At 41.0% G+C, this 60,867-nt stretch overlaps 1 protein-coding gene across 2 annotated transcripts; it reads right to left on the reverse strand.

Moving 5' to 3' along the window:
- Positions 1-1,063: 1,063 nt before the first annotated feature.
- MAPK6 (mitogen-activated protein kinase 6) lies at positions 1,064-31,610 on the reverse strand. 2 transcript variants are annotated; one of them, XM_084894187.1, is made up of 6 exons: positions 31,407-31,610; positions 14,427-15,613; positions 14,013-14,157; positions 9,034-9,198; positions 4,912-5,113; positions 1,064-3,439 (listed from the first exon to the last, which is right to left on the reverse strand). In XM_084894187.1, the coding sequence occupies exons 2-6, from the start codon at positions 14,979-14,981 to the stop codon at positions 2,338-2,340; spliced, it is 2,169 nt and encodes a 722-aa protein (XP_084750313.1). In that variant the 5' UTR covers positions 14,982-15,613; positions 31,407-31,610; the 3' UTR covers positions 1,064-2,337. The 2 variants fall into 2 exon arrangements, with proteins under 2 accessions (XP_084750313.1, XP_084750314.1); XM_084894188.1 differs by lacking the exon at positions 31,407-31,610 and adding an exon at positions 30,715-30,890.
- Between the last annotated feature and the right edge of the window lie 29,257 nt (positions 31,611-60,867).

Here is a 60,867-nt window from a genome sequence, read left to right on the forward strand (position 1 = left end):
GGCATAGGATACAAAGGAGACAGAACTGATCCTCACATTACCCTGCTTGGCCCCAGAGGATGGCTGGTTAGCCAGAGATGGGTAAGATTCCTCAAGGAACAACCTAAGACAGGCACAGTCGAAGAGGGGCCATCAGGAGAGAACTTGGGGGTCAACTGAGATGGGGCACAGACCCTCACACACACACCCCCAATTTCGCAGGGGCCTGAACCCTCACCCCTGCTGAGGGAGTCTCCTGCCCCCATGGTTGCTTAACTTCCCATCCCCAGGGACCCAGGTAAAAGACAGAGACTTGGCTGATAGCAGCTGCCTCTCACTGCAACAAGACTTGTTTGAGTTGTCTTGTACCTGTGGTGTGGGGAAGTTATCTAAATCCAGCCTACCACCAGGAATGCTCAGGGCCTACCCAAGAAGTCAAATAGTCCTTTCCACTATTTACATGGTAAAATAAGATTGTTTTAGAGTAATAAATTTGATAGTAAAATAATAGACAAGTTTTCAGGGTAATTTAAATAGGCTAATTGAAATAAGCGAATATTCTAGAAAAAGGGTAAGTTCTTGGAGGAAAAAAAATATATAAAAGAGGTTCCTGACCATGCAGCTCAAAGCTTCTATACACATCTTGAGTTTTAAAATACAGTCATGTGCCACATAACATTTCAATAACGACCCATATAAGACAGTGGTATACTATACAACCTAGATGTGTAGTAGGCTGTATCTTCTAGGTTTGTGTAGTAATGGAACTCTATGGTGTTCGCACAACAAAATCATCTAAGGATGCATTTCTCAGAAAATATTCCTATCGCTAAGCAGTACATGACTACAGAAAGCTTTAGTTCCATTTAATTATGTGCAGATAAGTCAAAAGATTTTGCGTGGAGATAAAAGAACAATAGTCTCAACATGGAGCTGAAAGAGGGATCAGAAGCTAATAGTCTAATATAGCTTAAACTATAGCCATAATTAAAAAATGCTCGCAAGTGGAACTAGATACAGATTCTGCTAGTAATTTTTATTCTAGCAGGTAATTTCAATTATCTAAAGTTATACAGGAGCCACATTTGTTGGCCATGTTTTATTTGTCATTTTTCTTCAAACAGGATAACAAAAAAAAGATACAGACAGTATTCAATTCAATAAAATAAAATGGATGAAACAAATTCTAAGAGACTGCAATGCCACATGCTACATTTAACCTAATTTTATTCATGCTTGCCTTGGGATGGGGAATAGATCATTCAGTAAAAACATACAGTAAAAACAAAATATGTCTTATCATGTACAACTTTTAAACTACAATTATGATGTACCTTAATTATTTCCATGCACACAAGTCTAACATTACAGTTGTTGTTTTTTAAAAATAAACACAATTAAGACTTCTAGGAGCATTTTATAATAAAGTAATTCCTAATTTTTCTTTGTAGATAGATCAAGCACCTCCAAAATACAAATTCCTATACACAGTGAGCACTTTACTTAAAATGAACACTTAAGTAAATTAAGTACAGGGACAGCCTTTAGGATAAGCTGACATTATATATTCAGCTAAGTAGGCAACAAACCATAGTGCCAAATGGAAAAAGTGTATTTGTAAATAAATTTCAAAAACTAAGTTAACTTTTTATAATTAAATACAGAAAATATACTGCTTTGCTAAAATAAATAAGATGTGATGTAGTAACACTTCACTATAAAGAATGCATACCAGAACATTTATAAATGGTGAGTGAATCTTATTAAGAATAGTTTACTACAATAAATGCTGGCTAAATAGAAGTGCATATTGTGAAGCACTATGGGTGGTATATGTTTTGCCACATACTTTTGTTACCTTGAGGTAGATAACACATGTGTACCAAATTCGGCATTCATTTTCAGTTGCTGCTGGTATCATGTGTTTTAAGAAACGTGTACAGTATGAAAAACTTGAAAATACTCATGAATGAAAAATGTTTTAGGAAAAAAATAGATATTTCCATGCAATTATGTACAGTCTCACTGTGTAAATTTCAAGGCAAGATTTTTGTTTCCTGTAAAACAGATCATTGTTCTATGAGAGAATGTTTTTTACTGTCTTAGTGCATTTCTTTGTCTCCTCCTGCATTGCATTATTTTGCTCTATTCTTTTGTGTGTGTGCAAATGACATGCCAGTTAAAATGAAAACCATCTCACATGTAGGAAAAAAGTCTGGATTTTAAAAACCAAGAACTAATAAAATCCTTTCTAAATGAAACCATCTGATTCAAGTAAAAAAATGACTTAAACACTAGTAATAAAAAAAGACAAACACATTTCATGAAGAATACGAAGAGAAATGTCTGCTGAGTGTTTTAGTTCAGATGTTTCAGAATGCTGCTGTATGTTTTATGAGGAATCTGTGGGGAAGATTTCATAGCAGAAGGTGTTAATGTGGCCTGTATTGACTTAAGTGGTGACCCAACTGGACTGTGAAACTGTGGGATGCCTATGGATTCAAGCTGCTTGTTCAAGAGGAACTCACCACCGTTATTCAGAAACCCTTCTTCATTTCCTCTCTCTCCAAACCTCCCATCTTCTATAGGCTCAGTGTCTAGCATTTCAGTATCTTCTTTCCTACTAAAGAACTTGTCCAAGTAACTGGTATAAGTGTTTTCCTTCTCTATTTGTTCATCCTTCCTTACCTCACAACAAAACTGATTTATGAGAAAACAGTCCTCTGCATCACCCACAAACTGGCTATCCCAAGAAGATTGGTACAAGGCTTCTAATTGAGCTAAGTTTGCCATTCCCTTTTCTTGTTTTTCTCGGCTTACTGACTTTGATATCAAACCTTTCAATTCTAGGTGGGACACTGAGCTATTCAAGTCATTTAATTTATCAACAACATCAGTAGGCTCATGTTGTGAACTAAGTTGAATAGTTCCTGCAATAAAGGAATCAAAGTCAAATCCCTGGTTCTTTTCCCTTTCTTTTTCAGCCAGTTGCTGTGATGCTTCCTCTAGAGCTATCTGGGCTTTAACCAATCCATTCCTTTCACATTTTGACTTGCCTTTCTTATCAGATTTTTCTTTGCTTTGTTCTTTCCAATTGGAAAGATCTATAATAAGCTTGGGTTCATAGTAATGGTTAACTTCACTCTCTCTCCAAACTAAGTTATCTAAATATGATGATGACCTCATTTTGTAGTTACAAGTATGGCTACACTCCAGATCACAATATTTGTTTTCATGATGATCTGGGTACTGCCAACAAGGCTCAGTGGAGTAATTGGTATCAAAAGCAGGATCCTCCAAATACTTTTCACGATCTCCATCCAAATATTTTCGAGGATCAACTTGTACTTCTTCTTCATCAGTGACATCAGACAGATTTCTTGGGTCACGCTGAACTTCATCAATATCAAAGTTATTATGTATAGGCCAATCATGCTCTGAAAATTGACAATCATGGTACCTGAAAAAAGAATCAACACATTACTGTTAGTCCAGATGTCAAATTTCATTTGCAAATTCACTGAGTGCCCTTTAGGTGAAAGCACTGTAAAAGGTCTATGAAAGATAATAGAGTCTAAAGTTATAAGTCTTCCCTGCCCTCAGAAACTTATAATCTTAATAGGCAGGTAAGATCTGTATCCATAAAGAAAAATGAGGCAATATTTGGTAATTACTAATGAAATATATACTATAAAAATTCTGGGACCTCCATTCTTAAATAAGACCAATTATAATTTCACACTTACTTCCTCTTTTTTCCATTTTTCATCCACCTTAAATACAACTGCAGGTGAACATCTGAGTGGTTGACATGTCGATAGCTTAATTCCAACACAGTTTTACAGAGACAAAACACTTTATGGCCACTAAATGCAGAAATCTAATCTCAATCAAGTCTTACAGATTTTCTCTCTACTGGTAATAGGCAGACTAGAAAGAGAGGAAGGCTTCATGGACCTCATCACCAGTGATTAGAAAAAAACTCTCCATGTGTATGTGCTACTTAATGCAGTATCCTCTACTGACATCACAGCAAGGTGACCACACCGAGCCCAGATAGAGGCAGATGGAGACACACACACAAAAACAATTGGGGAGATGGGAAGGTGGGAACAGAAAAGAGGTTAGGTGATTCAACTAAGTATGATAAAAAAAACAAAGGGATTGGAATACATTTGGGTATGTTTGGAAAGAATGTGTATATATGTGGTAGAAATGTCCATGTGGAAGGAAAAAAAAAGGATGTTGGCAGATGTATGTAAACATATTCAGAAATACCTCCACATTTTAGGAGGAAAAATGCATGAGTAAACAAACTAATTTCAACATTAACAACTTCTTTATTAATTGGCAATCATTTTTCTTTTAAACACAGAAATATATGAATTCCTGAAGTTTTTAAGATTGTCATTGGGATTCCCAAATCTGACTACATAACAAAATCACCTGAAGATTTTAAATAATATTGATTCATTATTATATGTTACCAAGCCACTTTTAAGATACTTATATCCAAACTTCTCTAGAATTTATAAATCCTAAAAGGCAACAGAGGGAAGAAATCCTTTTAACTAAAATGTGTAACAGTATACATTTTGATGTTTTATATGGTTCAGATTAGAAAAGTTCCTTATACTGAACTTATGTTAACCATTCCCAAATAAATTGTTATGAGAAAAAAAACGTTTTAATATAAATATCATGATAATTTATATCCTTTGACATAATGAGTTATATGTAAAAATGAGATACTTATAGAGATATCTTATTGTATAGGGTTGATTCTTCTCATCCATCTTCTAAACCCAGCGAGACTTTTACTACATTTTTTAAGAATTCTACATTGTGTTATATATAATTTTAAAATAAACTTCACTGTATTGTTATTTATTAAAAATGCAATAAATATTTTCTAATTTAGGATCAATTTACCTTTCCCAGTTATAAATGTGACTATGAGTTTCATCCATAAGCAAAATATCATCAACTTCATCTTCAATATGGAAAGGATGACTGGAAATTGGCTCATCCATTGGAAAAGAATATATGCTCATGTAAGGATGGGAAAGTGCTTCTTCTGCCGTCAACCGATCCATGGGGCTGAATGTCAAAATTTGTTCCAGGAAATCCAGTGCTGCAAAAGAAAGAGATAAAACTCCTTAACTACACTGAAGGTCTAACACCTCATAAAGGAAATAAAAAAGGTCTATGCAATTAAAAGGTAAGTTAATTAAAGTTTTGTCAGAGATATAAAACTAGCCTAATATATATATAAAAAGAAAAGACATTTATTCAATACACATAGCAAAAATTTGAAATGTAATCCAAAACTCACTTTATGGTCAATTATAAAAGAAAATAAATATATCAATATGAACCATATGAAACTACCATTTTTGTCAGTCAAAAAAAGGTCAAATAACAGCAATTTCAAGTGGCTCAACCTAATACATAGGTCCTAATCTCAGCTTTGCAACTCACTAATTTCACTGAATCACTAGGTTACTTAAATCTGCTGAACTTCAGTTTCTTCATGTATAAAATGGATAGAGATATCTTATAAGTTATAAAAACTTAGTATCTAGTGCTTAATAAAAAGACTTTCTCCTTTCCTCCCTCATCTCAATGACTAGCTGTTATACTAGTCATGAATCTGTTCACACGAATCTCATGCCAGCATATCACATAATGCTCTTGATCATTTTAGGGCCCTGGTGGAATTACCATACACCTAATTCTTCCCACTAATTCAGACTGCTAGATCTTCCTAAGCTCCTTACCCCACCTGAACCACACTATCACCAGCTTAAAGATTGCTCTTACACCACCACACATTCGTATGCTTTATAATTTACACCAATCTTCAACTCTGAAACATTTCCAACATCTACTTTGTCTGCTTCCTAACCATATAGAACTGATGAAAGCTAGATGGAAAATCACATATATATCTGTCTCACTACAAATTCATACTGTAAAATTTCAATTTAGCCTTTGCTATTGTGTTCAGCAATGTTCTACACTATCCCTTCATGCTCTCAATCTTCCCTGTCATTCTCAACAGGTAAACCCACTTCACATTTATCTCAATTATTGCTTCTTCACTATGATCTGTTACACATCCTATTATCCTTACCTTCTGTCTCAAATGAACAGATAGCCGTTCTCTAAACTAAGCTATACTCTAGAAAAGACCCTATTTACATTATCTTATTCAACCCTCAAATCAGTCTGATAAAAACTAAAGAGAAAAAAACCTAAGGCTCATTGGTACTCATACCCCTCAGTGACCCAGGGCTGAGATTCCTTCCTTTGCTCTATTTTATTATCCTAACCTAGGAGGTCATTTCACAATATATCAAACTATTCTTGGTTCTCCTGGAAAAAAAAAAAAAAAGTCTTAATTACCTCTGGGCCCACATGTCTCAAGGCAAAAGAGACCGGAAGGCACAGAATTATGGATGGTTGACCCAGCACAATCACCTTTCTTAGAGAGGAGGAGGAGATATATTCAACTGCACAAGAAGAATATATTGTAAGATCCCTAGCATTTGGGAACTGTAGGCAACTAATAAAAAGAGGAAGAAATAAGAAACTTGGGAGCCACATTGAGCTCCCAAGTGTATGCATAAATAGTATATGCATTTCCATCATTGTAGATAGTTCTATTGGACAACACTGCTGTAGAGGAAATGAGTCTAAGATATAGAAATATGAGGTAGCTCTAACCGGTTTGGCTCAGTGGATAGAGTGTTGGCCTCCGGACTCAAGGGTCCTGAGTTCGATTCCAGTCAAGGGTATATACCTTGGTTGTGGGCAAATCCCCAGGAGGGGGTGTGCAGGAGGCAGCTGATCGATGTTTCTCACTGATGTTTCTAACTCTCTCCCCCTCTCCCTTCCTCTCTGTAAAAAGTCAATAAAATATGTTTTAAAAAATAATTAAATAAATGAACAAATAAATAAAAGAAATATGTGGCCGAAACCGGTTTGGCTCAGTGGATGGAGCGTCGGCCTGCGGACTGAGAGGTCCCGGGTTCGTTTCCGGTAAAGGGCATGTACCTTGCTTGCGGGCTCATCCCCAGTGAGGGGTGTGCAAGAAGCAGCTGATCAACGATTCTCTCATTGATGTTTCTAACTCTCTATCCCTCTCTCTTCCTCTCTGTAAAAAATCAATAAAATATATTTTTAAAAAAGAAAAAAGAAAAGAAAAGAAATATGTGGTAAATTACAGAGAAAGGGAGGATGAGAGGTAAGTATGATAGAGGAAAATGAAGAGGGTATTCGTCTAAAGAAAGGGTCTTAATAGTCTTAATGTGTTAATTCATATAGAACATATCTTTAAACACTGCATTAGTGAGCACAGTTCTGCCACTTGTGAATATCAAGGATATTTGCCCAATGGTTAACTTAATGAATCCATTATCAAAGACACTCATTCAACACATTATGAATAAATTCCAGCCGTGAGCCAAATTTTCAGGTTGGTTTGTTGCTGACTGAGACATTGTCCCACCTTAATGAGGGTAGTAAAAAAGAAGATTCAAATTTAGCTAGATTACAGTGCTTTAACAGCAATATCTAATATTTCTAGCTTGTCTCTTTTGATAAGACAAAGCAATAGAGCAACAACACACTGCAGAGCCTAACCATTTGATCCCTAAGCAGTGTCTTTCAACTTGGCTGGCAAGGCCATACCTGTAGGAGTTTTAAAAATAACGATACCTGCCTTGGTCCCCACCCCACCTCTGGATTCTGACTTAATAGTCTGCATTTTTAAAGAGTTCCCACAGAAAACTCTGAGGCATAGTCAAGTGCTATGTGACTGCTATTCAGTTATGAGCAGGATGTTGTGACAGCGGCTATAAGGTTAGAAGCACGAGAACTAGCAATGGAATCTGATTATGAGGACAGCGAAGGTTGGTTAGGAATGTAGAACTACTTAAAAGAAAGCCCACAAAACCTGTTGAAATTAAATACAGTAGCTACCTTTTTATTTAGGCAATTACTATGAGTTCCAAGCATATCTGAAAAGAGGAGACAATGTCAACATGATTTGCAAACTAGTGCCTAACTACTTCAAAATCACTTGCTACTTTAAAACACTGACACACACCCACCTCATATGAATAATGGGTGTATAATTCAGATAATGTTTAAAATGTTTAACATTATAAATCACTTTGTGATTCATGACAGAACTATACAATCCTGACACTGATGTCTTTTAATACAATATAATGTTTAAAGATGTAAGACACAATCAACTTTTAAAGAAGGTATTTTTCATGTCTAATGCACTTCCTAAAAAAATTTGTTTTTATGACAGATTACTATAAGAGTTAAAGATTTTTGTATCTTATTTATATCAAATCTAAAGATATGTCAGTATTTTTAGATATGAAATTGTTTTAGTGGTAAACAAAGTTTTGATTCTCCCCAAGTTCCTACTACTTTCAAGCTTGCATGAACTTCCACTTTAGCACCTAATACTAACATCAATCTGCAAACTTATGTAATGTGTTTGCTCAGTAAACAATTTTGCTCATTCCTCCACTTCCTCCTTGTCCTGAAGCCTTTGCTTCTCCCCTCCCCCACCCACCCAACTAAATTCACTTTTTCATACCTAAATCATTCTTACTCATACCTACACTTATTTATATAACCCTTACACAATTCCATTCCAGCTTAGGGAGCCAGTGATCCAATATGCTCATCTATGATAGTCAGAGGTATAAACTGGAAAAGTAAAAGGAGTTAGAACCAGGAGGGAGGTATACACTTTCTGAAATGTGGAAAATGATTCAAAGGAGCAAAGAAAACAGATCCCAGCTTAAGTGCCAGGCCAAGAAAGAGAAAGTGAGAGTTTAAGTATAAGGTATGCCTTAAGTATCTAAAGACTATTTAAGAGAAAGTCATACATCTAAGGATAAAAAGCTAAAGCTTCATACACAGATCCTGCTTGCTTACACACACACACACACACACACACACACACACACCCCCCACACTTTGCGACTATAAGGTTAGAAGCACGATATTCTTGAGTCACAATACCTTCTCGACTAATTCCTGGAAGCAGCTGAGTTAAAGGTTTGTGTGGCTCAGTCATGTCATTTCTAATGTAAACTGGAATTACGCTGAGAAGCTCCTGACGATCTTCCTCATGAACAACAGGAATAGATTCTAAAATCAGCTGCATCTGTTCAAGTTCATGTGCACCTGAATGAGATAAAAAAACAAAAAACAAAAAAACACCAAATATAAACACACATTCCTCAATGTTTACATATTTGGTAATAAACATTCTAAAGCTCTAAGAAGTTAACTATAATACTGTAATGACCATTGTGGAAGAAATGGTTTTAACTGAATCATTAATCAGCAGGTTTCATTGTTTTTTTAATAACATTAATCTTGCCAAAAAGCCTATCTATTTCAATTTCTAGTTATTAATATATTTAGTTTTAGTTCTTTATTTCCATAAGAAACTAACTCTTAAAAGTCTGGCCTCATATTAAAGTATCAAAGTAGTCAGGAGTGGGGGGTGGAGGGGAAGAAGGGGAATCAATGAATTGGGATTCAAGAGACTTGGATTCTAGTCTTAGCTATACCACTACCTAATTGGCTATAACTTTGGGAATACTTAACATGATGATGACTTCATTTCATCATCAATAAAATGAAAGGTTGAACTAGATTTGCAAAGCAAAAAGTTTTATGATTATGTGTTAGTTTCAGTTAGCATTTCAGGACCACTATTAAATAAGAGAAAACTTTAGGCTAAATGGGTGCAAAAAAACAAAACCCACAACCATTCATTTTGCTTTTCCACTAATTTCTAGAAATTCATTCAGCATTCCAATTTTTCTTGAATGCCTACTGTAGACAAGACACTTTAGACTATAGCTATGAAACAAATCAGACCAAGTACCTACTTTCATGGAGTTTACAATCTAGTGGAGGAAAACAAATTTATGTCAAATGATGACAATGCTATGAAGAAAAATATATGCTAAAGGGGGGGGCACAGGATTGAGGGTAGGTTTAATACATAGAAAATTATGAAGGAATAAATACCTCACTGAGAAGCTGAAAGTTGAGGAAATTAGGGAACATACCATATATTCATATAGATAAAAGAAATTCCAGGAAAATGGGAAAAGGCCCAAAAGGCCCTGAGGAGTGAGTAGGCCTGGAATGTCTAACAATTAGGCAAGTGTAGCTGAGATAGTGGAGCAGATCCCAGCCTAAAATAGAACACAAAGGGTCTGCTTTATCCTGAGCTGGATTGGAAGCCATTAGTTTAAGCAGGGAAATGACAAAATTTGACTTGTTTTCAGAGAACTACTATGACTGCTATGTGGTAACTGGACTATAGATAGCAAATATTGAAGCAGGAAAGCTAGATAGAGGGTCGTATATAGACCAGGAGAGAAATACTAGCTGACTGAACTGAAGGGTGGGGGATAGCGATATAGATAATAGCAGGCAGTTAGATTCTGAATATATTTTGAAGGAAAAGCCGGGATTTGAACTAAGGTGAAGGATGATGATTTTGACCTTAACAACTAAGAAGTGGCTGTTTTACTATGATGAGGAAGATAGCAGAAAGAGAAAGTTTTGAGAAACTATTAGAGATCCAATTGACATATTAAGTTGTACCAAAAATAGGCCATGACACTTCTTATAGGTTAAAAATACACAGATTTCCAATGAATGCTTAGTCCTTGCCATTTATTGATCGGTTCATTTGAGAGGACTATCCCTAATAAACACTTAGATCTCTTTCATGCTGCTTTTATAGAATGGTTCACTAACCTATCAATATAGCATTAGAAGGAAACCACAGCTGGATCTTTCAAATAATTTCACAAATAATTCCATTAAATGGTTTACATGAGTTGAAAATAAAAGTTATGCTATTTAGAGGTGGTTTGTTTTTTTATCAAATTCTTTTTATTGATATACGTAAGCAATATCTGAATATACCAAATGAACATTTAAAAATACATTATCTTTGTTTAATCAATTCAGCTGTAAATTCTGACCCCATTTCATACAACTTGGAGCATTACCTACATTTTAAGTTAAATTTTTGCTTTCTTGATAAAATATTATTATGGTAACTTTAAAATACGTCCACAAATGCTTCGGTAGTCTTCTCGTCAGAGGGCGATATCCAATTCACCTCCCCTTAAGTGTGAGGTGTACTTAGTGACTTACTTCTAACACATGAAATAAAGCTCAAGTGACAGTGTGTCACTTTTGAGTCTAAGTAACAAAAATATATTTTGCATTTATGATTTTTTATAAAGGGGTCAGAGCAATTCAACAGAGAAAGAATAATATTTCCCTGTGGGAACGCACTGACCACCAAAGGGCAGCTCCTGTGTTGAGCGTCTGCCCCCTGATGGTTAATGCAGTCATAGTGACCAGTTGTTCCACAGTTTGGTTGGTTTGCATATTAGCCTTTTATTATATAGGATTGGAACTCATGCACTGCTAACAGGAATGTAAAATGGTACAACTGCTTTAGAAAACAGTGTAAAGTTTCTTCAAAAACTTAAAGAGTTCTCATGTAACAGTGTAATGGTTACATGGTACCTTTCAGGAGGGAAAAAATGTTCTATATTAGATCCTGTGAACATACTAAAAAAATACCTTTCTTAAAAGAGATACATTAGCCAAAGCAGGTTTGGCTCAGTGGATAGAGCCCCGGCCTGCGGACTGAGGGGTCCCAGGTTTGATTCTGGTCAAGGGCATGTACCTTGGTTGCGGGCACATCCCCAGTAGGGGGTGTGCAAGAGGCAGCTGATCGATGATTCTCTCTCATCTATGTTTCTAGCTTTCTATCCTTCTCTCTTCCCCTCTGTAAAAAAAACTCAATAAAATATGTTTAAAAAAAGAAGTTTGATTTCTTTAAAAAAAAGATACATTAACTTTCTTTGCTCTCTCCTTTAGACATTAGTTCTGGGGGAAGCCAGCTGCCATATTGTGAAGACACTCACAGTCAGAACTGAGTAAGACCTCCTGCTTAAAGTCATGTGAGTAAGCTATCTAGAAGTGGAATCTCCTATCCCCACCAAGCTTCAGAGGACTGTAACCCCAACATCTTGACTAAGCAAATCTGAGCCAGAACCAGCTAGCGAAGCCACTCACAAATTCCTGACTAATAAAAACTGAGAGATAATATTTGTAGTTTAAGCCACTTAAGTTTTGAGGTAATTTGTCACTTAACAACAAATAATGTAATAATTATTTTATATATGCTGGAATATAACTTGTAATTACAGTATTGTTCCTCAAAAAAATTTAACCCACTGAACAATTTCATTTCCAGTAATCACTGGTATTTTCTCAGTTTTCTACAAGGAAATTCAATCACTATCACACATCATGAAAGAAATTCCAGATAAATTTAGGAGGAAAAAATTCCAATAGATTAGTTAATGTTAGTTAAGCTTAGTACTATCAGTATCAGTATCAAAAAAAAAAAAAAAAAATTAAGGGCACTTATTATATACACCATCCTTTCAATAAAGCTTTCTTACGTACTCTAATCTTTCTTTTATTGTTTTTGTAAGCAGACTCTTCCATTCTCTTCCTTCTGCCCTTAGCACAAACTTAGAATGGTGGGAGGCCCACTGTAACATTTGTTACAGAGGAAAAAAGGTAAGTCAAAAAAGAGAAAAAGCCGAAACTGGTTTGGCTCAATGGATAGAGCGTCGGCTTGGAGACTGAAGGGCCCCGGGTTCGATTCCGGTCAAGGGCATGTACCTTGGTTGCGGGCATATCCCCAGTAGGGGGTGTGCAAGAGGCAGCTGATTGATGACTCTCTCTCATCGATGTTTCTAATTCTCTCTCTCCCTTCCTCTGTACAAAATCAATAAAATATATTTTTTTTAAAAATAAAATAAAATAAAAAGAGAAAAAGACACAAATCACCAACACATCACTTCTCTAACTCAAAAAAATCTTCAGTACTATTTCCTACTTTTTTCAAATGGCAATTCTTCTGTCTACTTTCTAAGTGTTCTGTCCCCATCTTAACCAGTCATAAATATGACACCTTGTTTTCATCAAACTTTTCTCACTGATTCATGTATACCAGGCTCAAGCCCTTATTTATACAGCTATCCATAAATAGATACCACTTTTTCTCTCTCTCTTTTCACCTTTCAAAATTCTTCACTATTCCTAAATAGTGAAAATCCTTTGACTCCTTTATGTCTTCCATTCCAGCCATCACTGATAAATACCAACTCAAAACTTTGCTTTACAATAGCTGGTGTTTTTCATGGATTATTTGCCTCTTGCCATCTTGACTAAATTCTTTCTCACACACACTTTAGAGTCCCTCAATAGCACTAATCTCAGCAAAATATTTCTGAGTTGGTTTGTTTGATTCTGAAAGATCACAGTAGCCAGGCAACAGGATATGGCAGCTCAAACAACAGGGATGATTGGGACAGGGCAGGCAAAGAAAGAATTACTAGATTTTTTAGTAATAGCTAAAAAATATCACCAGGAAGTGACAAAAACTGACAAAACTAGGCAATTCAGATATCATTTGACACAGGTTACCAACAAGCATCATGGATCTAAGAAATACAAAATTATATTTAAGAAATATATACAAAAGAACACTAGAATCCTTTTTAAAAAATCTATTGATTTGAGAGAGAAACACTGACTTTTGTTCCACTTATTTATGCATTCTTTGGTTGCTTCTTGTATGTGCCCTGATTGGGGATTGAACCCACAACCTTAGCATAAAGAGACGATGCTTTAGCCAACTGTGCTAACCAGCCAGGACAGAACACTATAATTCCCACTAAATTAGCTGAGTAAACAATTAAGTGAATATGTGAATAAGTTTTCTCAACTTTTAAAATATTAAAAACACCATTTTATCTTTACATTTTAATATTCCAGACTATGACAAATTGCTTTAAGTCTTAGATAAATCTTTCTTCATAAATACATAAAAAATTATCTCTGAAATTTTACTCCATATATTTTAACTTTCTAACCTGCAAAGAGGGTTTTACCAGTCAGCATTTCAGCAAAGATGCAGCCTGCAGCCCACATGTCAATGGCTTTAGTATAATTATTAGGAGAAAGTAAAAGTCGTGGAGATCTGTACCATTTAGTAACCAATCCTTCAGAAAGATGACCCTGAAAAAGAAACAAAAATATAGCACATGAAGAATCCTGGATCTAAAAAACAAACAAAAAAATAACCATAATTGTGAAAACCTAAAATATTATTGATTTCTAAGTCTGTCCTCAGGTAAGGATAAAAAGTAATAAGGAAAGGTACTGTATTATGTAAAATTTAATACAAATAACTAAAAATTCTGCCACAGTACATAAAGGAAATACAAAAGTACATATTCCTACTGATGTACATCATTAAAGGTCTGTTTCGCTGGCTTTCCACATACCTTGTGGGAATAATGGGGATCCATGATCCGCGCAAGACCAAAGTCACCTATCTTCAGCACCAAGTCTTCAGTATTAATGAAAAGATTAGCTGGTTTGAGATCTCTGTGCAGTACGTTTGCAGAGTGGATATATTTGAGCCCACGTAGCAGCTGATACATGAAAAGCCGGGCATGCTCTTCCAGTAAAGGGCCCTGCTGCAGCACATTAGCCAAGTCCGTGTCCATGTACTCCTGAACAATGTAAACACTGTTCAGTTCGGTAAGAGAGCCCACATCATCTGTTAGCTGGTTTCCATTGGGACCAAGAATTTCAAACACTTTCACAATGTTATCATGGTCAAGTCTTCTAATGATTTTGATTTCACGTAGAGCATGTTTGACACTCTGGGGATCAGTAAGGACAATTTTCTTGATGGCTACTCTTTTGTCACAGTCATTGTCTACAGCAGAAAAAACCAAACCATTGCCTCCACAGCCCAATGGCTTTAAGTCCATATACCTAGAGCCCAGATCAAAACCATGAATGTTCATGAGACTTTCAAATTTCTCTGCCATTTTGAAACCCTTACTATTGCCTTTTCCTTTCGAATTGTTGAACTTGTGTAAACAAGGAAGAAAACTGGCATCAAAAGGAAGGATCTTTCAAAAAGGGAGAAGAAAAACAATTTTGCTTCCACAGCAAGATGGTTTCTTGATGTTCATTGCATATGCCAACCAGGCCCGTTGAGTTCCCCTTAGATTTAAAGCTCAAAAAGCTCTCCTCATATTGAGAATTAAAAAGATTGGAGTACTCATAGTTCAAGAAAGGGGCAGCAATTCTGCAGACATTTAAAGAAAACACTCTAGAAACTCAAACGGAATGAAATGACATAGTATGCACTCAGATTTACTGTGCTAAACGATTTAACATTTAACAAAAATGTGAATAAATATGCACACAACAGGCTTCTATGAACATTCTCCTCACAGTGCAGATACATTCAGTGTTGGACTGGTCCTGAGCAGCATCGTTCTAAGGTGCTGGTAAGCACTATTTCCGTTTTGCTTCTTGTCTTCCTTTGTTGCTGTTTATTTCAACAGGAAGCCCTGGCAGCTGTTGGTTAACAGATGTCTCTTGTTAGTGATCAGGTGGCTCCAGCTCACCACAATCACAATCAAAGCTACCGTCCATCTTACTCTGATACAACCTAGGGGATGAGAAAAAAAGAATAGTTACTACTGCAGAAATGCTCTTTTCTACAACTCTGCAAAGTGACACAGTTTGGGCTTTAGTTATAAACTGATACATTAAACTTATTTTATAGTCACTAAATTTTAAGATTATGTGCAATCAAAAATAGTTATCTGTGTTGTAAGCAATTCCTATGTGTTGGCTCAGACTCCAGATCCCACCACACTAGATTTTTTGTAATATTTAGGCTCATTAAGCTGTATCATTTCTTAAATGCCAACAAGGAAGGGAACGTTCAGAATATTTTTACAGAATTCTTTAGAATTTGTTGAGGGTTGAAATATTAGTAACACAAAAGGATAAATAAATAGCACATGTATTTACTTATTCTTGGCAACGTATCTTCAAGGAACACTTCTTACAGAAATGCTTGAAAATTAACATACAAAATACTTTTTTTGGTAATGGCAAAAATATTAAAAACAGCTAAACTTTCCACAATGGAATAAATGAACTATATTCATTTAGTAGGCTGCTATATAATAGTAAAAATCAATTATTGAAATCACTAAATATACACTAAATTTTAAAGGCAAATTGCAGATAGAAATGTGCATGCTGAAACTAGTTGTATCGGGTTCATAAACATGCAAAATAATGTTATTTTATGGGTATATACACATATATCAAAACTATAAGAAAAATATATGAGACTGATAACAAATTCAAAATAACTTCCTTGAGGAATAAGGGAAGGGATTAGAATCAGGGTGGGATTACACAGTATACTTCAAATATATCTTTGTTATTTCCTCTTGAAAAACTGAAGTATAACAAATTGAATGTTATAGAACTGAGCGGGGAAAGACAGGCCAACAAATAAATAAAACACACAGATGTCAGAAGGCAATAAGTAGTGTGGAAAAAAATAAAACAAAGGGGGCAGGGAGGGTGTCAGGGATAAGGTGGCATCGGAACAAAGCTCTACAGGAGGAAGTATGGGAGTGGGTGGGCCTTAGGGATGCTGTGTGAGTGTTCCAGGTTGAGGAGTTAGCATTGAAGGGGAGTGTGTGTCTCATGTCCAAGAAACAACTAGGAGGCCAATGTAGTAGCCATTTAAATGTATATGCAAGTAATACAGCCTAATCCTAAATGGACTGGGTTACTATTGCTGACTTTTTATCTAAAAGGTGGCACAGGTACAATATTTCTTTATTCAAAAGGTCTATCATTTATTTGTTTGAGTTAATCCTTGCCTGAGGATATGTTTCCATTGATTTTTAGGGAGAAAAGAAAGAGGGAAAAAGAGAAACACCAATGTGAGAGAGAGAGAGATGGATTGGTTGCCTCCTGCATGCCCCCGACCAGGGCCAGGAGCCTGCAACCGAGGTACATGTCCTTGACCGGAATCAAACCCAGGACCCTTCAGTCCATTGGCTCTACCCACTGAGCAAAACTGCTACGAAAAGGGTCATTTAAAGGCAACGAGAAACTGTATCAAGTATGAAATAAAGCAACCCATTCTGAACATGATGTGACAATTTCCAATCACCTTCAGCCATTGCTTAAGAGAACCACTAAGACTTTCAAACACATCAGCTGTTTCACAGTACTAAAGCTTTTGTGCAATAGGTAATCTGGTTTAATTTCTTGCCTGTTTCATATTCCTACATACTTCACATGTGGAAATATAAGAATCTAAAAAAATATACAGCACTTGCCTCAAAGTGAACAAATCTTCAATTCTGAGAAATCAACAAACATGAAAAATTATGTGTGAAAGAGAAATTGATAATATTAAGGACTCAGGGACTATTTTACAAAAATTGATACTTACTATCCCTAAGCTCTTTTAATAAATATGAGTGCTTCTTGTATCTGCTTAATATTATGAAGGACAATAACAGCATAACAGCTTTCTTTGTTTTATTATAACAAAGATGCTTTCTTCAGTTTGCAAGTTTTTATCTGCTTCTCAGAAATCAGAAAAAAAAGAAACAAGCAGACTCCTAAAAATTCTGTAGCTTGTCAATTTGTAGTAAAACATTTAAAAGTTAATATTTACAAATTAACTTATTTTAAAGAACTTTAAGTCAAGGTGTCCCCTTGTTAATATTTTCTAGTTATATACTTGATACTTCCTAGATACTACCAAATATCGTAGAAAAACAGTATTTTTCTTTTTTTTTAAATATATTTTATTGATTTTTTTTTTTTACAGAGAAGGGAGAGGGATAGAGAGCTAGAAACATCGATTAGAGAGAAACATTGACCAGCTGCCTCCTGCACACCCCCTACAGGGGATGTGCCCGCAACCAAGGTACATGCCCCTGACCAGAATCGAACCCAGGACCTCTCAGTCCGCAGAGCGACGCTCTACCACTGAGCCAAACCGGTTTCGGTGAAAAACAGTATTTTTCAAAGGTTCCAGTACTTCTGAAATTTTTTATTTCTAGTTTCCACATGAAATAGAATGTTTGCTCCTACCTTTCTGCCCTAATATAGATAATCCCTTGAAGTTCAATCAAGTTTTAAGTTTTTTATAAATGCAAATTTTTAAGTCAGTTCTATAAACTTAACATAAAACAGTAAAATCTCTAAGTAATCTATTAAGCTTCTAGTTCACTAATAGAGCAATCACAGTCCAAGACAAATAGCACTTTGTCAAAAAATGACACCACTATTATCTGACAAAATAGCACTATAGTAGGAATTACAGCCATGAGAATGAGATCTCTCCTCAAGAACCCCTCCCATCCACATCTGCCCTGTTTAAATTTTAGTGAGACCAAGCATCTCAGATCAGAAACAAGGGTGAAAACACCTTCTCAGAAATCTCAGTGACTGATCTGCACTCATAGGGGTAGAGAGTGAATAAAAATTCATCTCAGGGGAGGTAGGAGTCTGTGCCTATGCTGAGAACTGCAGTCCTCACAGATTCAAATGACTATACTAGTATTGAAAGCCTTGAACAGACTTCAGAAATGAGACAATTCAAAAACAAACAAACAAAAAAAAAAAAAGGTAGTAATATTTATCAACAAAACTGTAATTCCACTAGACCAGTGGTCGGCAAACTCATCAGTCAACAGAGCCCAATATCAACAGTACAACGATTGAAATTTCTTTTGAAAACCAAAAACTGACTTCTGCACACGGGCCACGAAATTTCATTCACACTGTATGGTACTTGCAAACACGCACGTGGTATTCTGTGAAAGAGCCATTCTCAATGGGCCAAAGAGCCGCATGTGGCTCGAAAGCCTCGGTTTGCCGACCACTGCACTAGACAGTGAGGGCTACACCAATAAAACTGGGGGAAGGGGAGAACCCATTATTTACAATGACAGCGTTTGCACAGTAATCTGCCTCACTGTTCTGTATTCTTCCAAGTTCAACATCCTTTACACCAAAAGCTACCAGGAGCCTGAAAAATAAGCCCACCTTAATCAGTAAGTTGGAGGTAATATTATATCTCTACATGATAAAGTAGATCCAGTAAATGTTTCTAATTTAATCACACTTGTTAAGCAAGTATTTGCTAATTTGTATATTACGAGCCTGTCAGTATACTAGGCACCAATAATAAAAGGGGAATATGCTAATTAGACCAGGTGTCTTCCGGACATCCTTCCTGACAAAGCCGGGGCGGGGGCGGGAGGGAAACCGGTCCTGATCTCGGGTGCCTATGGGTGGCCCCCGGGGGAAGCCAGCCAATGTCCTGGGTGCCTGCCAGCGCCAGCGGAGGGAAGCCTGGGTTCCAGGTGCCTGCAGGCGGCCGGAGGAGGGAAGCCCAGGTCCCAGAGGCAAGCCGGTTCAGGAGGGAGGCCGGTGCCACCAGCCGGGGAAAGGAAGGCCTACTCTTGCATGAATTTTCGTGCATCAGGCCTCTAGTGGTAACCATAAACAGACTTGAGCCCTGCCCTCACGGAGTTGACCAATAGAGTATGGTTGGAGACAAAGTAACACAGGAAGAAGGGGAATGCAAAGGGGACAAGTGCTACCGAGGAATGGCACAGGATGCTATGAGAGCCTACAGTGGGAGATCTGACCTAATTAGGGAGATCAGGATGTATGTGTGCTGTAGGAGCCATAAAAAGGCAGAAGCCTCCCATGCTCTCTTAGTGACCATGAAAACAGTTTTCTCCTTACTACATTGACTCTCAGAACAGTTGCATTCCAAATCCTGATCTCTCTAACTATCTCCACCTTTCATATCAATCATGCAGCTCCTTGCCATCCCTCAACTATACCAGCAAACTACTGGTCAGAGCATCCTCCATCCACATCAAGAACCTCTAGAAATGTCCCATTTACACCGTTTTTACACCACCTTTCATATTTAACTTCATAAAAGCAACATTCAAGTCTTACACTTAAGAAAGATCCGGGGTTCCACATTCTTGTATACTTTCCACACACTTCAAGAGAAGAAAAAGAAAACTAAGATGATACATTAACTTAAAATGTCCCTTCCCAGCATCCTTCCTTCCCATTTCTTTACCTCCAAATGTTACCCATTCCTACCAACCTTAGTGCTGATACTGTGTTGCTTGGAGAGAGATCAGTTAAGTTTTAATTAGCTGGGTCAATGTTGTTTTGTTTTCAACAATTTGATGAATGAAACGAAGTACACAGAATGATTTATAAGACTGATGCTGGCTTTATGCTTTCCTAGTGATCTTTTTTCAGCGATTCATCATAAGAAGGAAATAAAAGCTCTCTATGTAGCCCAGGCTGGGTATCAGCTTCCTAAGTTTGTAAGACAGTTCCCTGGAAATGCACTAGACACAACTGTCTCATCAAGCATTCCTTTCTTCCCTAAATTACCTCCTGTTTATTGTCATTTAGCCTAGCCCCAGACCAAGAGAAATACAGGTACTCTGAGTCAAGCCTAAGTGTATAAAATTATAAAATGTCAAAGAAATAACTTCACTCTGTTCCATCACCTCTGTTCTATAGAAAATGGATAGTCTTTCCCTCTTATCCAGTTACAACTTGGCCTGGGTCAGTCAGTAAGGGAGCCTGGATGTGCAAAGCAAGTTTGAGATGAGGGCCTTATGCATAACAGTTACTTTTCTGGTTCTCTCTTCCATCTTCCACCCTGCCTCTTCTCAGGATAAATGCTTTTACGGGTCATCTGGCCTGATCAAACTCACTGACGGCTCTCCCCTTCCTCCCTCTTCAATAGCTCTTGCCTATTTTGCTCTTCTCCAGGGTCAAGTGAGTAATTTGAGTGAAATGGAATCCAGCCAGCTTCACATCTTCTCAGCCAAAACCCCAGCTGCTATTGGGGAGAAGGGAAAGGTTGAGCTCTACTTATATTCACCCAGGACTGACTCCTAACCCTGGCACAGAGAGGTGTTGCAACAGTCACCCTTCCCTAAATTCAAGTCTCAAGCTCTCATTAAAGCTACCAAGTTTCTAGGGCAGAGAAGCCCAAAGGCTACGGCTTAACTTTTTGCTCATATGCATTCTTAACAAAGCCCTTGCTCCTAATGTAGAACAGTCCTAAGAGTTATCAGGAACCCCTCTCAGAATTTGGACCTCAAAGAGCCCTAACGTGCAAATCAATGTCAGCGAATGGTCTTAGAAACCTGGGGTGGTAGGAGAAACTTTAAAATTAAAACACCAAAACCTAACAGGCTTTGCCTACTATCAGGAACTACTGACAGCTACATAAACTTTCAAAGTCAAAGACAGCTGATTACATAGCAGCAAGAAAAGTATCCAATTTTTAAAACTTCTCTTTCACTATGGGGGAAGAAAAAAAAGAAAAAGGAGATATATGCACTACTATATGTGATGCTTTGAAAATTAATTAAATTGAAACAAACGAACGAACTCCTCTTTCAGCCCTGGGCAGTGTGCCTGTTGGCTGAGCGTCCTCCCATGCAGCAGCAGACCGCCAGTTCCATTCCCAGTCACGTCACATGTCAGGGTTGCCGGCTCAATAAATCCCCAGAAGAGGGTTGTGAAGGAGGCAGCTAATCAATGTTCCTGTTTCTTTCTCTCTCTCTCAATTCCTCTCTATAAAATCAATAAAAATGTATTTTTAAAAACCACTTCTCTTCCATTTCCAACCTTTTTCTTAAATTGCCTGAGTCTTTACCTAAATACATTTTAATTTGCTTCTGACCTTAAAAGGCCATTGTAAAATAAATGCCACTATGCTTATTTTGATGCTCTTATCTTGTTGCTATTTACTCTAGGGTATCCATATTGGAATATCAGAACCTTACCGACCAGATAAACAGAATAGTCAAATAATCTCTATAGACCTTTACAATTCTAAAAGTTGATGAAAGCACAGTACGAGTTTTTTATTTCACAGATTTAATTCTTCACAAGCGAAACGCCGGCTGCCACATGTGTCCTCTGGGGTAGGGGCAGGCGCTCCTGTGTGTTGCGCACTCCAGCTCGCCCCCAGCCCCAGCCCCTCTGTGTATAGTCTCCACTCTGGCCTGCCCCCAACCCCAGCCTCCACAGCCACTAGGGCTGGGGGCAACTCACAGTCCCCTCCCACCCATCTGCACATGCAGCTCCTCCCAAGGAGCTGTGATGCCCAGCTAATTAGCATATTCCCTGTTTACATATACAATAAAAGGGCAATATGCTAATTAGACCAGGAGACCTTCAGACTTCCTTCTGGACAAAGCCATGGTAGTGGGGCCAAGGCAGAGGGGGGCAGTTGGGGGTGAGCAGGCCAGTGTGTGTATGTGGGGAGGGGGATGTGGGGGACAATCAGTGTGGCAGGGGTGGGAAGTTAGGGGTGATCAGGCTGGCAGCAGAGTAGTTAGTGGCGATCAGGCAGGCAGGCAGGTGAGCGGTTAGGAGCCAGCATACCTGGAATGAGAAGGATGTCCATTTACTGGTTCAGGCCCAATCCCACAGGGTTCGGGCCTAAATGGGTAATTGGACTTCCTCCGAGGGGTCCCAGATTGGAGAGAGTGCAGGCGGGGCTGAAAAACATACTCCACCCTCGTGCATGAATTTCATGCACCAGGCCACTAGTATATATATTGATAGTCCACAAAAATTGACTGAGCACTTGTGCAAGGCACTGTTTGATGGTACATTGGAGAATAAGACAATTAAGGGTTCTTCTCTTTCCAGAGTTTATATTCTAAGGAAGACTAACAAGTAAACTAATAACATAATTTAGATTTAGCCAAGTGCTATGATTGGATGCTTGGGAAATGGCCTTCTAAGGAGCTAAAACCCAAATGAGAAGATACCAACATTGCTAATAGATGAAAGAAAACAGAACTTAGTATTTTGAAGGAAAAGAAAAGATGCCAGTGTAGCCACAGCACCTTGAGGAAAGGGTGTGTGAACTAATCATTATACATAATCTTCCTATGTAACAAAAGGGTAATAGGCAAATTGACCAAATGGTGGAACGACTGATTGCTATGAAATGCACCAACCACCAGGGGGAAGAAGCTCAATGCAGGAACGAAGGCTGAAGGCTGGTGAGCGCAAAAGCGGTGGCAGGAGCCTCTCCTGCCTCCACAGCAGCACTAAGGATATCAGTCTGGCGGCTTAGGCCCACTCGCTGCCAGACATTCCCCGAGGGCTCCCAGACTGCTAAAAGGTGCAGGTCATGCTGAGGGGACCTTTTCCCCCTCAAGAGCATGAATGTCATGCACTGGGCCTCTAGTCTGTGTATATATATATATATATATATATATATATATATATATATACACACACACACACACACACACACACATATATATATGTATATGTATATATGTAAGTAAGTAAAAGGCTAAGTGACCATCCAACCATCTAACTGGCCAGTAGGTACAAAGTGCACTGACCACCAGGGGGCAGATGCTCAATGCAGGAGCTGCCCAGCTGCAGTGACTTGGCGGCAGCAGTTCTTGGGTGACGCACCCTGGAACCAGAGAGGAGGGAGCCCAATTCTGGGGTGCATCACTCGAGAACCGCCCTCCCACAATCTGGGACCCCCTTGGGGGATGTCGAGAGCTGGTTTTAGCATAATCCCTGCAGGTCAGGCCTAGGGATCCCACCTGCAGAAGGGACCCCACTCACTCCACAAATGCTCTGCCGCCCCAAGAGGGGCCAGCCGGGGAGAATGTGTGGGAGGTTGGCTCCAGGCTGCCTGGCCCATCTTGCCCAGTCCCGCCCCTCCGGCCACTTTCTAATTAATTTCCTTTCAATGTACACGAATCTGTGCACCAGGGCAATAGTGTGGAGATAAGATTAGCTAAGTTGAAAAGAACACACAAGACAGGATCCTATATTTTATAACTAAGAGATAATAAAAATTATTAAAGGCTTGAAGCAATTGGTATAGTTTAATTTACATTTTTTAAATTCTGGTGACTGGGAAGAGAATGAATTGAAGACAGCTGAGTGAAAGTAGAGACCAGTTAAAAGCTTCTTCAGTAGGCCCATGAGATGATGGCTGAGACGAGGCTGGTAGAAATGAAGATGTCAAATAGGAGACAAACTCAAATGATATTTTAGAAACCAAGAAAACTTGATGATCAAGTAGATATGAAAGATAAAGAACCAAGAGGATTTAGGGATAAATCTTAGGTTCCAATTACTGAGATGAAGAATACTGGGACAAGAATAATATGGGAGAAACGGTTCTACTTTGGAAATGTTAAGTCTATTTAGATAATGTCTATTTAGATAACTGAGGGGTAATATCAAGCAGGCAACTAAGTAAAAGATGTGGAGTTCAAGCAAGAAGTCTAAACCAGAAACATAAATTTGAGAATTATCCATAAGCACAGTGTATTTAAAACAGTAAGTTGAAGGAGATCACATAGGGAAGGAATTTAAAAAGAGAAGGGGGAAAAAAACGCAGGACTAAATTCTAGGATAGGGGTGTCGAACTCAATCAGAGAAGGGGCCAAAATCTAAAATCCAGCCTAAATCGCGGGCCGAATGGTTTACTGAACAGTCATAAACTGACAATGTCATAAACTGACAGCGGAGTGCAGTGATGACAGCGCGGTGCGGGCCACATTGCAAGGCCTGGCGGGCTGGATTTGGCCCGCGGGCCTTGTGTTTGACACATGTGCTCTAGGATATGCCAATACTTAGAGGCAGGAAGAGGAGAGAAACCTCTAAAAAAAAAAGCATGCCGAGAGCTCTAGGCGGTGTCCCCCTATGGTTAGAGCTTCTGCCCTTACATCAGCAGTCGAGGGTTTGCTCCATGGCCCGGGTAAGGGTGAAGGTGAGGGGCGAGTGCTAGAGGCAACCGATCGATGTGTCTTTCTCACATTGATGTTTCTTTCTCTCTCTCCGGCCCCTCTTCTACTCTCTCTAAAAATCAATCGAGCTCTAGCCGGTTTGGATCAGCTTGAGGATCAAAGGATCCCAGGTGGTTCTGGTCAGGCGCATCCACCTTGGTTGCAGGCTCCTCCCCAGCCTGTGTAGGAGACAGCCAATCAATGTTATTCTCTCACATCGATGTTTCTCTCTGTCTTTCCCTCTCTTTCCCTCTCCCTAAAAACCAATGGAAACAAATATCCATTTGCGAGGATTAGCACACACACAAAAAAAGTATAACAAGGTATGAGGTAGGAGAAAAGCAAGACAACCATGTGTCTCATAAGCTAAGAGAAGCAAGTAAATGGGCAGAAAACAGTTGTCAACTATATTGAAGGCTAGTACAAGATCCTATCATGTGAATTTGGCAAATGTAACTCACTGGGAACCTTAACTAAAACAATTTCAGTGGTAAGATGGTGCTAGAAGCCAGTCTGGAGTAGGTTGAAGAGCAATGGAAAGTGAAAAGAGCTTACAAAGACAACTCTTGAAAATTTGCTTGAAAGAATATCAGCAAAATGAAGTAATAGCAAGGGGAGAATGTGAAATCATGAGAGGATATATTCGAGATTTCTACATCTACACTGACCAGTATGGTAGCCAACAGCCATGGCTATTGAACAACTGAAATGTGGCAACCATATTGAACAGTATAGCTATAGAGCACATTTGTATACTAATAACAATGACCCAATAAAAAGGAGAAAATTCATGATGAAGATAAAAGATGGGTCCTTGAGAAGTCAAGAGAAGGAATCCAAAGCACAAGTGGAGGAATCTATAAGCAATAAACACAAATGAAACAAGGTACAAAATTCTAGTAAGCAATGGGAACCAGCACGACCTAAAACCAGAATATGTCTTAAACTTGGCTGGAATCTTAAGCATAAGACTAAATTACAGAAGGCTATAAAACCTATGCAGTAGGGGAAGAGAAGGTAATTCATACTTATCGAGTACCTATTAAGTGCCAGGAAATTTTCTATGTAACAAATTATTTGTTATTCAGAACCACTACCATGTAAGTCTCCTTTTACAAACCAGAGCACAGATGCCCTGGGGAGTAAAGCAGTTTCACTGAAATCATATAGTAAATGTCAAAAGTTGGACACAGTCTGATGTACTCTAGGGTTAGAATCTTCCCACTGCATAAGGTGGAAGGTTAAGAACCACTCAATGTTTCTGTACCTGAAATAAATAACAAATGACATATCAATCTGGCAGCTATCAAGTGCCAACAAGCCTGGAGGTAGTAGGTCAAGAGAATAACTGTCCCCTCAAAACTCTCAAGATAATGAAGAAACACTTATTTAACAGCTATTTTTAATTTTGTTAATCCAACTGAAAATAACTTTATTGAGACAAAAGGAAAAATATACATTCATGTAACTGAGATTATCTACTTTATTGAACACAGGAGTATCAATCAGAAAATTGGTACTACTTTAATAACTACTAAAATAATACCTGAGCATACTAGAAAAATAGGTAGTTAGAAACCTTCCATCTCTCCAATTTGTAAATGAAGAGGGAAATTATTAAATTGAACCTAATCAGTTATTAAATTACAGCTTAGATTAAAATAATCTATTTTTCTAGTATGCTCAGGTATTATTTTAGTAGTTATTAAACAGTACCAATTTTCTGATTGATACTCCTGTGTTCAATAACATCCCCGGTAGGGGGTGTGCAAGAGGCAGCTGGTCGATGTTTCTCTCTCATCGAAGTTTCTAGCTGTCTATCTCTCTCCCTTCCTCTCTGTAAGAAATCAATAAAAAAAATATATTAAAAAAAATAAATATGGTAGCCACTAGCTTTATGCAGCTATTTAAATACAAACTAATTACAATGAAATAAAATTAAAAATTCAGTCCCTCAGGTGCACCACCTGCAAGTACTCAACAGTTATGTGCAGCTATCTCATTGGACAGCACAGAACAAAATATTTTAATCAGCACAGAAAGTCCTATTAGACAGTAATTATATCCTCAATTTTCCTCTTGACTTTTTTCAGGAGGGCCCATGGAAGGGGCAACTCAAGACCTGAATTTTCCAAATCAGTCACTAATCAGCTGAGCAACTATGTATATGTCACTTAGCAGTGCCCCCAGAAATGTACATTTGAATCACCTGCAAATCTTGTTAAAATGCAGATTCTAATTCAGTAGGTCATAAAATGGGGTCAAGATTCTGCACTTCTAACAAACTCCCATGCTTAGATATCTCTGCACCTTTGTTTTTTTAGCTGTCAAATGATGTGCCAGGGGCAAGATAATGCCCATGACCCTTCTATATACACTAACGTTTTATAGTTTTACAGTTGTACAGAATTAAATGCAGAGACTTCATACTCTCTGTAGAGGTAGGCTCTTTCCTAAAGTGAATGAACAATTTTTTGTGATACCATTGTTTTTTCATGAAAAAACATAAATTTAAATAGAAAATGTTGTTTGCTATATAAACACTTAATCTCTGTACTACTTTTCAGAAATGGATTTAAAAGGCTGGCATTTATGAAAGACAAACTTTTTTAAAACTGTTAGAGGGGCACATTTTATTTTCCATCTATGCAGTTTGTCGAGGGGGTAAAAACCAATGCTGGACGCAGTCTGCACTGTTACCTTAAAAGCATCAGCTCCACATGAAAAACAGCCCCCTGGGAAAAACCATTAACTACAGAAACATTATTGTTGGTTTTGTAAAGTCTCAGTCATGGCTCTCGAGCAATAAAACTGACCAAAATCCCCATACCACTAGCAGGCTAGATCATGTAACAATTTACAAAACAAGTTGAAGGAGGTGACAAGAGGCAGCCAACAATGCCACAAAGGATTTACTTTTGTGGCATCTTCTTTCTTTTTTAACAGGTTCATGGTTCATGTGGGAATTGGGAACAGGAACCACATAGCAGTGGTAAGGCTAACCATTTCATAAGGTACCTCACTGGAAAGAGGCTAAGATATCCAGTTTGTTTATAAATTCTGAATTATGTATGACAGATAATTACCTATGATCTTAAAAAACACACACACAAGAAGTACTTGTTCAACCTCTAAGAAATAGAATGCTTTTAAAATCTGTAATTCTTTTATATTTGTATTTTTATATTTCTTTTAGTAGGAATATATTTTAAGGTTTGAATTAAACCATTTTAAGTTCCTCTATATAAATTATGCAATGCTCTTCCAAAATCTCACCAAAGATTACTTCACATTAACAATACACTTTATTGCTCACAAAATTCTTCAAATAAGTCACTTTGAGAAAATAGTATATAAAAAGAAGTGAGGGAATGGGGAGTTTTTTCTTTTCATCTTTAAAACAAGCTGCTAGTCTCAATGTTTTTTTCTTCTCAATCTTATTTTAAGTCAACCTGCTAAACGGTTGCTTTTTAGATTCAGTCAAAATATCTTAACCCTTTGCACTCCGCTGTCCCCTCTGAGGGGACATCGGAATTCTAGCATATCACTCGGATGTCCCCTCTCAGGGGACATTGCAGTTTATTAGTGATTACGGGGAGTTAATTCAACGCACGTTTCGCAAAGTAGCGTCGAGTAGCTGGTAGCCAATGTCCAGAATGGTTCGGAGTGCAAAGGGTTAATTACCAAATTTCAGTGGATGTCCTAAATTTGGAACTGTACATTCAGCTTAGCTTTTAAAAAAACGGATGAAAAACAGCACCACCTTGGCCAGTGTAGCTCAGTCATATGTCGTCCGATGCACCAAAAGGTTGCCCGGTTTGATTTGGGGTCAGGGTACATGCCTGTTGCTGGCTTGATCCCCTGGGGTAGGAGGTATGCAGGAGGCAGGTGATGACCAAGGATGTTTCACTCTCACATCAATGTTTCTCTCTCCATCTCTAAAAAAATAATCAATAAAAATATATACATATTTTGTTTTTAAAAACAGTGCCTGTAACAATACCTATCTATCATTGTTAAACTGAAAACTCATTTAGATCTGGTGTAAGCACTATATATGATTCCATCATAGTGGAATGCTCATGTTCAGATGCAATATTTCTGTACCTTTTCCACTTATTTAAACTAATTTGTACATTTCATAAAGATAATTTTATATTACCAATGAAAACATAAGGTTAATTTCTACCATAAAAGTACTATCTGTCCTTTGTAAATAATCTCTAACAAATCTCTCTCAATAAGAACCAAAGACTGTTGGGATCAAACATTTAATTTCAGCAACTGACCAACAATTTTATCTTTCAACAAATGTTCTAACACCTGTAGGATGAATGATAACCTTCTGAAATGCAATTTAAGAAGTCATCACTTTTTTAGAGAAACTATGGTTCCTCCTGAGAAAGAGAATTATAATGTGGACAGAAACATGTTAGTCTATCATTTAAAAAAATACAGAGTATAAAAAAAAAAAAAAAGGCCACGTAGCAGCCCGTGGGCAGGATGAGTCATCACCCAACTCAAAACTTGCAGCACTTCAAGCTTCCTCCTACCGGACCCCATCCCCTTCAGCAATGCACCCTGAGTCAGCAAACTTTTCCATTTTGTCAGTTACGAATTCTCACGAAGCTTAAATGAATTTATGCAAAACACTGCAACACATTTGGGACTAAACTTGTCACTGGAACATGTGCTTTTTCTACTGCAAAATTAACAGATCTTCAAACCAATCTTCTCTAGAATCTTAATTTACAGAAAGTAATCAAACACTAATCCTCTTTTGTAAATAGGTGAACAAAATATGGTGACATGTAAACGTTTTTAGAAAACAATACTCCATTTCCCGGAAGGTTTATTTTTTCCCCTTTGAATCTGAATAGTAATATCTAGATGATAAAACGTGTCCTGCTCAAATCCGGCATTTCCTGGATGACGGCAAATTGCTGAATTTAAGACACCAGTAAGTAATTTGACAAGTTTCACAAGGCAGTACTCTTAAGTGACGTAACATACATTTGTGTGAAAAGACTTTACACATCTTGGCACATAGCAAGCCCTTCCTAAACATATTTGAACTACTACTCGCTAAGGATATATAAAGTTTCTCCCACCCAATAAAACATTATTTTTCAAACGTAAAAAAAAAAAAAATCTGACGTTTCTAGGAGAAAGTCTAGAGGCAAGTCCCTCTTTGGACCCTTCATTCATCTAGTCCGATTACTCTTTCCATCTCAGTTTCCGAACGTGGAAAAAAAGAGGCTATGCCCATGCAGAACTTCAAAATATAACAAGGCAGGAAGAATCAAGCAATCAGAAAATCACTCTGAAGCTGCTGGCGCTCCATTTTGTCCCGTTCATTTTTTTTTTTTTCTCTCAACAAATCATCTTGTATCCGTAAAAAACAATAAATAGATAAAAATAAAGTTAATACTGAGACTGACTGCTAAGGGCATTTATGGCACTGAAGGAAAAACAAAAATCAAAAACAAAAAACACGACTTTTGCTGCAAACCTAGCAGGCTTCCAATCCACATCATCAGTCCCCTTTCCCTGGACTTGTTCCAATGAGCAAGCGAGAGAAAAACCGGGAAAGGAATAAAAAAAAGATCCTGCTTCCCAGAGCTCCCACCCTTATCACCTGAACCAGCTGAGTCCTAACTACACAACTAGGAACAAAGGACGGCCAAAGCACCTTCACTTTGCAACGCGCCTCCTCATCCAGCCCGACGGCAGCGCGCGGCGAAGGCCCCGGGCACTGCGCCGACAAGACAAGTTTTCACGGGGGTCCTCCCCGCCCACCGCTCCCCGGCCCGGGCGCGACTTTAAGCAAAGGCTGCGGGAGGGAAGGGAGGCAGGGAAAGGGGAATTCCCAGAGACTCACGAGTTTTCTGCGTCTCTTGTGTGACCAGACTCGAAACTTGGGCAGAGGACTCGCGGCGAGCCGGCGAGGTGCGCGCGCTACGCAGTCTGCCGAGTCCCGGCCCGCCGCCGCCGGGAGACTTTGCCCGGCAGAGTCAGCTGAGGCCGAGTCACCGGCCTGGGAAGGGGGAGGAGACGCGGGAGCATTCCGACCGGCAGCGTGCCAGGCGGGCGAGACTCCGCGCCACCTCCGGCTCCGGGCCGCCCCTCCCAGCCCGCCGGGCCGGGCTTCGAACCCGCGGAGTAGGCGCGGGCGAAGGGGTCGGGCGGCTCGGCACGCGGGGCGCGAGGCGGGCGGGCGGGCGCGGCCGGGACCCGCTGCCGGCGAGGGGCGTGCCGGGTGGGAGGGGCGCGCCGGCCGCTCCGCCGGCCCCACGCGGGGACCCCGGCCCGCCGGCCCGCGCGGGGGACCCACCGACCGAGCTCGAGCGGGCGGGCGGGCCGGAGAGCGCGCGAGGGAGCGAGCAGGCGGGCAGGCGGGCAGGGGGCGGGCGGCAGGCAGAACAAAAGCGCCTTTGTTGAGCGGCGGCCGCCGGAGGGTCACACACAATGGAGGAGGGAGCCGGCTCCACCGCCGCCGGGCCCGCCGAGGCGCCCTCCCGAGCCGCCCACGGCGCGCCCCGCACACGTCCACACACACACACACACACTCACGGGACTTCTCCGACTCATCGAGGGCGTGCGGGGCCCGCGGACAGCCCCCAGGGTCGGCTCCGGTCTCCGGCTAGGCGGGCGGCAGCGGCGTCTCGGAGGCTCCCGCTTTGCCGCAGTCGCCGCCATGTAACCCCGACCCGAGAGAGAGGGAGAGGGAGGGGCGGGGCCTCGGCCGCCACGCCCCCCTGCGTCACAGCTCACTCCACGGCGCCCCGCCCCCCGCCCCGCGCGCCGCACGCGCCGGCATTTCCAACGCCCGTGACGGCAACGCCGGGGTGGCCGTTGTCACGCGGGCGCGGCGGCCGCCTCGGTGGGCTGGGCCGGGCCGGGCCGGGGGCTGGCAGACAGGAGCCCCCTCTGCCCTGCTCTTGCCCCAGCACCAGAGCACCAAGTGCCAAACTCCTTAGGACCGCTCACCGCGCAGCTAACTGCATGCAGGGCCCTGGGCAACCGGGAGGACAGATCTTCGCCCCTGCCCCCAGGACGAGTCCGAGCAAGGCTGGACCTGAAGATGGATGGAGTAGAAGGCAAGAGCCGACCCTCAAGGCCCACCTGTTAGAGGGCCACGTGCTCACAAGGCCATTCATGCTGCCTGAGGGCGTGGAGGAAGGCTTCTCAGTCAGGTCGCCACGGTGACCTGCGGCTCCATCCAAAGGAATGGGTTTAAGTTGAGGAGGTGAGGGGGGGCGTGCAAATAATGGGGGGAGGTTTGGGGGACGGGGGTTGTTGCACCCACTGTGGGACTAGGCCAATGTGACCAAAGCGGAGAGGAGGTGTGCTGGGGTGTTATGGGAAATAACGGACTGATGCCTTCTTGGGCCCACTTGGCTGAGATGTAAACTTACTTTATCATGGCTTGTTGGGTCCAAGGAACCTTTCCAGTGTTTATGTGAAATCTATGTAGGTATTCATGAAATTAGAGACACGGGTCAACATATTTTTTCAGTGACTTCATCACCGTTTCTGAATGAGAACCAAACGCTTGGCAGCGCCTATATCCATTATTATGACCAGCTTCAAGCTTCAAGCATGAGGCAAAGACCACTTCAAAGGTCCTGTAGTGTCTTGAAGTTAAGTGGTTGGGATGGAGTTTCAATGTTTTGTGTGTGTTTTTTATATTTAAAACGCTACCATCTGAGTACCAAGTGTGAAGAGGCGATGGTGAGTAAAAACCGGGAGGAAAGGGAGGCTTGTTTGAATTTGAAAATGCAGCCTCACACTCTGCCACAAGAGCTCCTCACCCGCATCTCTGCTGCCCCTGCTCTGGCTCCTGGCAGATTCCTACAACACCTTACCTCCCTCACCGTCAGTGTTGGGTTACCAGGAGGCAGGGGGGAGGAGACTAAGTAACAAGCACTGTGCCTTTCCTCAAGGAGCTTAAGAGCAATGTCAGCTCCAGACTTCTAACAGGGACCACCAAAATAACCAGTGCATCCATCAGGCAGAGCCATGTTTATTGCTTTCAGCAGTAAGAGAGAGACCACTATGTTGCCAGTCTTAGTAGTGTCTCAAAGAGGGAGGTCAACATTAGGCCAGTTTGAAGATTTGATGGATCTGGTTTAAGATAGGTCTTTCAATGAAAAAGCATGGCTGAATTTGTGATATAACCATTTAGGATGACTGTACCCAGGGAGGAGAGAGTCTTAGCAAGCCTAGAAGAGAGTAAACTGTTCTTAGATACTGACTATAGGCAAGTCAGTAGCCTATTGTTCAGAGTAATGAACTTTGAGGAAGTCCCTGAAACTGCAATTGAATTAATTTGCATCTCCTTCTTGGGCAAGACTTTCTTGACGTTTAAGACGTGTTTATGCAGACCGTTGAGTTGTAAAGTATGTAAGTCCGTCTTAGTTTTTAATCCTATTGTATGGCTGTAAATCGTTTCAGTTCTCAGTAATTTCCCACAACTTTATCGGTGAGTAATGAATTCATTTTGGTGGATTATAACCTGCCTTTTCTTCTTAATGAGACAGAGCAAAAAATTAGAGCATATCACCCATTACAAAGGGTAAATACTGTTTTGCAGGACTTTTGTTTCAATCATGTACCGTATTTCAACAACTCTACAATGTCATCAATTAAGATATGCCATTATGTTATGTACTCTTGAGAAAGTGAAAATTCTATCGAAATATGATAGCCTATTGTTACATCCTAATTTCAGATATATTAAAATCGAGAAAGTACTTCTTGAAATGATTAAAATATAAGGGATATATAAGTATGCCAATTGGATCACCATGTAAAATGTGTTCCTATTTATTGCTGATATTGCTGTGAACTATGCTCTTGTTAAAAGTGTTAGAAAGCCCTGTTTTAGTGGAAGGATGCAGGGGAGGAGCAGGTAAATACACCATAAGGCAGCTTGAGATGAGTGCTTCCTGAGCAGAGATGCAAATTACTTGTCTTGTTGGAAGGAACAATTGATGACAATGGGAGACTTCAGGAAAGGTTAGTTTGAAAGAGAAAGTATTGGAGCTGGGCTTGATTCCATCAGGAAGTATCAGGAAAAAGGCATTGCTGAATGAGAGGGCACAGTTCTGTACAAAAGCATGTATGTACAGGGCACACTCTGGAAAATGGGTCAAGTCTGACAGGCCCAGGAAAATTAAGACGTTAGCACCATATTGAGAAGGCCTTGATCAGGACTTTGGATTTATGCTAAAGGAGAGGAATTTAGATGATGCAACTAGTTTTTTAGAACAATAATTCTGGCATGAATGGGAAGGATAGACTAGTTGAGCAAGAGATTGGGGTCAGAGAGAGTAAGAATTCATTTTTTTTTTCTACCCTACATCCAGCCTACTTTACTCTGGTTAAAATATTTTGATGTCCTTTAAGGAACCACCCTTTCCTGTTTACAGTGGTCCCTCCTTATCCACGATTTCACTTTGCATGGTTTCAGTTACCAGTGGTCAACCATGGTCCGAAAATATTAAATGGAAACTTCCAGAAATAAGCATTCATAAGTTCTAAACTGAGTTTTAAACTGTTCTGAGTAGCATAGTGAAATCTCCAGCCGTCCGGCTCCATCCTGCCTGTGATATGAATCATCACCTTGTCCAGCATATCAGTGCTGTATATGCTAGCAACTACCCACATTTTAGTCTCTTAGTAGCCATCTAAGTTATGAGATGGACTATTTAGGTATCACAGTGCTTATTTTATTTTACTTTTTTAAGTATATTTTTATTGATTTCAGAGAGGAAGGGAGAGGGAGAGATAGAAACATCAATGATAAGAGGGAAACATTGATTGGCTGCCTCCTGCACGCCCCCTACTGGGGATTGAGTTTGCAACCCGGGCATGCGCCTTGGCTGGAATCAAACCTGGGACCCTTCAATACACAAGCCAAAACTTTATCCACTGAGCCAAACCAGTTAGGGCTCACAGTGCTTATTTTACATAAAAATGGCCCAAAAGCCATTTACATAATTTTTATTGCAATGTATTGTTAGGATTGTTCAATTTTTTATTACTATTAATTTCTTACTGTATCTGATTTATAAATTAAGCTATCATAGTATGTATATGTCAGAAAAACAGTATATGTAGGGTTTCAGGTGGCTATGGGAAGGTCTTGGACCATATCCCCTGAGGATAAGGAGACTATTTTATGAGCTACAAAATTGGAATTTTGTCTTTTGGGTGATTTCACATGGGAGTTAAGTGCTATTATATTTGTATTTCAAACTGGCATTACACAATATAAAATGTAATTCAAAAATGCATGCTAATTTAAATATTTAATTTTTCCTTACTTAGAATGATATTTAATCCTACCTAATAAAAGAGTAATATGCAAATTAACCATCACTCCACTCCACCAGCCATGCCCACCAACCAATCAGAGCGAGTATGCAAATAACCCCAACCAAGATGGCTACAGCCACAGAGAGCAGGAGGAGGCGTTTCCCTGGCAACAGAGGAAGCCAAGCTTTCCGCCTGCCCTTGCCAGCCTAAGCCTCCACTTGAGGCTACAAAGTTTCAATTACAGAAGGTAAACAAATCCAAACAGAAACGGCTGCTGCCACAGAGCAAGCAGGAGGCTTGGCTCTGTTCCAGACTACAAACTTTAAATTGTAGAAAGTAAATATAAATTAGATACCAGGGCCTCCACTTGGGTCACCAGGGGGCATGGCCGGCCTGTAAACCACCACAGGCCCCTCACGCAGGCTGCCCCTCACCCCAAGGGAACCCCCCTTCCTGATCTGGGACATCCTTCAGGGCAAACCAGCTGGCCCCAACCTATGCACCAGGCCTCTATCCTATCTAATAAAAGAGTAATATGTAGATTGACTATCACTCCAACACACAAGATGGCTGCCCCCTTGTAGTCAAAGATCCTGCCCCTATGTGGACCCAAGATGGCCAGCAGGGGAGGGCAGTTGGGAGGCACCAGGCCTGCAAGGGAGGGCAGTTGTGGGTGATCAGGCAAGTAGGGGAGGGCAGTTGAGAGGGACCAGGCCTGCAAGAAAGGGCAATTGAAGGCGATCAACCCTGCAGGGGAGGGCAGTTAGGGGTGACCAGGCTGGCAGAGGAGGGAAGTTGGAGGTAAATGGGCTGACGGGGGAGCAGTTAGACATCAATCCGGCTGGCATGGGAGTGGTTAGGGGGTGATCAGACTGGCAGGCAGAAGTGGTTAGGGGCAATCAGGAAGATAGACAGGCGAGCAGTTGGGAGCCAGCAGTCCTGGATTGTGAGAGGGATGTCCAGCTGCCTGTTTAGGCCCAATCCTGATGTGGGTAGTCAGATTGGAGAGGGTGTAGGCTGGGCTGAGGGACAACCCCCACCTCCACCCTACCCCCATGCACGAATTTGATGCACTGGGCCTCTAGTAGTTGTAATAGTTAACTATCTATCTAAATTTATAATACCATTAGAGACCTGATGCACAAAGATTTGTGCAAGAATGGGCCTTCCTTCCCCTGGCTGCCGGCACCACCTTGGCTCCTGCCGGAGCCGCCTTTCCATCTTCCCACACTGCCTAGAGGCCCAGAGTCGCTGGGACAGTGCAGAAAGCCTGCGTTCCACCACGCCCTGGCCGCTTGGCGCCTGCGAATGCAAATTAACTTGCCATCTTTGTTGGGTTAATTTGCATAGTCCCTCCTGATTGGCTGATGGGTGTCATAAAGGTACTGAGTTTGCATCTTACTCTTTTATAAGTATAAATAACACATCAAGAGAGAGAAACCAGAAGAGGCGGAAAGCTTTATATTTTAATTATTTAGCAGCATCATTTCCTAGTTTTTGAACAAGGGGCCCCAGGAGTTATTTAGCTGGCTTTGGAGCTCCCACCCTCCACTTCCACCTCCAAAAGAATCCCAACAGTTCTAGTCTGAAGAAGGTGGAGTCAGGGGAGACTTCCCACCTACCCTCAGTCCCCCTCACTGACAGGATTAGGGCAGGAGAAGTTACAGGATGAATACATCTCTGCCCTATGAATATGACATCCAAGGCCACAGCGTCCAGCTGCCCACACTCAGGGCTGCATTTCCTATAGTAAACACAGGAGGTAGGAAGTGGGGGAGGAAGGAAGACCTTGCTCCGCACATTTTCCCATAGAAACAATGTTGTGGATCACAGCTCTAATCCTCTTAGGGGCCAAGCTGCATGCGGGCTAAATGGGCTTCTCACAGTTATTTCTCTGGGGAATATGCATTTTCAGATTCAGACAACCAAGATAAAAATCAACTTTTGAGAACATAACTTAGTTATAAACAGGGACTCTATACCTTCCTAGCTCAAATTGCTGAGACCATAGAGAAGAATTGTATCTGTAAGACCCAGGTAAACAACTAAATGTAATTGAGGAGTTATTAAAAGTTATAACTTGCTCAGCTGCTATGGCTCGGTGGTTGAGCATCGACCTATGAACCAGGAGGTCACAATTCCATTTCCAGTCAGAGTACATTCCCAGTTTCAGACTTGATCCTCAGTAAGGGCCATGTGGGAGGCAGCCCATCAGTGCTTCTCTCAGCATTGATGTTTCTATCTCTCCCTCTCCTTTCCTCTCAGAAATCAATAAAAATATATTTTTAAAAATACCGGGTCATTAGTTTTTTTAAGTTAAAACTTCACTTTATCTTCTGAGTGGTATGACGAGTCCAGTTCTTCAGATTTACAATTTGAGAACTTGATTGCAGGTTCACAAGGGTTGATTGGTCTCTAGCAGCCAACACCCACCAACCAAACCCCAGAAACTGCACTGTAAGCCGGATGCTAATCCATTAAGAACACAAGAAAAGTTGTGCTGAATTGGGCTAAAGATTTATCCAGTCTGGTATTCTCTGACAATGATTGTGAACTTAATGTTTTACTCATTGTAAGCTCTAGTGTTGAGCACAGTGCCTGAATATAATGTTCATTCAATAAAGGTTTGTTAAAAAATGAAGTGTTTTTCTCTGAGGGAACAATAATAAAGTTTACATTGATTTCTTTTTAAAATGAAGTGTTTTACATTGCCCTCTATGACATAAACTTCAGAAAGGTATTTCCTCCAAGTGTTTATCTTTCTAAAATCTATAATCTATTTTTAAAGCAACTTTCTCCTGAGCTTATTGTAGTTGCCCTTTTCTATGACCTAGAGCAGTGTTTCCCAAACTTTTGACATATGTGTACCCCTTCTATAATTTTCGTAACGCTGAGTACCCCTCGTACTTATGAGAATGTAGAATTAGGTGCAGCTAAGCACGGTGCAGTGCATATCCCCACCAAACTCCGGTGCAATGCGTACCCCCACCAAACTCTTCCCGTACCCCTGGGGGTACGCATACCACACTTTGGGAAACACTGACCTAGCGTATCTACTGGACTTTTTTTAAGGGTTTGCTGCATAATTAAATGAGTGACTAGAGGCCCAGTGCATAAAATTCTTGCACTGGGGGGTGGGAGGTTCCCTCAGCCTGGCCTGTGCCCTTTTGTAGTCTGAGAGCCCTCGGGGGATGTCTGACTGCCATGGAGCGCTGAGCTTGCCAGCAGTGAGCCTGGCTCAGGGCTTCTGGATGAGTGGCACTCCCCCCGTGGGAGCACACTGACCATGAGGGGGCAGCTCCTACATTGAGCATCTGCCCCCTTGTGGTCAGTGCACATAATAGTGACCGGTCGTTCTGCCATTTGGTCAATTTGCATATTAGCCTTTTATTATATAGGATTCCAGGTACAACTTCCTTACTGGTTTATCAAATATAGGACAAAATAATTTTGTCAAAAGCTTTCTGTTTTTGGGGGGCGGCGGGTGTTGGAGGGAAAAAAAGCTTTCTGTTTTGTCTTCCATGTTCTTAGCAATGAGGCCTAGCATTTTATTGTTATACTAGAACAGTGGTCGACAAACTGCAACTCATGAGCCACATGTGGCTCTTTGGCCCCTTGAGTTTTTAGCAAAGGCCAGCTTAAAAGTACCCTAATTAAGTTAATAGCAGTGTACCTACTTATATAGTTTAAGTTTAAAAAATGTGGCTCTCAAAAGAAATTTGTACTGTTGATACTTGGCTCTGTTGACTAATAAGTTTGCTGACCACTGTACTGGAGGCTCGGTGCACAAAATTTGTGCACCCCAGCAGGTCCCTCAGCCCACGTGGGATGTCCGCCTGCTGGCTTAGGATCAGACCTAAGCCGGCAGTCAGATATCCCTCTCTCAGTCCAGGGCTTTTGCGGTCTGGGACCTCTCACTCCTTACCACCCATCTACAGTGGAGGTGGGACAGGCACTCTCCACACCACTGCACTTGCCAGCCACCAGCCAGGCTTCTGGCTGAGCAGCACTGCCCTATGGGAGCACACTGACCATCAAAGGGCAGTTCCTGCATTGAGCATCTGCCCCCGGTGGTTAGTGCACATCATAGCAACAGTCGTTCTTCTGTTCGGTCAATTTGCATATTACCTTTTATTATATAGGATCCTTTTAGGAAACCAATAACTCCTGGTTCTCTTTCTTGGAATAAAACATAGCTCCAAGCTCATCTTCTTTTACATGTACTTCAGACTAACAATCCTAACTGCATTATCCAAAATCAGTACAGAATGAAAGTCATTTGCCACACTTTGTTCATAACTTTTGGCAATTCCCTTTTCTTCAATTTAGATCCATCTGCTTTGTGTTTACTACTCTAGAGAGCTTAAGGACATCTCACCCCAGTGACTTTTCTTCTATGAGCCCACTTTCAGACAGTCCATGGAAGTTTTAAATAACCCAATTCCCTTTTGAGGGCTTAACCCTTGAGGGCTCCACTCTGAAATTTAAAGAATCCATGTGGTATTCTGGCACCAAAAGTAGTTAGCTGATTTAGGGACTGCCACAATTCTGCCACTTAGTTGTTAGACTCTAGGCAAGTCATTTAATCTTATCTTTATAATGGTATAAATAACACCTGCCTCACCTCCCTTGAAGGATTGTTCCGAGGATTACATGAGATAATGTGTGTGAAAGCATTCCAAAAATGCTAACACTGCAGTGTATAAATAAGAGGTGTTATTAATATCCGCATGCAGAAGCTTGCCTATTTAAGCCATGGTTTCCTGAAGTTAAGCTAGCTCTTCTTTCATTCAATTCATCCCACAGATATTCTTACCTGCCTTTATCCAAAATAGAATTTTCTCCCTACATACACACAGACACACTAGAGGAGGCCTGGGGCACAGAAATTTGTGGACTGGGGCGGGGGGGGGGGGGGGGGGGGGGAGGGAGGGGGAGGGAGTAGTCTCTCAGTCCAGCCTGCACCCTCTCCAATCTGGGACCCCTCAGGAGATGTCAGACTGCCAATTTAGGCCCTGTCTCTCTCACAATCCAGGACTGCTGGTTTCTAACTGCTCGCCTGCCTGCCAGCCCGATCATTCCCTAACTGCTCCCCTGCCAGCCCAATCAATGCCTAACTGCTCCCCTGCCAGCCTGGTAACCCCCAAATGCCCTCCCCTGCTGGCCATTTTGTGGTGGTCATCTTTGACTACATGGGGCAGCCATCTTGTGTGAGGGCATGAGGGTCAATTTGCATATTACCTCTATTATATAGGATATATTTTATTAATTTCAGAGAAGAAGGAAGAGGTAGAGAGATAAACACATCAATAATGAGAATCATTGATCCTCTGCCTGCTGCACACCCCCTGCTAGGGATCAAGCCTGCAGCCCAGCCGTGTGCCCTGATAGAATTTCAACCACTAAGTCACGCCAGCTGGGCTCTTCCCACTTTCTTGGTAACTTAGTTGGGTAGAGCTTTTTTTTTTTTTTTTTTTTTAATGTTTAAGGATGTAAATTGGAAGAAACTTTAAAAAATGTAGTGCTCCCTGATTCCATGCTTATTTTTCAAAGAAATGTGGTCAAATAGTGAAGCAGGAGACATGTTCAAATACGTTACTGCAAAGGTGGAAGGCCCATGTCTCCCCACAGAAAGCAGGAGTGACACCCTGGCCAGGTGCTCAGTGGTTACAGCGTGGGCCACCCTTAAGGGGTGAAGGGTTGGATTCCCAGTCAAGAGCTTGTACCTGAGTTGGGGGTCCATTCCCCGCCCCTAGTCGGGGTGTGTGCCTGCAGGGTGCAACCAGTTGGGGTGTCTCACATCGATGTTTCGCTCTCTTTCCCTCCCTCCCTCTCTTTCTCTATCCCTTCAGGCCCTTTAAAGAAGGGATCTCTGAAAAACAATGGGGGAAAATATCCCCTGGTGAGGATTAACAACAACAAAAAAGAAAACAGGAGTCACTTCTACTCTCACACAAGGCGAGACAAAAGGGGAAGTCCAGAGGCAGGCTCAGCTGAGGAGACAGCCAGAAAGGGATGAGGGGTAACTGGACACAGCCTCTAAGATCCTAGCAATCAGGATTATAATAAACAGATTTACTTACATAACAGCAGCTTAAGGCTTCTCCTTTCATTTAGCCTTTGGTCCATTCATCAAAGGAAAACTGCTTTCATTTTTACAAGCCTCTGATAAAGGTTTATAGATACTCTTCCCAAAGAAAAATAAGAGGCAAACGATTCTTGGGAAAGAAATAGAAAGATATTTAAAAAACTGATTTAGCTGTACAGCAGGTTATGAAGGAGGGAAAAGAGATTAAAATGGTTCTTTCCCTCCTCCTTCTATGACTCAGAGATTAAACCTAAAAATAATCTTCATCCCCAGTATAGGGAAGCTGAACAAAGACACATCACATTGCAACTTTCATGATGGCCTTGGGAAGGAAGGGAACAAAAGGCAGGAGGTAGGAAATAGCTATTAATGGTAATGTGGGCCCAGTGGGTGTGGCTCAGGAGTTGAGCATTGACCTGTGAACCAGGAGGTCACCGTTCAATCCCCAGGCAGGCACATGCCTGGGTTTCGGGCTTGATGCCCAGTAGGGGTAGGCAGGAGGCAGCCAAATTAATTATTCTCATCAATGATGTTTCTATCCCTCTCTTCCTCTCCCTTCCTCTCTCTGAAATCAATAAAAATATTTTTTAGAAAATATTCTTAAAAAATAAAAATATAGCCGAGGCCTGTTTGACTCAGTGGATGGAGCGTCGGCCTGCAGACTGAAGAGTCCTAGGTTCGATTCTGGTCAAGGGCATGTACCTTGGTTGTGGACACATCCCCGGTAGGGGTGTGCAGGATTGATGATTGATGATTCTCATTGATGTTTCTGGCTCTCTATCCCTCTCTCTTCCTCTCTGTAAAAAATCAATAAAATATATTTAAAAATAGCTGAAACCGGTTTGGCTCAGCGGTAGAGCGTCAGTCTGCGGACTGAAAGGTCCGTCCCAGGTTCGATTCCGGTCGAGGGCATGTACCTAGGTTGCGGGCACATGCCCAGAAGGGGGTGTGCAAGAGGCAGCTGGTCGATGTTTCTCTCTCATTGATGTTTCTAGCTCTCTATCTCTCTCCCTTCCTCTCTGTAAAAAATCAATAAAATATATTTTAAAAAATATATATATATATTTAAAAATAAATAAAAATATATTTAAACAAACAATTTTTAAGATAATCTGGAAGACTATCTACTCAGAGAGGTGAAGTGAACTTGAAAGGCAGTCTAGCTGTGATGAAACAGGCATTTTCTTGTCCTGTTCTGAGGTATGTTGCATCAGTAAGGATGGAGCCTCAACTTGCCTTTCCAGTCTTATCTCCTATTAACTCTGCTTGTGATCCATATTTTACTCATTCAAATGAATTTTCATCTTTCAACATCATATCCCTTTCTTTATAGCAGCAATAGAAGACTCTTTTAGGTGTTTCCTTAGTCACAATTTAAGTATGTTCATTTAAAACAAGTCACTTATTTTGAAAGTATTTCAAACTTACAGAGAAATTGTACACATAGCATAGTGAACTTTCCTTTTTTACCTAAAAAATTTTAGAGTACACGTTGGTAGTATGATACCTATGGTGGACCTTGAGATGCATTGCCCTTTAAAGAAGGACTTATTGTCCTGATATGTGCACTGCGGTCAGCACACAGCTGTCAGCTGTCATTTCCCTCATGGTTTCCCTCTTTGCCTCATCTGCAGAGAGCCACCTTACCCAAGGAAATGCCCCTTTTCCCAAACCAGTGACTGATCAAGGCAAGCTTAGAAAGGCCTGGCTATTTCAGCCATGTGCAGGACAACTTCCCTGGGTCATTTCTGCTTAAGAGCTCTCATTGCGGGGGGGGGGGGGGAGCTCTCATTGGGCTATCAGCCTGCCTCTCAGGTCAACTCCTTCTTCTGCCCAATCCTCTTTCTTTCCCCACCCATTCACCAATAGTGATTCCAAGAACTCTACCAAATAATTAGCCTGCACACAAAATCTATCTTAGAGTCTGCTTCCTGCGAAACCCAAACTGCCTACATTGGGATCAGGAGAGGTCTGAGGGAACAGTCAATAAGATGGGGGTTTTGAGCTGGATCCCTTCCCAGTCAGCTGGTAGGAGGACTTCATCAGCGGTGATAGATGGAGCACAGATAGCACCTTTCACAAGGTGGCAATCAGTTATGAAAAAGTTTGCCAGTGGTGAATTGAGATAGTTCACTAATAAAAGAATGTATTGGCTGGAACAACATATGAGAGAAATAGTAACTATAGCAACCATAGGATTGGATGATTATTATTTAGCTCTCTTGAAACTCTAGGAAAAGAAAACAAAAAGCAAAGAGAATAACTAGCAGCATCTGAAACCAAGTGTGAAAACTAGAGGGTCTCTGGTAACATGTAAAGAGGCTTTCATAACCTGCAGTGGGAGGGAAGAGAAAAAGGAACTAAATATTTAATGTGTAAATTGCTGGAAAAGTTCAACATAAAGTTACTTTTGACAGAAATTTCATTCCTAAGTTATATATCCAAGAGAAATCAAAACATATGTCCACACAAAAATTTGTACACAGATAGTTATAGCATCGTTATTCATAATAGCCAAAAAGTAGAAAAATCCAAATATCCATCAACTGATAATCAGTAAATGAAATATACTAAATCCATACAATGGAATACTACTCAGGTATAAAAAATGAATGAGACTGACACATGTTACAACATAGATGAATCTTGAAAATATGATGCTAAGTGAAAGAATCTATATATATAAAAGGCTAATATGCTAAGTATAAAACCATCTGATTGGTTGCTATGATGTGCACTGACCACCAGGGAGCAGATGCTCAACACAGGAGCAAGCCATGATGTGCATTGGCCATTTACAGAGAAATGGCACCATGGACCTGGCATCCACAAAGCAACACTCAGCTTCCCCCAAGTGAGACACAGGCCCTGCCACCACACTAGAGGGATAGCCCACCAAATTACAGCCGATGCTGTCACAACCCTATGGTGCAAAATGCAGCCCAGCCCAGCCTGGAAACAGTGGCTGTGGGCACTGAGTAATGATGTCACATAGCAATGCCTGGCTTCCTCTCCCTAGTGACTAGCTTTCTTGCAGTTTCTTCAGCCAAGGAACACGACTTGCTTTATAGCCAGGTGGAAACATTTTACACTTTAACCAAATGTCTGTGAAGCGTTTTCCCATGCCTCATCTCATTTGAACCTCACAGAAGTCCTGGAGTAGGTAGATAAGAGATTCAGTGGAATCCTATTTTCTTTTCATTAGCCAGAAAACAGAAATTTAAAAAGCTTAGAAATTTGACCCGACTGAAAAGAAGTAAGAAATGGTAGAACTTGAAAATGACTTCAGGTTTTCTCCCTGCGCAGAATATAGTCAAATACTGCTGCAGTTGAACATTTTACCCTTTGTTCTCCTGCATGATCTACAATAATAATCTGTTTTGTGTTTATATTTACTACTGTGTTGCTGACAATTACCTGAAAGAGAAGTTGGGGTGCTTCACTGGGCTGGAAAAAGTTTAGCTAAATCAGAAAGCAGGTCTAATTAAGCAAGTTTATTCTATATATATAAAGCTCTCACTGGCACCAATCACACATGTGTGTTTTGATCTGTCACTGATGATTGTGAATTTGGATGACATTCTATTGTAGAGAAAGTGCAAATAGCGATATTAAAATATTTCTTCTAATTCATTTCCTTTCAATGTGCATGAATTTGTGCACTGGGCCACTAGTGAAGTCATAAAAAGCCACATAATCTATGATTCCATTTATATGATACTAGAAGCCCGATGCACAAAGATTCTTGCAAGAATGGGCCTTCCTTTCCCTGGCTGTTGGCAACACCTTTCCACCCCAGCCCCAGAGCCACCTCTTTCTGCTCAGGCCTTGCCTTTCCACACTGCCCAGAGGCCCTGAGTGGCTGGGGCAGTGTGGAATGCCCTGCCCCTGGCCACTCAGCACCTGCATATGCAAATTAACCCACCACCTTTGTTGGTTTAATTTGAATACTCACTCCTGATTGGCTGGTGGGTGTCACGAATGTACAGTCAATTTGCACCTTTCTCTTTTATTAGTGTAGATGTCCAGCATAGGCAAATCTATGGAGACATACAGGAAATCAGTCATTTCCAGGGCTGTCGGTAGGAGAGTATAAGGAGTGACTGCTAAATGGCACAGGGTTGCATTTTGGGTTGATGACAATATTCTGAAATAGATTCTGATGATGGTTGCAGAACATTGTGAACATACTAAAAACCACTGGGTTTTACACTTTAAAGTGGTGAATTTTATATATGTGAATGCTATCTCAATTTTTACAAAAGGACTCAGAGCAGTGGACATGCTAGTGTGTATTATGTAAAGCCAGAAAAACCATCAGATGACTATTCCATAGGAAGACTTGAAGGTCATACCACCCACCAAAACAATAAAGAATGTGTTGGTGAAAGGGTACCTATATTGCTATGAAGCTCAGTGGTGACTCTCTTGCAGGCTGGACTCATGGTAGAAAATGCTACTATAAAACTAAGCTCCTATTATCAATGGGAATGATACAACCCAGAAATAACTGAGTCAGAGAGCATCATATACCTGTAAGAAATCATGTGGACATAATTATGATAATGAGTGGCAAGACCAAAGTGACAACCAGAGGCATCTGGCCTGCAGAGAGTTATAGAAATAGTTAATAAAACATGGTGTCATGATGAAAAATAGATGGACAGTCAATAAGGGTACTGCTCAGTCTGTACAAGAAAAAGAAAACAAATAGTTTGAAGAGAATGGAACTATTTGGGAACAAAGTTTTTATATATTTTTAAAAATAAATTGGTGTTAATCTGAACTAGATTATTATGAATTAAGATTTATTTATTTATTTTTAAAGAGATACTCTTTTTTCTTTTTAAGATTTGCTATTTTCCATATATATATATATATATATATATATATATATATATTATTGATTTTTCACAGAGAGGAAGAGAGAGGGATAGAGAGTTAGAAACATCGATGAGAGAGAATCATCGATCAGCTGCCTCTTGCACACCCCCTACTGGGGATGTGCCCGCAACCAAGGTACATGCCCTTGACCAAAATGGAACCTGGGACCTTTCAGTCCACAGGCCACCACTCTATTCATTGAGCCAAACCAGTTTTGGCTGAATTAAGATTTAATTCATATATATCTATATCTATATATAAAAGCTTAATATGCTAAGTGTCCAACCGAGCTGTTGACTGACTGGTCGCACTGACCATGAGAAGGCAAATGCTCCAACTGGTAGGATAGCTTGCTACTGTAGTCCAGCCCATTGGGACTGGGCGAGACAGGGCTGGACACACCCTGGAGCCCTCCTATGGTCCCTCCTGTGTTCCCTCTCTGGCCACCAGCTCCAATAGGCCCCAATAGGGACTGGGCGAGATAGCCCTGATCAGCCCCAATCTCTGGCCAGGTGGAAGGACCCCACCTGTGCACAAATTTCATGCGCCAAGCCTCTAGGATCTATATATATAAAGCCCTAATATGCAAATAGACTGAATGGTCAAACAACTGAATGACCGAATAACCAGTCGCTATGATGTGCACTGACCATCAGGGGGCGCACGTGGAACATGGTAGGTGTTGGCAGCAGGCTGCAAAGCGCGAAACATGGCGGGTGTCAGTTGCAGTGGGATGGTGGAACAGGTGAGCAGTGCCATTGGTTGCTGTCATGGAGGTGAGCCTCCCATGTGCTGCAGTCTCACCCAGCACTCACACCTGCTGCTGGCGCCAGCCCCACTTGCACCTGCTGCTGGTGCCGGAGCCACGGCTAGCACCTGGTGCTAGCACCAATCACTAGGTGCATCAGTGGGTGCAAGTGGCAACTGCTGGCCCTGATTGCCCCTCAGGGCTTTTCCACCTTCCCCTGCTCCTGAGCGGTGATCGGGGTCAGCAGCCACTGCTCACACCAACTGGTGGTGCTCCTCACCATCAGCGAGTGCAAGTGCGGCCTGGCACCATCAGTACATGGGAGTGGCAGTGGCAGGAGTGGGGCTGCCAGCAGACAGGGGATCAGGGCCATGGCAGGAGGGGCTGGGTTAGGGTACGGAAGATGGGTTGAAAACCACCCTTATGCCCACCACAGCCTTGTGGCCCACAGTTTCTTTCAAGATACACAAATTTGTGCACTGGGCCCCTAGTATATATATAAATTACAAGGGAATTAAAATGGTACATTGGAAAATACCTCTTTTTAAGTATGTTTTTTAAATTGATTTCAGAGAGGAAGGGAGAGGGAGAGAGATAGAAACACCAATGATGAAAGAAAATCAATTTTAGCTGCTTCCTGCACACCCTGCCCCTGGGGATCGAGACTGCAACTCTGGCATATGCCCCGACAGGTAATTGAACCATGACCTTCTGGTTCATGGGTTGACACTCAACCGTTTAGCTACACCATCTGGATGGAAAATATCTTTTGAACACAAAAGAAAGCAACAATATAGGAATTCAGGGACAAAAGAATGTGGCATGTAGAAAAGAAAGCAAACTGACAGAGGTAAATCCCTCATACATAAATTGACTCAGCCAGTTGACTTGCCTCTGTCGTTGATCACACCATTGCTGGCACAATTGATAAGTGAATGAGTGACCATAGTAGAATCAATTGTGGTTATTCTGGGCCCAATAACATGTGTTCCCACTTAGTAGGGCTGATTTAGTTATTGGCACTGGCTAATGTCCAACCTGACAGCAGAAGAGACCAATGCTGACACCATTCCTCAAGAAAACCAACCAACTGTTTGGTGACAAGTTGACTTTGGGACCCTTCTAGCCTGAAAAGGCCTGTGATTCTTCGGACAGGAATGGAGACATGACATGTTCTGGATAAGGATCTTACCTTCAGGCCTCACCCTAGGCTTACACAATGTTTGATCCACCAGTAAGAGACTTCATATAAAATTGCCTCAGGCTAGGGGACCCAGTTTATAGTAAAGATGGTGTTAAAGTGGACCCATGACTGTGGTGTCTACTGGGAATATCATCTACTGCAACTGTTGCAGGTGCCTTGATCCAACAGAGCATTGGAACGTCTTGCTGAAGGCACAGCTGCAATGTAGCTCAGATGCAGTGTTCTGTGAACTCTTCCAGGTTCCATTAAACCCATCAAATCAAAGATCTTTATATGGTTCAGTGTCCCCAACAGGAAGAATAGAGGGGTGGGCAAAAGTAGGTATACAATTGTTTGTATGGAAAATAATACAATCATTAATAAACTCTGTTTCGCATACTCACAACAGAGTAAGCCTACTTTTGCCCATCCCTGTACATAGGTCTGAGAAGCAGAATATGGAAGTGGGAGTGGTCCTGCTTAGCATCACTCCCAATGACCCCTTAGGGAATGTGTGCTTCCTGTTCCTGCTATTCAGGACTCTGCAGGGTTAGAGGACCTGGTTTCTAAAAGGGGAATATTTCCACCAGAGGATACAGCAAAAGTCCCTTTGAGTTAATAGTTAAAACTACTGCCTGGGTATTTTAAACTCCTAGTATCCAGGGATGAGCGGGCTGAAAGTAGAGGAACAATCGTGATGAGAGATTAAACCTAATCACAAGGAGTTAGGTCTGCTGTTATACACTAAAAATCTTTTGGCACCCAATCTACTTTGATACTTCTTATTATTCCCTTGCCTTGTTGCAATGGTAAATGGGTAACAGAGCAAGGACGTGGCAACTAGGAGCTCACACCTTTTTGGGATGGGAATTTACATTATGCACCCAGGTAAGTCACCAAGAGAAGTGTGGCTGAGGAGGAGAGAAATTTAGAAAAGATGGTTGAGAAGGGAGGTTGTACGTTTTAACTGAAGCTGCATCAATGAGGGCTTTTCTTCTATTTTTTAAAAATATCTATTGATTTCAAAGGGGAAAGGAGAGGGGGAAAAAGAGATAGGAACATCAAAGATGAGAGAGAATCATCTACTGGCTGCATCCTGCATGCTTCCCACAACCCAGGCATGCGCCCCGACCGAGGAATCGATCTGTGACCTCCTGGTTCATGTGGCCCAACCACTGAGCCACACAGGCCAGGCAGGGCTTCTCTTCTAAGTTTCCCCAGAAGAGGCTGATTGAAAACACGGAGAAGCTAGCCCTAACTGGTTTGGCTCAGTGGAAAACACGGAGAAGCTATTGCTTAGCATATATGAAGAAGTGGATCTGAAAGCAGCCCAGGGAATGGACATGGAGATGAGTCACTGAAATCTCCCTTTGCAAAAGGACTTCTTGTCCCAGCTTCTTGAAATAAAGTCTGGCAGACAGCCCTCAGTTATCAGCTTCTACAGCTGCAGAGAGCTGCCTCACCAAAGCTCACCCCTTTTGGGGACAGCCTTCATCCAATGACTATCAAGGCCTGGTTTTAAAGCCCAGACATGTCACCCTGGTGTGGGACAGTGCTGAGGGGCCATTTCAGCTCCAGAGCTCCCCTTGGGGTCAGTTGAGGTTGCTGGGCCTTCCACACAGCTTGCTTTTCCATCTGTTTAAGCCTGCTTCCGTCTCTTCCCTACCACAGGTGTTGATCTCAAAGGCACTCCCTAACAAACATCCTGGACACCGAATTCTGACTCAGAGGCTTCTTCCTGCAGAGCCTAAACTGTGAAAATGCCCCCATCATCCCAAATACTTGTAGTGTGTGTTTCTTATTAATGAGAGCATTCATCTACATGACTCTGATACAACTATCAAAATCAGAATTGTAACATTGATATGTTAATGTCTAATCCTCAGACCCCATTCAAGTTTTGCCAATTATGTTCTTATAGCAAAAGAAGACCAGAAATTATGCATTGCTTTTGGTTGTGTCTTCTTCAGTCTTGAACAGTTCCCTAATCTTTACTTTTATGATCCTGACACTCTTTAAGATGACAGGCCGCTTATTTTTGTAGAATGTCCCTCAATTTGGGCCTGTCTAAGGCTTTTTCATGATCAGGTTCAGGTTATGCATCTTTGGCAGAACTCTCAGAGGAGTGATGCAGTGTTCTCATTGCATCCCATCAGGGGGCAAATGACTGGCACCGTTAACTTGATTAATGTGGTGTCCTCCAGGCTTTGCCACTCTAAAGTTACTCTTTTCCCCCATTGTAATGATTTTTGTTGAGGAAATACTTTGAGGCTATCCCATTCTTCACCAAACTTCCTATTTCATTTACTTATATCCATATTGGGTAAGGAAGTCTTATTTTATTCAATCCATTACTGTAATTATTTTGACAGCCTAACTGTTCCATGTTTGATCAATGGAAGCCCCTTTAAATTGGCTTATTTTATTTAAAAAGTTTTTTTAAAATTTATTTTTGAGAGGAAGGGAGAGGCAGAGAGAGAGAGAAACATCAATGATGATCCCTGACCGGTTTGTCTCAGTGGATAGAGTGTTGGCCTGAAGACTCAAGAGTCCCAGGTTCGATTCTGGTCAAGGGCATGTACCTTGGTTGCGGGCACATTCCCAGTGAGGAGTGTGCAGGAGGCAGCTGATCGATGTTTCTCTCTCATTGATGTTTCTGGCTCTCTCTCCCTCTCCCTTTCTCTCTATAAAAAAAAATCAATAAAATACATTTAAAAAGAAAAAGAAAAAAAGAAACATCAATGATGAGAGAGAATCATTGATTGGTTGTCTCCTGCACACCCCTCACTGGGGATCGAGTCTGCAACCCGGGCATGTGACCTGACCAGGAATCGAACCGTGACCTGCTGGTTCATAGGTTGATATTCAACCACCGAGCCAGGCCAGCCAGGCCAAGAGGCCCGTCAGGCCTCTTGCCATATCTCCATCATTCCTTTTGTCTTTTCTGGCTTATTCCAAGATAGTTTAAGGTTATTTTGTACTTTTCGTGCCCCAGCCCTGGAATCAGCCATTTCTCCAAGGAGCTCTTGTTCCTTTTGGTGGAGAATGTCATTTAGAAACTAAGATTTTGATCTCAGGTGTTCTCATTGCTACTGAGGTGTCACTGTTCTCAGGCTTTCACAGTGAACAGAGCTAGGGATGATACTATATAATAAAAGCCTAATTGCTAAGTGTCCAGTCGTCCATTCAACCAATCAAAGCATAATATGCTAATGGTATGCTAAGGTTGCTCAACTGCTCACTATGATGTACACTGGCCACCATGGGGTAAACACTCTGATAGGTAGGTTAGCTTGCTGCTGGAGTCTGGATGATCAGAACTGAGCCAGACAAGCCAGACATGCCCTGGAGCCCTCATGCGGTCCCTCCCAGGCTGGCTAACCTTCCGCATCCCTCCCCGACCTGATCATGCAGCAGTGGAGTCCCTCAGCCTGGCCTGTGCCCTCTCACAATCTGGGCTGAGGGACACCCTCTCCCCCTGAGTGCACGAATTTTGTGCACTGGGCCTCTACTATGAAATATATGTACTATCAATAGAATGTAACAAATATACATATATGTGTATTTATATGTTTATACAAACACACATTTCTATATGTAAATATTTTCAAACTCAAGAGCTTACACTGAGCCGAAACCAGTTTGGCTCAGTGGATAGAGCATCGGCCTGGGGACTGGAAGGTCCTGGGTTCAATTCCGGTCAAGGGCATGTACATTGGTTGCGGGCACATCCCCGGTTGGGGGTGTGCGGGAGGCAGCTGGTCGATGTTTCTCTCTCATCGATGTTTCTAGCTCTCTATCCCTCTCCCTTCCTCTCTGTAAAAAATCAATAAAATATATTTAAAAAAGAAAAAGAGCTTACACTGATACCTCTAATTCTAATCTAACACCAACTAGTTCATTCTTGTCTTTTCACTTTTTATATATATAACTGCTATCTCTACCAGTGAGAAACCTGATTCCCATCATCTGCTTACTCATGATCAAGCCTTCTGTATATAAACAATCTCCTGTGATTGGTCCTGCCCCCAGTGTGGACACCCTCCTCGCCCTGCATTCAGCTGCTGCTCTGCCCAGACAGCTTCTGCATCTTGTTTGGGATTTAGTGCCTTGAGGAGGATCATCCCCTGCCTAGTCACCCTCCTTGCCCTGGTCTGACGCACTGTGCCAGATGATCTTCCTTCATGGATAATCTTGTTACCCATTTTGATCTGGGCATCCATGCTATCCCTCCTCTCTTTCTCTCCCCTTCCCCTGCCCCATGTGGATAGCTATCTGACCCCAACAATAGCTTTCTGCTGGGCCTCCACACGTAGCACAGACTGCCCCCCTGCAGAGATACCATTCTCACTCTGCTCAGGACACCATGCTGGTATCCCCTCCCCATAGTGACACCCTCTTCGTCCAGTCAGGCCTTCTGCCATACAGATGCCCTTCTCGGGCTCTGACACCTGCACCAAGCTAACCTCTTACTCAGATGCCATCCTTACACCTCTCGACCACCATGGCTTCACACCCCTCCCACAGACACCTGCCTTGCATGGCCCCATGTAAGGCTTTTGGATTGATTTGTGCCAGGAAGGGCAGAGAGTGGGAAAATAGAGGAAGAAGTGGCAGACCATTTATTCATTTTTTAGTTCATTTTAAATAGAATCATTTTTCTGAGATTCACTTCCATTTTTATTGTTAGCTAGATCTATTTCTGTCATCATGTCTGCTAAATTCATACTTGTTGGGAGAGCCAAAGTTGCCTGCTTAGCCCATTTTTTATCTATGATGGTGACCATCTCATTTATCAGAACCATATGGTTCACATAGGTCAGTACATACAGGCTGCTCAATTGAAAATTCCCTTCTGTCACCATTTCTTAAAAAGTTTTATTTACTGACTTGAGAGAGAGATTTGTTGTTTCACATATCTATGCATTCATTGGTTACTTCTTTTATGTGCTCTGACTGGGGATGCAATCTGCAACCTTGGCATACTGGGATGATGCTCTAACCAACAGAACTACTTGGCCAGGGCTCTCACCATTCTTTTCAGTTGGGTTTTCAGGATAATATATCCTAGTAGATATGAACATGCATATTTAGGAAAGGGGTATCTTGCTCTAGTGCTTTCAAATTATTTTCCATTTCTTTTTTCTTTCAGAACTCTATTGCTAGGTTAGTTTAAATGGAATCTCAGTTGACTAATTTTGTTAGATAGGAAGATATTTCAAATGTCCTAAAGCTGTATCAATGACCCCAGATCCCACTAAATGGATTATTTACTTCTCTTAAAATGTGTCCAAGCTGTTCTACTTGCATGCCTTTATTCACCCTGGTGTTCTGCCAGATTCATCCTCTCATCACTTCTCTGACGTCAAAGTCCTACACGATGCAAGGTGTACTTCGCTTCCCACCAAAGCCTTTGCCAGCATTCCCAACCCTGGACCCCCATAGACTTTATTAAAACTTCTTTATTGATTAAGGTGTTACATATGTAACACCTTATTCCCCCATTCCTCCCGTATACCCCCCCACTCATGCCCTCAACCCCCTGTTGTCTGTGTCCATTGGTTAGGCCTCCCATAGACTTTTGATGCACCTACAGCAGACAGCCATTTCTGACATTCCCATTAACATTTCTAGGAGACTGGATACTAGTTCCTTGGGTGTTGGCAGGATTTCCTTTTCATTTGTTTACTCCCTGGAAGCCTTGCACATGGTAGAGGCTCTACACATATTTGTTGAATTGAAACATAGTAAAGGTTTATATATTTTATATTACTTTTTCCTTACATAGTACACTCTTCAAAACCCCATTTCCTAATAGACCTTTTTGGTCTGAGACCTAAATTTTCTACCTCATAGGAGAGAAAGATGTTTATTTTTATCATCTAAAGGGCAAGGAAATGAAGGTGTTTATCTTTTTCCAACATGGTGCAATAGGTTGTGTTAGTATGCCAAGAGAAAAAAATCTATTCCCAAAGCAAATTCATATTTGCCTATGGAAATTTATATTTTTATCCTGCCCAAATGGCATACCATTTGCAAGTTATTAAATATTGACATTGCCTCTAGAACATATGCAATACTTTACACAGTGAATGAAATCATATTTTCACCTGCAGAGAGATGGCCCCAATTTCTCACTCCCCATAGGAATTATGTAACTACAGCAGGAGACCAATCTGCTTCTTTTGTGTTGGTCTTAGCCTGGATTCTCATAATCTGTTCCAAATAGGGCATTGTACAAAAATTGAGGCTGTTTTGACATATTTTCTTTCTATTTTAACTATTTATTGCAAGAGCAATAATTAGATTGCTAATTCTTTGACTGAGAGAGGTGTCTTCTAACTCTCTTGTAGCCTTCTTTTAAAAAAAATAATCCTCACCCTTGCAGACCCCATACTGGGGTGATTGCACAACCCTGGGCAAGTGTCCCAACCTGGAAGGGAACCAACAACCTTTCAATGCAGGGGACCATGCCCAAACAGCTGAGCCATACTGGCCAAGACTTAGCCTTCTCTTTCTGAATCATGCCTTGAAACTGGAAGGAGTGGAGCAAGAAGGATTGGGGATGATGAAGAGCTTTCCCTGTATAGTATTAAAGCTCTTTCTGACAGGTATCGGGGTAGGCTGAACCAATGAACGTTTTGCCCATGTATTTTTGCAGATCTGTCAAATTATTTTCTCAGGATAAATTTCTAGACATGGAAATGTTGAATCAAAGAGTATACAATTTAGATAAATTTGCAATTAGATAAATAATACCAAATTGCTCTTTCAAAAGGTTGTCTCATTTTTATAAACCCCTCACCAGTATATGGCAATGCCTTGAAAACCATAATTTAAATGATTACATAGTATTTCAGTTTATGGATGTTTATTTGCTCAATTCCCTATTATGTATTGCCAATATTTTTCATTTCTATGAGTAATGCTATAATAAATACCTGTGTATATCTTCATGTGAATCTCTTATTTTCCTAACAATAAATTTCTGGATGTTGAATTAAGAGTCAAATATAAGAATGTTTTTATGACATATTGGTACATATTATCAGCTTCAGGTCAATATTTAGAACTTGATGTTGTTTTAAGAATTTACTTGATGCTGAATAGAAAAATATTTCTAATTATTTTGTTTTTAGAAACAAAGTCTATGATTTTCAAATAAACTTCAGGTTGTTTTCCCTTTAGTTACTTCTTTGGCATTTTAAGCTGAGGATTCCAGCCTGTTCCTCCGTCCAAATTTTGTTACTGTATTAAGTAGCATATAAAAAAGTATATGCATGTGTGTTTGCACGTTGGAAAGTTAAATGTATCCCTATGTCAATATGAACCATTATTAACCTAAAATGACACACTAATTTAAGGTAAGGGATTATCCCTTAATAAATAAGGAAATAAATTACAGTCAGGAAATAAAATCTTCATTGCACTCTTAGAGAAAGTTCATTTTATGAATCTGGAGGAAAAAAAATTAACATTTTCCCAAAAGGTAACAGTTACTTTAAGCTTATTGCTTTATCAGTAGATAATAAAAATCAGAGTGCCTGCAGCTGAAAAATGTTTCCTTAGTGTTTTTTAATTGGGGGAAAAAGAGAAACCAAAAAGAAAAATACTTCTAAAAATATATTTAAAAAAAAAGAATAATATTTCTAAATTTTGTTGTGCTTTTATTACTATCTAAAGTTAGATTTTCAAATATCTGCTTTCCTTCACACCACCGCCACAACCACTCCCCTGAGGCAATTTTTGTGTTAAGGAAAATTGGTGTGTGTGGGAGAGGGAGAGGGAGAGGGAGAGGGAGAGGGAGAGGGAGAGGGAGAGGGAGAGGGAGAGGGAGAGGGAGAGGGAGAGGGAGAGGGAGAGGGAGAGGGAGAGGGAGAGGGAGAGGGAGAGGGAGAGGGAGAGGGAGAGGGAGAGGGAGAGGGAGAGGGAGAGGGAGAGGGAGAGGGAGAGGGAGAGGGAGAGGGAGAGGGAGAGGGAGAGGGAGAGGGAGAGGGAGAGGGAGAGGGAGAGGGAGAGGGAGAGGGAGAGGGAGAGGGAGAGGGAGAGGGAGAGGGAGAGGGAGAGGGAGAGGGAGAGGGAGAGGGAGAGGGAGAGGGAGAGGGAGAGGGAGAGGGAGAGGGAGAGGGAGAGGGAGAGGGAGAGGGAGAGGGAGAGGGAGAGGGAGAGGGAGAGGGAGAGGGAGAGGGAGAGGGAGAGGGAGAGGGAGAGGGAGAGGGAGAGGGAGAGGGAGAGGGAGAGGGAGAGGGAGAGGGAGAGGGAGAGGGAGAGGGAGAGGGAGAGGGAGAGGGAGAGGGAGAGGGAGAGGGAGAGGGAGAGGGAGAGGGAGAGGGAGAGGGAGAGGGAGAGGGAGAGGGAGAGGGAGAAGAGAATTTGGGGTATGCTATCACCATCTTGTGGCCTTTTGCCATACTACCAGCAATGGTTTTAACACCATAATGCTTTTTGGCAGTTGCAAACATGAAATACGGTATATATCACCTTGTAGAAATCCCTCTATGGATTAGATGAAATATGGTGAGGGTCAGATACAACCTGCATGCCAACGGTTCCCCCTTACAACCAGATGATATGTCTGCACTTCGGCAGTATTCTCACAGATTCTAAAATAACCCATTGAGTATCTGATGGGAATCAGGTTTATCAGGGTGACCACTTAGTAAGTTATATAATGTCTGATCACTATGTTATACACCTGAAACTATTGTATGTTTAACTGTCATTGGAAAATAAAAAAGTTATTTGGAAAAATAAAATATTGAACATTTTCATCAAAAATAAAATAAACAGTTGAATAAAGATACCTGGTGAAGAGATTTAGAGTGGTTTTGTTGTAGTGAAACTTTCAGGGCTTTTTTTTCTTTTTTAACTGGATTTATTGGGATGACAGGTTTCCAGTGTACAATTCTATAATACACCATCTGTATATAGTGTATTCACCATCCCCTCTTTACCCTTTTCTACCTCCCTTATCCCTCTTTCCCTCTGGTAATCTCCATACTGTTGTCTGTGTCTGTGAGTTTTGTTTTGTTTGCTTAATCCCTTCACCTTTCTCACCCCGCCTCACATTCCCCTCCCTTCGGACAGCTAGACATTTTCAATTTTGCCTTTTCTGTTTGAGCCGAATCTGTCTTAGTGGTTCCTTTTGAATTGTTAGGATATTGGCTGGCAGACGAGTCTATAACATTTACATTTTTTTATGTCTCTTTGGTTATCCTGTTAAGAGTATTTTAGTTTCCATTTTTGTTTCAATAGCCCTCCTTCTTTGTAGGACTTTATGTTCTTTTAAAAAGTTTTTCCCATCCTCTTTTCTCGTGGATGGTTCCTCCTTTCCCTTTGCCTTTTTCATCGATTTTTCCTTCTTTCCTCTCCTTCCTCATACTTCTCATTTTTCAATTTCTTTGGTCTCCTGGCTGCATATCACTTTACTATTCGGCTTGCTCTCCTAACACCCACACCCACAGCAGCCAGCCCACCCCTTTCGGTGTTCTCCTTTCTTCATTCCTTCCCATTCCTTCCAGCAGAAGTAGAAGCTCGGGATCTGTAATGTGGAGTGCACTGACCTCACCCGGCCTGCTGCCGGGGTCTTTTAAGGACACAGCTCCCTGGTAACCCTTCATTTTCCTGGAGGAGCCTCAGTCCTACCCACTCAGGGAAGCCCGTCCCTGAATCTAACTCTAGATTCAAGAGGAAAGGTTCAACTTCAATAGTTTCTGACTCATTACCTTCTGTTATTTTTTCTTAACAGAAGTGCAAACGTTCATAGGGAGTTGTACTGGGGCTTTTCCAAACTCGAATTTGCAGAGAGAACAATTACATACCAGTGCTTTGGAGTTGACAGTTGAATCTTATACAAGTGAGTTAGATTAATAATGATGACAGGAAAGAGATTTGGGGGAAAGACTTGCTATCATTTTGGAAAACAGTTTACATTTTATTATGTGATGTTTGTCTTTTTTTTTTTTTTTTTAATTGCCTGAAAGCTCTTCCACGAGGAAACCAGGTTTACATTTACATATTTTTATAACTCCAACTGAGTAAACTGAGGTCCTACATAAAAATAATTATTATTAGAGTCCACTGTGGATTATGACCAAACAACTTTCATTTATTAGCTCAAGAGCCCCAAACTTACTCAACTTTCAGATCTGAACAATTCTAGTCATAGAACCCGAGATGCCAAATTAATAAGAAAAATATAGTTGAATGAAGGATATACCCCTGAAGAAGGTTTTTTCGCCCCCCTCTTATTCTAAAACTAATCTATGCTCATTGTAGAAAATTTGGAAAACAGAGAAAAGAACAAAATTTTAAAATATCTCAGCATCCAGAGTTAACTAGCAGTAATGACATTTTGGTATCTATCTTTTTACTTCTTTTAAATTTAATTTTGGCCCAGCCAGCATAGCTTGGCGGGGCGTCAATCTATGAACCAGGAGGTTATGGTTCGATTCCCAGTCAGGGCACCTGTCCTGGTTGCAGGCTCAATCCCCAGTGGGGGACTTGTAGGATTCTCTCTCATCATTAATGTTTCTATCTCTCTTTCCCTCTCACTTCCTTTCTGAAATCAATAAAAATATATATTAAAAATTTAATTTTGCAATCCAGTTACTTGGGACAAAATTAAAATAATACAAAAATGTACACAATACCAAGTGTTGTTTTTTTCCTACTATTCTCAAATCCCCTGGCTCCTCTCCTCTGGGGCAGCCACCATTTCTAACTTCTGTTGCAGTCTCCCAGAGACAGCCTGTCCACTTACACAAATACACACAAATTTTAATGGCAGCTTTATTTGGGTACTGAAATTATAAGTGTGTGTGTGACAATATAAAAATCAAGTGGTACTACTAAACTTAACATATTCAGTGTTTACAATATTATGACTAAGCCAGTCTTATTAGCTAAGTGGCCTACGGCAAAGCCACTTAGCTTCTCTGCTTCCTTCAGGTTTTTTAAATATAAAACAGCAATACAGCCCAGCTGGTGTGGCTCGGTGGTTGAGTGTCAACCTATGAACCAAAAGTTCCAGTTTGATTCCTGGTCAGGGTACATGCCCAGGTTGCAGGTCAATATCCATTGTGGGGGGTGCAGGCAACAGCTGATCAATGATTCTCTCTCATCATTGATGTTTCTATCTCTCCCTCTCCCTCTGAAATCAATAAATATATTTTTAAAAAACTTCTCAAGGTTCATCTATGTTGTATGTAGCATCTATGAGGACTTTATTTAAAACAAAAACAAAAACAGTGCTTGGCAAAAGTATTATTCATTATTATTATCAGCTTAGCCGCATAGTATGCTGTATGCACATTCATTTTGTTTTTCTTGGAGTTAATAATTGCCTTTTCTGTTTGCTTGGTTTAATGGGTCAGTTACACATTTTTAAGATATTGATTACAAAAAATACTTATTAAAATATTCAAACATAGCAAATATAAATATGTATATAAAATATATTTAATATTACAGTATATTCCATTATTGTGTCTCATCCCCCATCAAAATGGAAGTTTCTGAGAACAGACATGTGGTCTATTTTATTTTCTGTTGTATTTCCAGTGCCTGCATTAGTTTCTGACACAGAGAAAGCACTAACATCCTTATTGGATAAGAAAATGTAGCAAGTATTCCATTAGTCCAGTGTTTCCCAAACTTTTGACATATGTTTACCCCTTCTATAATTTTCGTAACGCTGTGTACCCCTCGTACTCATGAGAACGTAGAATTAGGCGCAGCTAAGCACAGTGCAGTGCATATCCCCACCAAACTCCGGTGCAACACGTACCCCCACCAAACTCTTCCCGTACCCCTGGGGGTACCCGTACCACACTTTGGGGAACACTGCATTAGTCCATTTCCTTCTTAGCCTACTTTCTCTTGGACCTTGTGTGCTCTTGCTCCAATTTAGGCCAGCAGCCCTCTAGGCCTACAGGCCCACCTATCATCCTGCTTATTTCTTTACCTCTTTCCAAGTAAGGTTTCCTGCCTCTAAAGCTTTTCTTCCCTTGGGTTAGTTAGTCCCTCATTTTGATGCACTACAATTCATTGACTGTAAAATTTCTGAGTAACAATTACAATTGGCATTGATGTGTAATAAACCTACTCAAAACATAGAGGCACTGTACCACAACACCCACTTACTGACTCACAGTTTCTGTGAGACAAGAATGGAGGAAATCTCAGCTGGGCATTTGTGGTCTCTCAGTGAGGTTGTCTTCAGGATAGAGCTGGAAAGGCAAGAGATAGACAGCAGCTGGGGCTGTCAGGATCTCTCTCTCTCCCCCTCTTTCTCTCTCTCTTTCTCTCTCTCTCTCTCTCTCTCTCTCTCTCTCTCTCTCTCTCTCTCTCTCTCTCTCTTTTAACAGAGAGGAAGAGAAAGAGAGGGATAGAGAGTTAGAAACATCAATGAGAGAGAATCATCGACCAGCTGCCTCTTGCACACTCCCTACCAGGGATATGCCCCCAACCAAGGTACATGCCCTTGACCAGAATCGAACCTGGGACCTTTCAGTCCGCAGGCTGACGCTCTATCCACTGAGCCAAACCGGTTCCAGCAGGATCTCTCTCTCTCTCTTTTTTTTTTTTTTTTTTAATATATTTTATTGACTTTTTTTTACAGAGAGGAAGGGAAGGGAGAGTTAGAAATATCGATGAGAGGGGGGCAATGGTAAAATATGTACACAGATAATAATTTAATTTAAAAAATTAAAAAAAAAGAAATATCGATGAGAGAGAAACATCGATCAGTTGCCTCCTGCACACTCCCCAATGGGTATGTGCCTGCAACCAAGGTACATGCCCTTGA

The sequence above is a fragment of the Pipistrellus hanaki genome (assembly GCF_964339955.1).
Source record: "Pipistrellus hanaki genome assembly, chromosome: 1".
In the NCBI taxonomy this organism is placed as follows: domain Eukaryota; kingdom Metazoa; phylum Chordata; class Mammalia; order Chiroptera; family Vespertilionidae; genus Pipistrellus; species Pipistrellus hanaki.

Excerpts from the sequence above, each read along its gene's own strand:
- MAPK6 (XM_084894187.1), bottom strand. The coding sequence starts at position 14,981 with ATGGCAGAGAAATTTGAAAGTCTCATGAACATTCATGGTTTTGATCTG. Across the intron at positions 9,199-14,012 it reads TGGTAAAACCCTCTTTGCAG|GTGCACATGAACTTGAACAG; the intron begins GTTAGAAAGTTA and ends TATCTCATTCAG. Across the intron at positions 3,440-4,911 it reads CACATTTATAACTGGGAAAG|GTACCATGATTGTCAATTTT; the intron begins GTAAATTGATCC and ends TTCTTTTTTCAG.